We start from the raw sequence: 60,948 nt of genomic DNA on the forward strand, positions 1-60,948 counted from the left end.
AGCATCTCAACAGTAAAGCACTGCATTTGCAGCACAACAAATTTGTCTCCTAATTTTCCCGTCACTGTTGTCATATAGTTGTTGAAGCAGCCATCAAATGCCACTGATAAGCGGAAGGACATTATGCTAATGCTAACAGCGCTGCTAGCGCTTGCAGGTTGGTGGTGTCGCCGTTTCTCAGGTGACCCCGAGACACAGCACGAAATGTCAGCCCATGTGCACGAGGAGTGTGCATGTGTTGAAGCGAGATGGCTCAGGATAAAGGAGGAGCACACTATAACCGTGTGAAGACGCACATACACATTCACGCACACGGCAAGCTCAGCTATTAATTAAAGTTCATTGCTTCAGTAATTAGCGGTGCGGGATAATACCAATAAGTGACATATTGCCCCCTGAGGTTCTGCTCCTCCTCCAACTTTAATTGAATGACTGACATTAAAAACTTCAGATGCACTTTGGCAAGGTTGACTAAACAGTTGTAAACAGCAAATGAAACGTTTCAGGAGGAGTTACTAATTACTCCTCAGTTATATTACATGAGTCATAAACATGACAATACAGCATCCACATAAGTAACTTTTTTTTTCCTTTCGGCTTGTCCCTTTAGGGGTCGCCACAGCGCGTCATCCTTTTCCATGTAAGCCTATCTCCTGCATCCTCCTCTCGAACACCAACTGCCCTCATGTCTTCCCTCACGACATCCATCAACCTTCTCTTTGGTCTTCCTCGAGCTCTCTTGCCTGGCAGCTCCATCCTCATCATCCTTCTACCAATATACTGACTCTCTCTCCTCTGGACGTCTCCAAACCATCGAAGTCTCTCTAACTTTGTCTCCAAAACATCAAACCTTGGCAGTCGCTCTGATGAGCTCATTTCTAATTTTATCCAACCTGGTCACACCGAGAGCGAACCTCAACATCTTCATTTCCGCCCCCTCCAGCTCTGCTTCCTGTTGTCTCTTTAGTGCCACTGTCTTTAATCCATACATCATGGCTGGCCTCAACACTGTTTCATAAACTTTGCCCTTCATCCTAGCAGAGACTCTTCTGTCACATAACACACCTGACACCTTCCTCCACCTGTTCCAACCTGCTTGGACACGTTTCTTCACTTCCTGATCACACCCACCATTGCTCTGGACGGTTGACCCCAAGTATTTAAAGTGCTCCACCCTTGCTATCTCGTCTCCCTGTAGCCTCACTCTTCCCCCACCACCCCTCTCATTCATGCACATATATTCCATTTTACTTCAGCTAATCTTCATTCCTCTGCTTTCCAGTGCATGCCTCCATCTTTCTAACTGTTCCTCCACCTGCTCCCTGCTTTCACTGCAGATCACAATGTCATCTGCAAACATCATGGTCCACGGGGATTCCAGTCTAACCTCATCTGTCAGCCTATCCATCAGCACTGCAAACAGGAAGGGGCTCAGAACTGATCCCTGATGCAGTCCCACCTCCACCTTAAATTCGTCTGTCACACCTACAACACACCTCACCACTGTTCTGCTGCCCTCGTACATGTCCTGTATTATTTTAACATAATAATACTCTTTCTAGGCATGAAACCATACCGTTGCTCGCAAATACTCACTTCTGTCCTGAGTCGAGCATTCACTACTCTTTCCCATAACTTCATTGTGTGGCTCATCAACTTTAATCCTCTATAGTTCCCAGAGCTCTGCACATCACCCTTGTTCTTAAAAATGGGCACACTTTTCCTCCATTCCTCAGGCATCTTTTCACCCGCTAGAATTCTATTGAACAAGCTGGTCAAAACCTCCATAGCCACCTCTCCTAGATGCTTCCATACCTCCATAGGAATGTCATCAGGACCCACTGCCTTTCCATTTTTCATCCTCTTTATTGCCTCTTTAACTTCCCCCTTACTAATCATTGCCACTTCCTGGTCCACCACACTTGCCTCTTCTACTCTTCCTTCTCTCTCATTTTCCTCATCAACTCCTCGAAGTATTCTTTCCATCTATCTAGCACACTACTGGCACCAGTTAACATATTTCCATCTCTATCCTTAATCACCCTAACCTGCTGCACATCCTTCCCATCTCTATCCCTCTGTTTGGCCAACCTGTACAGATCATTTTCTCCTTCTTTACTGTCCAACTTGGCATACATGTTATCATATGCCTCTTGTTTGGCCTTTTACACCTCTATCTTTGCCCTATGTCGCATCTCAATGTAGTCCTTTCGCCTCTCCTCTGTCCTCTCAGTGTCCCACTTCTTCTTAGCTAACCTTTTTCCTTGTATGTCTTCCTGTACTGTGAGCTTCCACCACCAAGTCTCCTTCTCTCCTTTCCTGCCAGAAGATACACCAAGTACTCTCCTGCCTAGCTCTCTGATCACCTTGGCTGTAGTGGTCCAGTCTTCTGGAAGCTCCTCCTGTCTACCGAGAGCCTGTCTCACCTCTTTATGGAAAGCTGCACAACCCTCGTCCTGTCTCAGCTTCCACCACATGGTTCTCTGCACTGCCTTTGTCTTCCTAATCTTCCTCCCCACCACCAGAGTCATCTTACACACCACCATCCTATGCTGTCTAGCCACAATCTCCCCTACCACTACCTTACAGTCAGTAACCTCCTTCAGATTACATCGTCTGCATAAAATATTATCCACCTACGTGCTTCTACCGCCGCTCTTGTAGGTCACCGTATGTTCGTGCCTCTTCTGGAAAAAAGTGTTCACTAGAGCCATTTCCATCCTTTTCGCAAAGTCTACCACCATCTGTCCTCCAAGTTCCTTTCCTGGATGCCGTACTTACCCATAACTTCTACATCACCCCTGTTTCGTTCACCAACATGTTCATTACAATCTGCACCAATCACAACTCTCTCTCTGTCTGGGATGCTCATAACTATTTCGTCTAGCTCCTTCCAGAATTTCTCTTTTACCTCTTGGTCCTACCTGTGGGGCCTACCCACTAATCACATTATACATAACAACCTCAAGTTCAAGTTTCAGCCTCATCACTCGATCTGATACTCTTTTCACCTCCAAGACATTTTTAGCCAACTCTTCCTTTAAAATAACCCCGACTCCATTTCTTTTCCCATCTACACCATGGTAAAATGATTTAAACCCTGCCCCTAAACTTCTAGCCTTACTGTCTTTCCACCTGGTCTCCTGGACACACAATATATCAACCTTTCTCCTAATCATCATGTCAACCAACTCCCGAGATTTTCCTGTCATAGTCACAACATTCAAAGTCCCCACTATCAGTTCTAGGCTCTGTGCTTTCCTCTCCTCTTTCTGCCGAAGAACCCGCTTTCCACCTCTTCTTCGACTTCGACCCACAGTAGCTGAATTTCCACCGGTGCCCTGCAGGTTCACGGCGCCGTTGGCGGAGGTTGTTAACCCGGGCCACGACCGATCCGGTATGGAATTCTTTGGATGAACGCTCATATTTGTTTGCCAAAGTTTTAAGCCGGATGCGCCTTCCTGACGCAACCCTCTGCATTTATCCGGGCTTGGAAACGGCCTACAGTTTGCACTGGCTTGTGCCCCCCATAGGACTGCATTCATCCACATAAGTAACATATTTACATTTACCTTTGCACAAGCTTCTAGTGGGTTGTGTATCTAGAGTTTATTCGCGGTGGTGCTCTTTTAACTTTTGGCGGCATATGACAATATACTGTAGATGTAGATTACTACAGTAAATCCATTTACAGTAAGTCACAGATAGTGTAGTGGGTCACTCTAGTTATGAGAATTTCGGCTATTTTACAAGAGACGGTTCTTTAGGTTCGGCTCCCAAATGGCTCCTCAATTATTTTTGTTTCTTCATTTTACTTATTACCAAATTACATGTAAAAATTTTAATTAAAAAATGTTTAAACTGAACATTCATTATTTATACAGTGGAACCTCGAAAAAAGTTTCCATTTGTCACTTAAAATGCTGTTGACAAAGTCTGTTAGTTTCAGATTTGGCCGCTGTTGTTTCCAGGTGCTGTGGCGCAATGCAGGCAGAGAATGGGAATGATGTATTTCCAGGTCACAGTTATACAATATGATTAGATCCAATTCCAAAAGAAAGCCTCCCGTGCATACGTGGTGGCCATGTTGAATGTGGGGCATTGACGTGGCGGTCATGTGATGATGGATATAAGTGTTGTCTATTGTGCGTAGAGCACTGGCAGAGAGAGAGAGAGAGCGGCATGGCTATGGTGTTAACTGAGGAATAAAAAACACAAGTCTTTGGAGTCTGGAACATGCTATTTTTGGTACGTTTTTTTTTTTTTTTGTCAAACAGTTTGCCTTTGGCAACAGATTCTGAAGTAGGAAGCACAATAATTCCTCGTGGCTCACGAAAGCGGCTCACCTATGGTGAGTACTGTATGTCAACAATGTCACCGTGAACAAGCACACTGGCGTGGTAAGTTTGGATAAAATGTGAAAATTTTGTTACAAATCTGTACTGTACTGGGTGTTTTAGGCCACACATAAAAAAAACCCTCCAAAACAATAATGTTGTACTGTACAGTAATATGGGTGCATACGGCCTCAAAACATAAATAAAAAATAAAATTAAAAAAAGTGCTTCAATATAACGGTCAATCGGCTATATCGGCCGACCTCCCCTATTATTTCGTTTCTATCCAGGGTCCACTGTATTGATTTATTAATTCACATCCTTCAAGTGCTACGAAAATACAAACACCAAGCACCATAAAAAAAATAATATTTTTTTATATTATTGACCTATTGTTTGAGTTGCAAAAGATGCAGAAGACACACTCTTATGTTCATTAATGGCTCCCGTGCTTGTTTTCTCTTGTAACTGAAGTACGAACAGTATGCATATTCCTTATGCAAGTTGTTTATGGAGCCTGAACAATATGAAATTTTAATTTTGCAAAGTCTGCCCTCTGTCCTGGAACTTTCAATTTACTTAAAAATTTTTAAATTTTACTTTGTTTTTTTATGCGTTGTTTCACCATAGTTGTGTGTAGTCTCCCACTATATACAGTAGCAATGCTCTATCGCAGTCTATTGTGTCTCCCTCGAACCCATTTGTGTCCTCACTGTGTTGCGTGTCTGTACCCACGCCCCTCCCCCTTCTGCTTAGTGTGGACATCCAGATGCCAACCACACATCTTGACAAATCGCATGTGGCTTTAACACAAAAAAAATGACAAAAACGAGCAAATCGGCTTCCGATCAGGAGCTGTCCCCAGTTGTTCGCTCCAAGAGCCCGCTTTAAGTACCGAATCGTTCGCAACTGACGCACCAGTAGTTCAATCCTCCATACAAGCAGTCTGGCTTCAGTTCCCACTCAGTGGCAACACTGACAGTGAGAATGAGTGTATGAACAGTTGTTTGACTATATGTGCCCTCTGATTGACGGGCGGCCAAATCCACCTTTTGTCCAAAGTCATATGGGATATGCTCCAGTTCCCTGTGACTCTGAATTATATAAATTGTACAGAAAATGGATGGATGGGAGACTGAACCTAAGGATGTGTTGATTTACTATGTCTGAATCAAACAAGACAACAAATAACTACAATGAGAGAATAAAAGTTCACTTAACTATTTGCACTAAATCTGCACAAGGGATGAGAATCGCAAAGCAATTCATGATGTATATTGAGATATTTTCCCAACAATAGTGATAATATCACAGTATATTGAGCAACGTGACACCATCTACCTGTAAGTGAAAAAGGAAAAGAAGCATGCAGTTCAGAATACAAACAGAGAAAAAGCAAGGTAAGACACTTAAATAAACATACGCAACATAAAGTTAGGGGTATTAGGCTTTCAGGTGAAATTTCAGGATGATCTTAAAATGCAATTAAGTGGAACCCCGATTTACGAAAGTTTAATTAATGAACCACAGACTGAACAAAAATGCTGCGTGATGGTAGAGCCTTATCGCAGTGTACGAATGTTTCATTCACCAATTTTCTGCTGGGCAGTTACGTTCTAGATCACTCTCAGCCGCTCCACCATCACGGTCGGTCACTATTTTGCTTAATGTGTCATTGTGTGCCTTTTTAGTGTTTTTCAGCTTTATTTTCATTTTGTTAGCTCAATATGGGTCCAAGAAAAGCAAAGGACAAGCGTGGCAAGAGGGAGGGACTCACTGTGGACATTAAAAAGACTATTTGAGAGGAGTACTTTCAATGACACACGTATTGGTCAAGGAAGTGAAGTATCTTTGAAAGGACCAAGAGAAACGTCTGGAGCAAATCAAAAATGTGATGCTCATTTGAAATGAAAAACAGTGATAGTATTTCCGACACTATCATTTGCGAGAAGGTGAGGTACTTAGATGCCGACTTGTCAAGAGAAGAAGCCAAGAGGTCAAGGTAAAGTGGATTTAATTTTTTTATTCTTCAATTCAATTCTAATCAACCTGGTAGTTAAAGTTAAGGGGTTATGTGATTTCTGACTGGCTGTGAACGCACCAGAGTGACTCATGACACTGTTTGGGTGCGTGTAGGGAAATCTGCTGCATATCAATGAGGAGGACAAATCCAATTGTTGTGGTTGTTAACTTCCTTAATAAATAAAGTTTAGATTGATCACAGCACTGTATCACTTCATATTGTGTTCAAAATCTACAAACTGTTAATAAAATACGGACTTTTTTTAAGGGCGGAACCAATTATTAATGTTTACATTATTTCTCATGGGAAAATTATGTTCAAGTTTTAAACTTTTCAATTTACAAACCCCATTCAAGAACCAATTAAATTTGAAAGTCTAGGGTCCACTGTACAAGCAGATGAACTTCTCTAAGCTTATGAATGCATGTTCAACTGTTCAATGTTTCAGTTCATTTTGCAAGTAAAATTAAGTAGCAAAATGCCAGAATTCACAACAGGAGTTTGATCCCTGAAAATTTTCAAGAACGTCCACTTCTATGCCTTTCTGTGACTCTTCCAGTCTCTCGTTTCTATGTTGCAACGTGCTGATGACGCTATCACACCCTAACCTCAGTGGCCACCTCTCTCTAAGAACATCCATGTTTGAAGCCTCACAATGGCGGGGTACTGTTGATCCACTAGTGGTGTTATCTTTTCTGTCAAGTCAAATATTTAGCAGTTGTTTTCTTCTTGCTCTTTGTTTGCTTGCTCTCTCATTGTGTTTCATGCAGAATTAATTACCGGGCCTTAGAATATGCACATTTTATATTCATGCCTCCCTCTTGTATAGCAATGCAAAGCATAGCAAATGCATTTATATTGCGCATTTCATACACAAGGTATCTCAATGTGCTTTACATGATTACAAGCTTTTCAAAACAAAGACAAAACAGCTTATAAACATTTAAAACAAAGAGAAAAAAAATAAAAAAATAAAAATACAATTAAAAGAGCATACAGTGCAAGAAATATCCTTTAGAAGTGGAAATGCTCTGAAAAGCATGGGAAAAAAGAGGAGTTTTTAACCTGGACTTTAAAACATGCACACTTGGGGCTGACGTCATTTCTGTTGGCAACTTATTCCATTTGTGTGCAGCATAATAGCTAAATGCTGCTTCACCATGTTTGCTTTGGACTCTGTGCTCCACTATTTGACCTGAGTCTGTCGATCTCAGAGCCCTACTGGGTTTATATTCCATTAGCATTTCATTCATGTATTCAGGACTTAAACCGTTTAGTGATTTATAGACCAGTAGCAGAATTTTACAATATATTCTAAAGCTGACTTGTTGCGAGTGTAAAAACTTTATAATTGGAGTAATATGCTCTGACATCTTTGTTCTGGTCAGAACCCGAACCCCAGCATTCTGAATGATCTGCAGCTGTTTAATGCTCTTTTTAGGTAGTCCGGTCAGAAGACCATTACAATAGCCAAGTCTACTATAGATAAAAGCATGGATGAGCTTTTCCTGGTCTGCTTGGCACATGCAAGCCTTCATTCTGGATATGTTCTTCAGATGCTAGAAGGCATTTTTAGTAATTGATTTGATATGACTGTTGAAAGTCAGGTCGGAATCTATCAGAACACCAAGGTTTCGGACTTGGTCTTTGGTTTTTAAAGAGAGTGACTCCAGGTATTTATTAACAACAATTCTCTTTTCTTTATTGCCAAAAACAATTATCTCAGTTTTGTTGTGGTTTAATTGAATAAAATTTTGGCTAATCCAGATATTTATATGTTTTAGACAGTGACACCACCCCTCAATTGAACTGTAATCATCTGAAGACACTGCTAGATATAACTGTGTGTCATCTGCATAGCTATGATAGTCAAGATTAAAGTTCTGAAGAATTTGACCCAAGGGTAGCATATACATGCTGGATAGGAGGGGTTCAAGAACTGAAGCTTGAGGGACCCCATAGGTCATTTTCATTCGATGAGATTGAGCACTTCCAATGGTTACAAAATAACTCCTGTCCTTAGTATACACATATTACAGGGTGTGCACACAATTACCATACATACGCAATGCTCTGCAATGCACCTCTGTGCTCCTTTGACCTTGAGGTCCACACAGGTACCTAACTGTGCTAATCTCTCACGCTGCCATCATTGCTGCTTTAGGACGTTCAACACACACGAGCACACACGCACGCCTTGTAAAAGGTGGAGCATTTAAAAGCTTTTGTCCTCACTATTGACTTGGAAGCGCACTGGCCTCATCAGATAGCCGTGGCGGCGCTGTGAGTGTTATTGGCTGTCCTCCCCCTGACTGGCTAGACGGACACTGCCTGCAGGAATGTCAAACCTCCAACATGCATTCTGATGTGGGCACCCGCTGCTAGCAGCTTTGTGCTAATGTACACACACAGCACAGTGTACATATGTGCGAGCTTTACTCATCTCTGAACAGAGTGACAGGTCTTGGGCACTAACCAGACAAGTACAAAAAAACAATACTATATTTAAAAAAATAGCCACTGTCAGAATTTTTTTTTCTTTTTTAATGTTTTATACACTTCTTATGTATCATATTTGAGGTCTATGCTTTTGCTGTAGTTTTAATTTACCCAGCTGTTTTTTCAAGTTAGTTTTTAAAGATAATATTGTAAGATGAGTTTGAAATAATGCTACTGTGCTTTGGGGTCACAGTTTGTGGTTTATTTACAGTTTAAACTATCAATAAAGGCAATTATTAACATTTTTGTTTGGGGGTCATCAAATACTCATGGTTTTTTGCTATTTGGGGTCAAGTCCCTAAACCACTGTGAATAGTGATAGTTCACTGTACATTATTTGTGTTGTTTGGGTTGACAAGTGTGTAAACATCATTGATCCAATTTATTTGTGCGCATGTTTTGTTGGGTACAATTCATTGTTCCCTCTGGGATGTGTGCCTGAATATTGTGTGTGGGTGTGTGTGTGTACATGCGTGCGTGTGTGTGTTTGCAGACGATCTGCGCTGTCAATCAGTCACCACAACGCCCACCCTCACACTTTCACTACCCTCATGACCTGCCACTTGATGAGAAGTTTAGTCTGACTGATTCTTTTATCTTTTCACAAGCATACAAGTATATGTCTCAAAATGTGTGTGCGTGTATTGATATATGCGGCTGAGTGCAAAAAAACTTGACTCATGGGTCAACGTGCACTAAAAATGGAAACAGAAGATGTCGTGGAAGTAGCTTAGACATTGAAGAGCACCACCTCAACTTTGATTTCTAAACAGTTTTCTTCCCCAACATCTTGACACACGTTCACCATGTGCAGAAAGGCTGTGGCAATGAAATAAACTTCATTATATTGAGGACCATCCGGGTCAAAGCCCTTCATTCACCACAGAGAAGTAAAAGTAAAAAGAATCAAAACAGCAATGGAGGAAAGAAGTCGTGGTACTTCTATTTAACCCTGAAAAAGAAATAATAATAAAGAACTCCATACACACACATGCACAATAAAAGTAGATATATAATTTATGAAGAACTATATTAGTTCTATATTATATTAGTCTGTACCCAGACTTGAATTTTTTTTAAACATTAATCTTACCCTGTTAAAAAAAAAACAATAATAATCCATCTTAGTCATAGCATGTTTAACGACAATTGACAAATCCTACAACAATGGTGTTGATCATACAGGGATCTTGTTTGATGTGCGTCCAGTGTTTGAGATGCATAAAAATTATCAGAAAGGCATAAAGCATGGTGAATCTGCTTCCACAGACACACATCTTTGCTTACCTACGTATGCCTGTGTGTTTCTAAAGTGCTTCAGCCACTCATTATCCACTAAAAGTACGAATCTTGTCTTTGTGGTAGCCAGAGAGAGGAAGAGTCGGGTGGGTTATCGTTCCATGCACACAATGGAAACGAAACATTACTTCTCAGGACTCATATGTCAGAATGCTGTTCATAGACTTCAGCTCAGCATTCAATACCATGATCCCCCAACAACTCATTCAAAAAACTGGACCAGCTGGGGCTCAACACTTCGATGTAACAGGGAGATCATAGGCAGTATGAGTCGGCAGCAACACATCGAGCACCACCACCCTGAACACGGGGGCTCCTCAAGGATGTGTGTTGAGCCCCATCCTCTTCACTCTGCTGACCACTGGCCAAGAAAGCTCACTAGCGTCTCTGCTTCCTGCGCAAGCTGAGAAGAGCCAGAGCCCGACTCTCATCATTTGCTCATTCTACAGATGGACCATAGAGAGCATCCTGACCAACTGCATCACTGTGTGGTAAGGAGCCTGCACCGCATCCTGCCGTAAGACTCTCCATCGCATAGTGAGGGCAGCTGATAAGATCATTGGAACCTCTCTTCCCTCCCTGCAGGACATTTACAGCACCCGCCTCTCCCACAAAGCTCTCCGCTTAGCGGGGGATGTCACCCATCCAGCTCACAGTCTCTTCAGTCTGCTGCCATAAGGGAGGAGACCTGCGGGCCAGGACCAGCCGACTTAAAGACAGTTTTATTCATCAGGCTGTCAGCAAGCTGAACTCTCTGCCCGCTCTACCCCCGCTACCTCTCTTGTCCTCTGCCCACCTGAACGCTCAACCCCCACACACATGCACATGCACACACACACACACGCACACCTCCCCATACTGCCTCCTAATTTGTAAATTATTTATGTGCCTTGGTACTCAGACTTTGACTATGTTGCACGTCTCCTAATCTTCGATATCTGTACATTTAATTTATACTTTTTAGACTGTATATACCATAGTTTTATTTAGCTTCTTTATACTTATGTTCATTATTAATACCTTTAAATATTTTTTCTGGCACCGTGGGCTCTTGAGTACCATAATTTCAATCCTCTGTATGTGCTATGCATATTGTAGAATTGATAATTAAAGTACCTTGTTTATATGGGTCCTGCAATTGGCTGGCGATCAGTTCAGCGCTTACCCCGCCTCTGGCCCGAAGATAGCTGGGATAGGCATGCCTGCGACCCTTGTGAGGATAAGCGGTACAGAAAATGGATGGATGGATATATATATATATATATATATATATATATATATATATACACACACACAGTAGGTAGGGAAAGTATTCAGACCCCCTTAAAATCTTCACTCTTTGTTATATTGCAGCCATTTGCTAAAATCATTTAAGTTCATTTTCTTCCTCATTCATGTACATACAGCACCCCATATTGACAGAAAAAAATGGAATTGTTGAAATTTTTGCAGATTTATTCAAAAAGAAAAACTGAAATATCACACAGCCATGAGTATTCAGACCCTTTGGTCAGTATTTAGTGGAAGCACTTTTTTGAGCTAATACAGCCATGAGTCTTTTTGGGAATGATGCAACAGGTTTTTCACAGCTGGATTTGGGCATTCTCTGTCATTCCTCCTTTCAGATCCTCTCCAGTTCTGTCAGGTTGGATGGTGAACATTGGTGCACAGCCATTTACAGGTATCTCCAGAGATGCTCAATTGGGTTTAAGTCAGGGCTCTGGCTGGGCCATTCAAGAACAGTCACGGAGTTGTTCTGAAGCCACTCTTTCATTATTTTAGCTGTGTGCTTAGGGTCATTGTCTTGTTGGAAGGTGAACCTTTGGCCCATTCTGAGGTCCTGAGTAATCTGGAGAAGGCTTTCGTCCAGGATATCCCTGTACTTGGCCGCATTGATCTTTCCTTCGATTGCAACCAGTCGTCCTGTCCCTGCAGCTGAAAAACACCCCCACAGCATGATGCTGCCACCACCATGCTTCACTGTTGGGACTGTATTGGACAGGTGATGAGCAGTGTCTGGTTTACGCCACACATACCACTCAGAATTAAGGCCAAAAGGTTCTATCTTATTTCTCACCATCTTGGAGTCCTTCAGGTGTTCTTTTTTTTTTTAGCAAACTCCATGCAGTCTTTCATGTGTCTTGCCACTCTGCCATAAAGCCCCGACTGGTGGAGGGGTGCAGTGATGGTTGACTTTCTAGAACTTTCTACCCTCTCCCGACTGCATCTCTGGAGCTCAGCCACAGTGATCTTTTGGTTCTTCTTACCTCTCTCACCAAGGCTCTTCTCCCCCATTTGCTCAGTTTTTTGCCAGACGGCCAGCTCTAGGAAGGTTTCTGGTCGACCCAAATGTCTTCCATTTAAGGATTATGGAGGCCGCTGTGCTCTTAGGCACCTCAAGTGCAGCAGAATTTTTTTGTAACCTTGGCCAGATCTGTGCCTTGCCACAATTCTGTCTCTGAGCTCTTCAGGCAGTTCCTTTGACCTCATGATTCTCATTTGCTCTGACATGTACTGTGAACTGTAAGGTCTTAAATAGACAGGTGTGTGGCTTTTCTAATCAAGTCCAATCAGGATAATCAAACACAGCTGGACTCCAATGAAGGTATAGAACCATCTCAAGGATGATCAGAAGAAATGACAAAACCCGAGTTAAATATAGGAGTGTCACAGCAAAGGGTCTGATTTCTTATGGCTGTGTGATATTTTAGTTTTCTATTTTTAATAAATCTGCAAAAATTTCAACAATTCTGTTTTTTCTGTCATTGTGGGGTGCTGTGTGTACATTAATGATGGAAAACTTAGAAGGAGTTTAGCAAATGGCTGCAATATAACAAAGAGTTAAAAATGTAAGGGGGTCTGAATACTTTCCGTACCCACTGTAAATGAAAAGAGAGAGAGAAAGAGAGAGAGAGAGAGAGAGTCTTGCAAAAGTATTCATTTCCCTTGAAATTTTTCACATTTTGTCCCTTTACACCCACAAATATAATGTATTTGATTTGGATTTCATCTGACAACACAAAGTGGCACATCATTGTGAAACAGAAGTACAAATTTGAAAGGTGTGGGATTCAAAAGTGTTGCTCATTTAGTAGAACACATTCAGCCTTAAGTGTCTCCCCCAGCATTCAATAAAAAGCGCTGTATCAAACATTCCGTGATTCTTTGCCCATTAGGATGTAAACATTTAAACAGCTTTATAGTTAAAAATTATCACATTATCAGTCAAATTAAAGAGATGTGTTTTTGGGAGCTAAATTATATTGGTCTGCGATGCAAAGTTTTTTTAATATTAACCATGCCTGTATGATATGCTGCTTTGTTTCAGCCGATAGCGTTACAGCCCACATTTTTCCTATATATTTTCTAATTAATTTTCTTGTGTTTTCTTGATTGAACTACAATGCAAGCATCATGACAGAAATTAGATTTGAAGAAATATAACCTGAGCGATTACATTTTTTTCACCATCAGCAATAGAAAACGAGCCTGCACCTTTTCTTCTCAGTCAGAAACAAAAACATTGAACATGTTAGAAAAGCAAGCCAAGCCACATATTGAGAAACAAATACGTGCAACTCCCCCACAGCATCCTTGGAAGGATTTTAATTTTCCCTCAAGTGCTTGTCTTCCATCTTTTAGAGAGTACGTTGTTGCTTCCCTGCAACGTTCCGACACTCGAAGGATGTGTCGAAGTTCAAGTGCTTAATCTTTTGTTTCTCAAGGTCAGTGTCTGTATGCACTCTTAAGGTTCTGAATTTAAAAAAAAGAAGACTGAAACTTTAATCGAAGGCGATGAGGTGTGAGCCTGTGCATGTCAAAATATGAATGCAAATGCTTGTGTGTATTTCTGTTGAAACCAAACATGTCTGTCCTGATGCATCAACACCACCAACTAAAATATTAGTTTCCACACAGGCGGGCTTTCAGTGAGGACTTAAGTGACCTAATCCACTCCTTAATACGAGCACTATTACGTCACAATTTTACAAAATACAGTAATGTACAAAAACGCAATATAACAATGCAGACAGAGAGAGGCATTATGCATGTTTGGGATGAACACCAATAAACAGTTAACCCTTTATCTTCCTCCAAACGACTCCAAAATCTCAAGACCTGTGATTCTCAGTGTGGTACAAGAACCACTAATGATATGTGGGCTCCCTCTAGTGGTACGTGAAAGAATCACTGCCAAAGTAAAGTTCAGTTGCATTTAAGTCTAAAGGCTTCTTTATACTCGCATGGGCGATGACCGCGGTGACGACACTGCGGCTATCCCGCACGCACTTAGCCTTTGTACTCGAGCGCAACCCTCGTGCGCAGTTTTGAAAATGTACTGCAGTTCTCCTCCAAGTCGGGGGTGTCGCTATGGATGGTGTTGGCTAGGACACCACAGGGTGGCGTTTTCTCTGCATTTTTTTGGCCATTTCCGGTAGCCGTTTTTACTTTCCTTTCCGGAACATGGAACAAAGCCAAAACAATGATGACCGTGGAACAGTGTCTGCTAGAACAAATGGACCTAGATGACCAGATGATACGTTGAATTATGCTGCAAAAATCGATCCAAAAGGCGGCGGCGTAGATGGTATGTAGAACCAAGGGGAACGCTGAGTACATCATCACAGCATGTGACTAAAACGGACCAATCATGAGAGATGATCTCCGCAGGATTCTATACGCAGCAACAATTTTTGCAATGTGCCCGTCAAGTGACGGAGAGGGGCCCCATAGGGGCCGCGCGCCCCAATGCGTCAGTCACGTGATGCAACGCGGGCGCGGGAGTATAAAGAGGCCTTAATACATTTGAATTTAATCTTGAAAAACATCCATCCATTTTCTGAGCCGCTTATCCTCACTAGGGTCGCGGGCTGCTGCAGCCTATCCCAGCTATCTTCGGGAAGGAGGCGAGGTACACCCTGAGCTGGTTGCCAGCCAATCGCAGGGCACATACAAACAAACAACCCTCCACACTCACATTCACACCAAAGGGCAATTTAGAGTCTTCAATTAACCTACTATGCATGTTTTGGGGATGTGGGAGGAAACCGGAGTGCCCGGAGAAAACCCACGCAGGCACGGGGAGAAGATGCAAACTCCACACAGGGAGTTTGTTTTAAACTACTTTAAACTTGTATTTACCTTAAATGTGCAACATATTTTAATTGAACCATTATTTAAGTAATGTTTTTTCTCCTTTATCTAAGCACAGTGCTCAATGACGTACATTTTTTAGGAAAAAAATCTCTGGTCCATTTTTGATGATCGCTTGGGCTTAAGCACGTATTGTATTTTAATGTTTTCATTAGAGTGGTACTGGGTTAGTACTTTTTTGAGGTGATACTTGGAGCTCTATATTCGTAGACTGCGCAATGTGAGCCGGAGCGCAAATGGTGTGCATCTTTATATTCGTGCCAGCACAAGGCTTTCCATTTCGTTTCCCTATCTAGCAGACAGGCATGCGCCAAGCTGGGCAGTGTTGGCACAGCGGGGCGCGGGGTCCTTTGTTTTCCGCCTGGAGCATGTGACATTTTGGTTACTGAGGGCACTATTTTCAGTGATGCATCTTCATTTTTGTGCACACGCATGTTGGCAGACCCGTCTGTGCCAAGCTGGGCGGTTTCAGCGCAGCGAGGTTGCGTCCTGCTTGGCGGAATGACATTTTGGTGTCAAAAAGCCCATCTCAACTAGGCCTGGTACAGACATAAAGATTTTTCCACGCTTAAAAGATCTTTTATCTGCTACAGAGCCCACACATAAAGACAAAAAATTGGGCATTCAACAGATTTGGTTGTCATGTGTGTGGTGTGCTCCGAGAATCTCTACACAGCGTAGCACACACATAAAGATTCTGTTGTACGGCCGATCTCGAAGTTTCGCGTGATCACACATGTTCTCACAAACCGTAGAAGAAGAAACACTTCCGGTTATGCACCGATGTTTCCCGAGTATTCCTAAAGGTTGCTGGAGCCGAAAGCCTTGTAAAATGGTGAAAAAAAGTCCGGTGCCTATGTCTTGGGACTGGTGGGGGCGCTTTGGTCGGGCTCGGGACCTCCCTGGGTCCTAGGTGGTGGGTGGCGTTCCCCCTGGTTGGGTCCCCTGCTGGACGGACTCGCTGACTCTCGGCATCCCCCCCCCCCTTGTGCGCGGTGTGTGGGGGTGGGGGAGGCTCACCCTTCCTTGATGTGCTGGCTCAGCAACTCTGTACACCAGCTAACTAACATGCATGTGATATGGTGTTCATTCACTAATAAGCTCGATAGAAACACTATAGAGTTTAATTACTTTTGCTGGGATCACTAATAACAACACAGGTTATACTAACATATCAACTCATAGGTTCTTAGAGGTGTTTAGACACTAAAAAAGAATCCCACCACACAACTCGACAGTAGCACTGCCTTGCTCACTTTCCCACATCCTGTCCTGCCCTTTTCTGTCCTCTCTTATCGGTTCTCTTGGTTACTTATTGCATGTCCTCACCAGGTGTGTGCCCCCCCCAATCTACAAATGGCTGTTGTAATGTTACTTGTGTTCAAATATCTAGACTGTCTCACTATTGTTCTGCTGTGGTTTTCACCTATAGTCCGCTTATCCGCTCTAACCCTCTGTCTGTCCCATAAAACCATTTTCTATCTGCATTTTCAATAAACATCAGAATAATTTTAAAAATGTAAAAATAAGCGGAGGGAGTATTTCAAACTCCCCTGTTGCACAGCAAAACTGTTCCGCACAAAAGCATACAGATCCACCATTGTGCAAGGCCATGCAGCTGAACAGGATAGGTTAAGAAAAAAAAAAAAAAAGAAAATACATCTTTCTATCTGAGGAACCCACTTTTATACATAAAATAACTTCAGGTAAGACATTTCTGTTTTCATTCATGGTCGCTTCCGTGTTCATCAGTCTTGGGTGCTTTTTTGATTGGCTACATTCTGTTTAGGGTTGGGCATCGTGAATGAGAACCGATTGGAACCGGGACTAACATTCCGGTTCTACCGGAATCGTTCAAATTTAAAAATGTTGGTTCCTAGTTTCGATGCCTACAATCCACCAAACCCAAAGAAGAAAGTGGCCGGGTTGGACGGGAAGTTTTTGAATGCAAATATTTACTCACTTTAGGGAGGCGTAAGAGGAACTTCATCCAATCCCAGCACCAAAAGCATTCCTGTAAATACTGCGAGAGATGTGCACTGTTATCCTTTCTAGAATATGACCACCACTGAGTTCAACATTGTAACCATGTTGGTCATTATTTGCTGCTGGAGATGTTGTGTGAGCAGCAGAGTTAGCAGTTGCTCATACATCTTGTCAGTACTCTGCGCGGGTAAAGTGCGTGCCTCGCTGGACAGGCAGGACCATTCTACCGCTCTGTGCTCCACAGTTTAGGCATTTTTTTCAACAAACATTTCTTGTGATTTTATTTTGCAGTAACAAGTAACGACGATGGTTTGGGGACATATATTTGTGTAAAAGTATATATTTTATTTAGGAGATGTAGTGCAGTAAAAGTGAAAGTTGCCAGAAACATTAATGATGCAGCACAGTACAGATAGTACAAATTCTACTAAAGTACAGTAACAAAGTATTAGTGGTTAGCAAAAGAAAACAAAGCTTTGTGCAACGTCCTGGGCCAAAAGCTACATGCTATCCAGGGGTTAACAATTAGCCTTGACTGCAGGCAATTCAATTTGCATGGACAAAAGCAAGTCTTTCTGAAAGCACTGACTTTTCTGTGCGTGCATCTCGGCAACAACAGAGCTAATTGCTCATTTCCATTCACTCTAGTTTCTCTCCCGACATCTCCTTGTTCTTGCTCTCCTAGAGACGTGTGCATGCGACCTCTCCGAACTGGGGCGATCATTTATGAAGATTAGATGAAGTTCCCTCTCGTGTGCTTCATTGTTATTAGGCAGGTCAAAACAAATAAATGAGCATGCAATGGACAAGTTGGACATCTTCAATCTGGCGCATACAACCAAATTAAAGGTAAAAGCGTGGTTGGTTTTCTTCTGTTGATAGGCATCATTTGCTATTAAAAGAAAAACATGTGTCCAGCATACTTTCCCTCTTTCTAATGGACTTTTGATTTTTCCAGAGCATACAGCATAATTAGCTCATCATTCCTTTTCATTAAAGACACATTTACGCTATTCTCCCACCAAATTGTAGAGCCAAGTGGTCTTAAAAGTGCTTTCTATGCATGTTGGCATGCACAGTGACTGAATTTGCTCAGGATGGGCCTGCTCGCCCATAGAACGAGATTAGCAAATGTTAAGAGCGGTGTGGCAACTTTTTTTGTTTGTTCCATTAAGGAATCTATGTCAAACTCAGGCCCAGGGGCCAAATTTGGCCCACGATGTAATTATATTTGGCCCACAAGACCATATTAAATGTGTATTAGAGCTGGCTCGCCAGTATATAGCACATGCGCCACTAATATTACAAATCCCAGAATGCTTTGTTAGTGTGTTGGCCCATCAGTCCAGACCGGCGAGCGCCCTTTCCCTTTTTGTTGCAGTCGTTAGCAACTATGCTACCAGTCTCCTTGAACAAATTTACACTTCCCCTTCCCAGAAACGGGCAAACTAAGATGGAAAACGGCTAGCTTCCAAGACAGGTGTTCCAAGACCTGTTTGTCGTGTGCGGAGCAACGTGGCTGTAACAAAGAATATAACAATTGAATTAATGATTTTTTAAATGCCCTTTATCAACTCCTAGGCAGGGACTGTTAATAGTTAGAGGTTTGGATTTTTATTGAAGCACATTCTTATTTTATTGGGTTGTTTTGTTGTTGGACTTTGAAAAAAAGATTTACATAAAAAGAAAGGTAGTTGGAGATAGATAAATAGAAGATAGAGAGACAGAAGAATTCATGTTATCTATTTAAATACAAAACAACAAACAAATACCACTGATGTCTTTTATCGCAAATTAGATTTCTCGTGTTTATAATATTAAAGTTTGTTTGTTCCAGATTCAGTGTTTAGGTAAAATGTTTGTTGTCAATGATAAACTTTAATGCTACATTTCTGCAGAAAAGGGAAACATGTACATTGGAGTGATTTTTCATTAAATATTGAGTTTGGCCCGCGACGTTGTCCCAATTTTTAATTTTGGCCCACCGTGAATTTGAGTTTGACACCCCTGAATTAAGGGGTGGACGCACCCTGTCACACACATGATTTGTTTGGCAGTAAAGAACAGTACAGATGTATAAAAGAAATTAAGACCTATTTTGTAATATATTTTAAATTCAATGATATGTTATAAACTGATGACAACAGTAAACCGTCCCCCCCCCCCAAAAAAAACAAAAAACAAAAAAAACAACAAAAAAAAAACAATCGCTATTTAATTTATTTTGTAAGTATATGTAAATTGCCGATGCGGGGTGGGAGAGCACGATATAAAATCTCGCCTAGGGCACTACATTGGGTAGGGTCGGCCCTGTGCTTCTTCCTCGGGTGGAGCAAGGTGGATATAACGGGGCCAGAACACTGCCAAGTTTGAACACTGAATGGTAAAGGTTGGCATTGTAGAAAATGTAGTGACAATGAAACAGTATTGGTCAGTAGTGGCAAGATTACACTGAAAAATAAATTACAAATATAGTAAAATATAAAATATTTGATTGAGATATTTTTTTAATTATGTGTTTTTATTTTTCCAGTGTCAATTTAAACTACCTGGTTTTTGCCTTCAAATATTTTTCCTTGATTTTTAACGGAATGCCGGCGTTTTGGCGTGTATATGAAGACCTGAGAGGGGAGCGGTTAGGAGTGTGTGCAGGCGTTTCAAAGCTTTGTTTGTGAAGCGTGGTAAGCACCCTCCACTCTCCCTCTATCCTCAGTATGGCTTGTTGGCAGATTGAGTTCCGTATGCATATGCATGCAGGGTTCCCAGTGCTACAGGCATTTCAGCTGTTTGAAAGTTAGCAGTTTGCCCTTACTTTTTAGCAGATCTTACAAAATCTGACCCCTCCCCCCAAAAAGCTGTGAAATTGATTCTATAGCAAAAATGTTCAGAGCACATCTAACTCTTGGCGCAAGGTAGACCGCTGGTCTAATGTGATTTTGGTGAATTTGATCGGGGCATACGTAGACAGATACTACGGTGCGTGGACATATTTAAGTTGTCACCAGATATCACCAGCTCATTCTATCCAGGTACATCTCAATAAATGAGAATAGTGTGAAAAGTTTAATTTGGTTAGGTACCTCAATTGAAACTTAGTTGTGCGCTTCGTTCAACCAACTTGCCGAAGACTGGCCCAGCCAGGACGCCCCACCTCGCAGCACGAGGGGATGAGGACACATCGGACCCTTCCCCGCCGCAAGGCATCCTGCCAGCGCTCCGAGCTACCCTTTTTGGGTGACTGGGTAAACTCCGTGGGGACAGAAGCAGGCAGCGCAGGTCCGCTCCGAACGTCTTGCGAGCAGTGACATACGGGCTCCAGCTGTCCTGCCTGGGAACTTTTTGTTTTCCTGCTCTTTTTTTTTCCTTTCTCCTTTCCGCTAAATCCATCTGTTACCCCATGCGGACCGGACTGGCCAAACATTCGGAAGCTTGACCAGCCTGCCTAAATTTTGTTCCAGACGCGTAAATCTAACTTGAGGTCCACTAAAAGTACAGATTAGTCCATATTTGGGTTTAAACTAACGAGAACAGGAACCTCAGTTATATGCAATGTCATCCCATGCTCACTCCCAACCTCACATCCCAAGTCAGTCTCCTTTGCCAATGTTCGTCTGTCCTTTGTTTTGTTTTTTTCTGCATTGTTTCCCTGTATATTCCCATGTTGGTTCTCATTAAATTTCCTATAAAAATTCACTACCTGTATCATTTGTGTGTGTTTGGGTTCGACAAAAAAAAAAACACTGGTTATCGAGAGTTATCTAATGCATGTAGCAAGCTTCAAATTACAAGACTGATAAAAGGTTTCTCGTCACCTTCCCTCAATTTTATACATATAAAAAGTGACATGGTGCCCCTTTACAAGACAAATTAGTTTGATTTTAACTTTAAACCGTAAATCGGACTAACCCGGAAGTGAACGCAGGCATTTACCTTCCTTCGTATCTTTTTCCAAATTAATAACATTTTTATCTAACACTCATATACGCTACAACAGCCATGAAAGAAGCTTTGTCAACGTTTCCTTTGAAAGCAATATGCAGGTTTAGCCAACCGATGGAGCTATTTTTAAGTGTGTCAAATGCTTCAAAGGAATGAATCACTTTCGGCCAATTGTCTCAAAGTGATTAACTGCTTCAGAAATACTCGGTTTCTCCAACCCCAGTGGCGACTTAAGTAAACTGTAAACACTCCCGCAGTGGTGCAGTCCGCCCACCCGCAGATTCGCTGGGCTGTGCTCGCCCACCACTGGTCTAACACGCTTCTGGTGCATAGTTACACCCCCGGATTTATGCCGTTCATAAAAATCGGGCTCAATGTCTCAGGAGTCATACAATTCAACACACATTTCTATCATTAAATGGAGGCCTCTTAGTCAGTGGACTTAAGACAAAAGCACTCACTTTCTAATAAGGGTAAATAGCCTACACTGAAATTCAGTAGGCCGGCATGGTGGCCGACTGGTTAGGGTTCAAATCCTGGCCCCACCTGTGTGGAGTTTGCACGTTCTCCTCGTGCCTGGGTGGGTTTTCTCCGGGCACTCCGTTTTCCTCCCACATCCCCAAAACATGCATGGTAGGTTAATTGAAGACTCTAAATTGCCCGTAGGAGTGAATGTGAGTGCGAATGATTGTTTGTTTCTATGTGCCCTGCCATTGGCTGGCGACCGGTTCAAGGTGTACCCCGCCTCCCGCCCGAAGATAGCTGGGACAGGCTCCAGCAGCCCGCGACCCTAGTGAGGAAATTCAGTAGATAACACAATACAGAAGAGATGGAACGAGATAAAATGAGGATGAGAAGAAGAAGAAGAATATTCTTAAGAAGGATTTCCTCTCTGTCATACACTGTTCTTTAATTGAATCAGCAATAAGCAACGCAATGAAATAAACAGCCTTGGCATGCTCTGTGAGGGACTCCTCTCATCCATTTTGCATAAAACTGTCCTTGCCTTGCCCAAATGTATCAAGAAGTTACATTTTTCTAACTTTTCTCTGCCTTTTCACTCCCACGGCATGCATATTTTTCAGCTCTCCTCAAATGGCTTACTTGTATGGCGTAAACACAAAATACTGTAAATGCTGGCACAGAAACACTTCTGCTACAAGGTGAAATCTTTTTATTTAAGCAATCAAACAAGCACATGCACACGCATGCACGCACACACCCACACACACACACACACACACACACACATAGTAAACAGCTATTCTAAGTCTTTCATTAATATGTGCAAGAATTTAATTAGCAACTATTGATAAGCACCGTCAGTCTTAAGGACACGTTTGTTTGTTTTATGTTTGACAGTGTGTATCTTAAGGACACGCTTGGTATGCAGTCAACGCACGGCAGTCTTGATTTGCAGTGTGAAGAGGCGTTGCATGGAAGATCGTGCCACACACACAAAAACCCTGATACAAACATGCTGAATTAGATGCAAGATTTCAGTCATCATAATTAAGCCTAAATTTGAGAATGTTTGTCATTTATGAGTTTCTCTAGGCCACAGATGAAGATTGACTGAACAGCAACACCAACTTTTCCATGGCGAATCATGAAAATCATCGCCAAACTTAGACCAACGCTCCGATCACATTAAAAGACATAGAAGGGCAAACAAACATCAGTAAAACATTTTAAATAACATTTTACATAGTAATTTACCTTTTCACATTTCCTGTGACTAAATAGTCAATATAATTAAATAATAAAAAACTAAAATTAACATATTTGTCAATAAAATGAACAGAAAATAATGACGAAAACTAAATAATGAACAAAATGAAGATGCACATGAACATGAGTTCAAATTCCACAGTGGGTGGGCCCTAAACTAAAATAGGTTTTTCAATCCGGAGCCACATGACTCTCATGCATTGTTAACACAAAGGCTTAACAAAAAAAAGTTCCATCTTATACAGGCATTGCACACACATGTGGAGCATTTAGCATCTTGTAATAGGCCCCTGGTGACCCAGAATAAGTCACAGAAGGACTCAAGTCAGAAGGAGGGGGAGGAGGAAACACCAAGAGGAGGGAGAAGGCACACCTGTTATTAGCTTTTCTCCAAGCTGTCATTGCTGATCGTAAGCTGGGCCGAAGGATCGAAAGACGCCATCGAGGATATGACAGAAGGAGATCCTGTGAGAGAAAGACTGAGATTATTAGGCATTAATAATGGATGCAACTCCTTAGAGACGGTGTTCATACATAAATAATCGATGAGAATCAGCTGGGGAAGGCCAAGCAAACGCCTTGGAAACAACTTGTGCGATGCTTGTTCCAACTCAAGTTTGAAACGCTCGTTATTTTCTTTTTAGCATTTATCCTTTTCAGGGTCACAGGTGAGCTGAAGCCAAACCCAGCTGATTTACACCCTTGTAATACCTGGTCCAATCACCACATCTTTTGTTTTAATGGCGCAAGTGTCACGTTTTGAGCAGAATGCAATTAATAAAGATATATTTTCAATGAACAAAGTTTCACTGATGAGTGCTGACCAATATCATGTGGCTAAAAAGGTATGATGAATTCTGCTTCTTTCAACGTAAAAATGTAAATTCATTGCTTCGATGGCCTTGCAAGCTTTGTGAAAACGTACTTGTACATTTATTTTTCAACCCATTTTTAGAGGCTGAAAATAAAATAAATCATAAATACCAGTTTGGCAGGGTGGCCGACTGGTTAGAGCGTCAGCCTCACAGTTCAGAGGACCGGGGTTCAAATCCCGGCCCCGCCTGTGTGGAGTTTGCATGTTCTCCCCGTGCCTGCGTGGGTTTTCTCCGGGCACTAGGGTTTCCTCCCACATCCCAAAAACATGCATGAATTAGAGACTCTAAATTGCCCATAGGTGTGAATGTGAGTGCGAATGGTTGTTTGTTTGTATGTGGCCTGCGATTGGCTGGCAACCAGTTCAGGGTGTACCCCGCCTCTTGCCCGAAGATAGCTGGGATAGGCTCCAGCACGCCCGCGACCCTAGTGAGGAGAAGTGGCTCAGAAAATGGATGGATGGATGGATGGATGGATGGATGGATAAATACCAGTTTGTCATTGAGAGCCAGAGGTGGGTAGAGTACCAAATATTGTACTCAAGTAAGAGTAAATGTTACTTTAGAATAATATGACTCGAGTAAAAGTAAAATGTAGTCATTGAAATATTTACTTCAGTAAGAGTAAGTACTCAATAAAGAAAACTACTCAAGAAAGAGTAATTTGTGAGTAACTTCAGATTTTTTTTTTTTTAATTATTATTATTTTTAAAATCAGAGCAGGAACATCAAATAAAAAGATAATAATATATGGGAGTCGACACACACCTGCCACCATTTCAATTTTTAAGTGCCCAAAAACCAACAACACATGCATTGTGCCCTAAAGGAGCATTATTTGCTTTATTCGCTTAAATTACTTCATGAAGAAACTGTTTGCTGACCCGACTTAGTGATTGTGTCTGCGTGTGCGAGACCATAGGGATAGTGCTAATTTTGCCATATCCACTGCCAAAACATCAATAGAAACATCTGCAACTTACCGCAAGGTGTTTTCTCATGTTAGAAGTGGGCTGAAATATCGAAGTCTGGGCAGTCACAATTGAAGAGCTGCATGACAAAGCAGTTGTTTTTTAGTCTATAAACACACTACTGTTTTTTCCCCCCAAAATGAGTCATTTTGATTGGCTTGCGAAGGCTTCGTGCGCGGTCATGTGACTGCCTTGTGTCGTCTGATTGGTGAATTCGAGTCAAATGAAACTTGTGATCCTTTTTGATTAGCGCACCGGCCGCCCTATGCAGTAGTCGAAGATGGAGTCTAATAATAGACGCACACCCATGAATGTATAAACAAAAGTAGCGAACGGCATGTCGATCATTGTAAGAGAGTAAAAGTATCGATCGTTCTTCACATAAATACTCAAGTAAAAGTAAAAAGTACAGTCCATTTAAAGTACTCTGACAAGTACAGTTTATCAAAAATGTCACTTGAATAAATGTAGCGGAGTAAATGTAACGCGTTACACCACCTCTGTTGAGAGCATTATTAAACTCTATTAAGCGGAAGTTACGAGTATGTCAGTTGTACAGTTGTACAGTTGAACCTTGACATACAAGTGCCCCAAATTACGAGGTTTTTTTTAGTTACAAACCGTCACTTGGTTCATTTCTTGCTTTATGTTGCAAGCCAAAATGTAAGTACGAGCAAGCTTCAGATACGCTTTGGCTTGAGTGAAGTGAAACAAAATCCAGCAAAACAGGCAGTGTAATCCCCACGCATGTGGGCAAGGAGAGCCACAGTCGCTGTTGCACTTTCAGGTGTTTATTTAATGGAAAAACAGTCAAAGGCAAATCTAAAATGAGAACACGCACAAGCAACTGTGGTAGGTTTTATTCTGTTTTTATACAATACAGTGCTATTATTCTTAACTAAAATCCCAACAAAAAATGGTGGTGGTTTTTGGGGTCTGGAGGGCTTGAATTCATTTCAAAGGTGAGTATTGATTTGATGTACAAGTAAATTGAGTTACAAGCTTGGTCTCTGAACTAATTCAACTCATAAGTCAAGGTACCACTGAACAACTTAGAGCGGTGGCTATAAAAACAAAGCTCTATGTTTTTTTTCTTGATAACAGTCTAATAACAATCATTGTGTTCTGTTTTCAATAAATATATAAACATTTGTATTGCTGCAAAAAAAAAGAAGAGGTGATTGTCAATGGACAGCATCAATTTGCAAAATTAGTTTTGCATATAAATGATATAAACCAATATTCAACTAACAACTAAACTGTTTTTTGTTGCTTTAAATTATCTGCTTAGCCTGAACTTTCTTCACGTACTCAAATTTACTCCACCAGCAAAGCTGCTTTACACACGAATAGCTTTAATGCAGGGAATTGGTCTGTGTTTCCTCTATCTAATTTAATATTCGGTCTGGGTGGCAACACATTCCATGACTACCTTAGAACTGAAAATCTAACTTATTGTGACAAAGGACAGTGGTACACACATTCTGACTGCTCAGTAAAATATGGCCGATTAAGTAAGTCTGACAATAATAATAGAAGACGAACAGAATGTTCACCAGGAAGTTTTGTTTTTCATGTCAAGCAACCGACATCCCATGCACACTGTAATTTTCCTCTGCATGGTCAACACCTTGTCCGTCACTTGTCATTGGGGTCACGATTTATTGTTTTTACAATTTGCGGTTGAGTAATTTTCGAAATTGAATGTTACAGTGATCAATGTTAAAACATGACTTAAAATGCCAATAGTAAATGTTCAATCAAACATCTAATATTTATTTTGGAAAATATTCCAACTAATCAAAGTTTGAGCTGTGTTCAACTTAAGTTGTTCCACTGTATTATCCATCCATCCATCCATTCATCCATCCATCCATCCATCCATTTTCTTCTACCGCTTATCCTCACTAGGGTCGCAGGCTGCTGGAGCCTATCCAGTTTTAGTTTGCATTGTTCGGTAGCGCCTACCTGAGGGAAGGAGCTGGAAGAGCTGATGACCAGGATGTGGAGGGTCCAATAGGATTTTGCACGCTCTTATCTTAGTTCTGGCAGCGTGCAAGTCCTGAATGGTGGGTATGGGGGTACCGACAATCTTTTCATCAGTTTTGATTGTCCGTTGCAGTCAGAGTTTGTCCTTTTTTGTAGCAGCACCAAATCAGTCCTGTGTTGGAAGAACACAGGACTGATTCAATGACCGCTGTGTAAAACTGCCTGAACAGCTCCTGTGGCAGGCCGTGCTTCCGCAGAAGCGGCAGGAAGTATGTCCTCTGCTAGGTCTTTTTGAGGATGGAGTTGATGTTGATCGCCCACTTCAGGTCCTGAGAGAATGTAATTCCCAGGAACTTGATGGTCTCGACGGTTGACACAAGGAAACTGGACAGCGAGAGGGGCAGCTGTGGCGAAGGATGCATCCTGAAGTCCACGATCATCTCTACCACACATGATTTTGGGATGTGGGAGGAAACCGGAGTGCCCGGAGAAAACCCACCCAGGCACGGGGAGAACATGCAAACTCCACACAGGCGGGGCCAGTAATTCAACCCCGGTCCCTAGAACTGTAAGGCAGATGTGCTAACCTGTCGTCCACCGTGCCGGCTCCACTGTCTGAATATATAAATATTATTAGACGTTGTATGTGGTATGATAAAACAGCATCTTTATTGGAATTGATCAGCCTTCTTAATGAGTTGTTGGAAAGCAGGTGTTTTTGCCACTGGGGAATCAATTAAAAGGTCCAGTTTGAATAAAATGAGAAACAAACAAACAAAGAGTAAAACCTTCCCTGACATTTCCTCATGAGTGGAGTGCAGAGGGAGTGGCGACACTACACCAATGTGAGCCAAAAAGGAAAATGATGCTTCTCCTCGTGCATATAGTTGTGCTTGCTGTTCCCATCTGACCAAGAAGTTTGGTGCACCCACTCTGGCTCAACATGCGGGCAAATGAGCTGCACACTTAAACTAAATGGTGGCCTTGATGGCAAAACACGGTAATTTAGCATCACCCTCCTCCTCTTTCTGGCCAGTGTGTCTTTGTGTAAATGCTGTTGACACAAAAAGGAATGTACACTAATCTACACACATTGTGTATATGGGTGTATAATTGCAGAGCGAAGCAGCACTAAGGAATAATTGCAGAGGCTGGTTAATGCTGTTGTTTCCAACAAATAAAGTGGCAAACAAATTAGATGCAGTGCAAGAAGCAGGTTATACCGATGATGCAGCACCAGGCCGGGAAGTTGATCCTCATGTACAAAGATATCCAAAGGTGGCCGATGAGAGTGTAGTGTGCATGCCAGTCCATTAGTCACTGCTGTAATTTTGTAATGGCCTAATTATGATGGAAAACAAACAACGAAATATGAAGTGGCTTACGGAGTCCTCAAACTAATGCGTCAATATTAGTCCAACTGCGTTTTGCAAGTTGTGTTGATGCGGAAAGACAAGTGCTGTATTCGGAATTGTTCATTGAATCCCTACATCCTTATCACTTTTTAGGGATTTTTAGAAAGTAGACTAATCAGTGAAATGAAAAACACCACTCAGGCGAGCCATTATTTTCTTCACGGCTGTCTTATAATTACAAAATACTGGGGAGGAGCTGGAGAATATTCAGTGGGGTGGCTGGGGTTAGACCAGGGGTAATTTTGGGATGGCACATACAGTAACTCTTAATGTGCCATTCATAGGTTGTGGGTTCGAATCTTTGCTCCAGCCTTCCTGTGTGGAGTTTGCATGTTCTCCCCGTAGCCGCATGCGTGGGTTATCTCCAATTTCCTCCCACATTCCAAAAACTTGCATGATAGGTCAACTGAAGACTCAAATTTGTCTATCGGTGTGTGAACATGAGTGTGAATAGTTGTTTGTCTATATAAGCCCTGCGATTGGCTGGCGACCAGTTCAGGGTGTATTCTACCTCTCTCCCAAAGTCAATTTGGATAAGCTACAGCTCAAACGAGAGTAACTCACCCTCACTACTTACAGTATATTAAAGATATTTTTGCAGCACAACATATGAATTTGTCTCATGGCGAAATCAAACAACATCCTGGAAACTATGTTTGATTTTCTAGTGAGCATCGTTGTACACTACTTTTCAAGATACATTGTGTGATACTTTGAGGGCAATATATAGGTCATAACTTAAGCTCACTAGTCGAACAGCACTACAAAATGGCAAATGAGCTTCAGCTACAATATATCATTCACTAATAGTGGATAGAATTCAAAATAAATGAATTCAAATCCATCTAAGCAATTACAATATGTTTATTCTTGTTTTCCTTCAAACTCATATATTTATTCCTATTGTCCTTCAAACTCAGTAAGGGGGTTAGCTTAAGGAATTAAGTCTCTACCCAAAAGGGTAGATAAAGCACAGGCACAGATGTTATCCTTTGAACCATATTGTATGTGTTGGGTTAGGGTTGGGGTCAAAATCTGTGTCTCATTTAGGAAAGTAAAGCTTTAATTTAAATGAAATAAAGGGCAGAAAAGCAATGATGCCAGGATATTGCCAGAAACATACGTTTACACACACACACACACACACACACACACAGCCAGGAGGTAGCTCACACTGAAGCTTAATTGAGTGTAAGGTTTTACTGGTGCAGACGTGCAGTGATTGTGGAGTAAATACATGTTTAGTTTGTTTACCTGCTGTCAGACAGCAGATGGCAGAGTCGGCACAACACCTCTTGACCCGCTAAGGTGTAGTAGGTACAGTAAGAGGCAAAAAGGTGGACGGATTGTTTGTCTGGGTGACATAAGGACACCAGTCACTCATCCCCTACTTGAGAGACACGCCATTCTAGAACCTTTACAACTGTTGCACATTGACTAAAGAAGAGGCAGTTTTGTTCTCTGGCGTGTCCAAAGAGAGTCTGTGTTCACTTACTGGTCTATCAGCTGGTCTTTTACAATTTCGCTTCCTGTTGGTCCGCATTACATCAATTGAATTCTACATTTTCCTCCCAGGTGTCAAATTTGAAGCTGATTATTTGGCATTTATAGCATACATGTGACTGCTAGAGCTTTAAGTTCCTTCCAGGCATGTTTACAGTGACTCGGCTTAACAGAGCTCAGTTTAATCACTCTATCACTCACTTGCACTCATGGATGTACTTTTGCTTTTAAGAGTCTTTTGCGCGTTACACGGCAGTACCAAATTATTTTTTTTTTTTGCTTAGGCCTCCAATCAAGGCAAATGAGAAATGGAAGCAATAGTTGATCGTTAAGTCACTTTTATTTACACAGCACCAATTCAAAACAGAAGTTATCTCAAGGCACTTTACACATTGAGCAGGTCAAGAACCACACTCCCCATTCAATAAGGAAAACCAACTGAACCCAAATGAGCAAGCACTTGGCAACACAGGCCATGAAAACATTTCCTCTAATGAAGAAACCTCAAACAGAATCCAGGCTCTGTGGGATGACCTTCTGTCTCCGCCGGTTGGGTTTGAGATGGAGAGACAGAGCAAAGGGACAGAGGGTGGGTAGACAGAGAAACCACCATAGAGGGCTTAAGCGACCGGGGGAGAGATGAGAGAAAAACGGGCACAACCAACAGCTGTATCAATAACAGGAATAGTCTCATGATGACAGTTTGTGTGGCTTACTTTCTCTTTACACTGTAAGTTTATTTACTGGACCTTAATCAGTATACATCCAACACAACTACTGAGCTCCCCTCAGCCCATCGTTGACTAACTCAGTTGCTGACTTCCTGCATGTCTTTCCAGAGCTGTAGGAAGTGTCACTAGTCCTCAGAAGCTATGACAGATTGCAGTCTTTAGTCACTTCCTGAGCACTTCAGTTGGTACCCCAGAGCAATTTCTCTGTGAATAAAGCATGAATTATAATTGCTAAATTCAAGGTAGTGCAAGAGGTAGGGATATGTAAAGGTGCACAGTTTAATGTGAGGCAGAGGTTTGTGCTCGACTCAGTGTCTGTCTAGGTTTTTCATACAGGAACGACAGTGGCGGTTTGAGTCCTGGGGAGCAGTCACCATCACGCTAACGTCTCTCCTTGCCTGCCTGCATGCGTGTGGTCTGATTATCTTCTTAAGGGATCATGATGGGTATCATCAATTGTTATATATTTTTTTTAACTATATGTGATGTCAACGATCTTTAAGAAACTGTTTGCGGAAGCAACTTTACCTGCCCTGGCTTATTTCATGTGTAATATCTTCAGTCAACATGCGCCCAATGTTTCACAGGGTAGCATGAGTCCAAAAGTAATCCCTTGAAAAATTTAAGTTGATATTGCCTGTTGTATTGTGGACAAAACAGCATGGGTCAATGAACAGAGACATGAGGAAAAAACAGCTTTCACCAAGTTGATTTTGCTCTTTTTATCCTTTGTTTATGTCTGTTATTTGTGTTAGAATGTTTTTATCTGGCAACCACTTGTCCCTCGTTGTGCTTTGTTGGCTTGGTTGTGAGCTGTCAATGAAAGCACGACCAGCAAACATGTTGATTTTTGGTACAACTGGGACTTGGAGGGCCTGACAATGTCAAAAACCCAGGCCAAAGGCAGTGTCGATTATTTTACTACACCTTTATAACACACCAACACCATGTTAAACCACTTTGACAGCCATTCTTTCTTTCTCTTCTGTTCCTGCCTCTTGATGCTTTACATTGCCTGTCTTGCTTTGTTGTCATTTATGAGTGAAGAGCTGCGATAAAGACAAATGTTTGCAAGTTGGACGCCAGCTCTCTGATAGCATTGTTAGCCTCCTCACCGCTCTTCACCCCACTGCACATTCAGCCACAGTGCCCCCTAACCCCTCCTCTCCCCATCCCCCACTCCTGGGCACTCGGCCAGGAAGCGGCTTCAGCGTCCACGCATGCCAGGACGGCGCCATATTTGTCAGTCTGCAGGAGGATGAGGAGCGGGGATCCAGGCCAAGCCCCACACCCAAGACCCTGAGCTGGACTGCGTTGAGCCTCCGTGACTGGGCACAGCATCAGGACAAGCAGGGGTGGAGGTCTCAGCAGAAGCAATGGCGTGCCTAGATTAAGACCTTTTCTCGGAAGTGCACACACATTATTGTCTCCACACATACACACAGCCTCTATTCAGATCCATTCATGCACCCACCAGAGCAACATGCATGAATAAATACATGAGCACCAGAGAGGTCCATATGACTGATAAAAAAAAAAAAAAAAAACATCAATTACTGAGAAGGAAGCAAGAATAGTGAATTGAAAAAGGAAGCAGATGAATAGTTGAAATGGTTTTGCGGAACAATGATTGTGATGGGAGGAGAGAGTCCCTGACCACAGGAAGGCATATTTAGTGAAAGTTGAAGTGCCAAGTTTGGAAATGAATTGCAGGCATGTTTTTAGATAGATTATCTGTAGATGTTACATCTGTCTTTCACTTAATGGACACAAGGTTTGATCTAATAAAGGTCCATTTTTAATTGTATATCATATGCTTGTTTAATTTACTGAAATAAAATGCGCTACTGCATTTCGGTAACTCTGCTGTCACATGGCATACAGTATCAGTCTTTGGAACTTTACACAGAGTGGAGAATGCAAAGTTAACAAAGCGTAAATGCACCGGTGTCCGCACTATGCAACACGTTACAATCACTATTCAGTTTTTCTTTGTGTCAGCTAATGTCCATGTTTTTGGCCACAGAAGAGAGCGGAGGAGCCGCGACACCTGGTAATGTCTACAATAAGACCTTTTTACCACCTCTTCGTGTGTCGTTGCGTGTGTGCCACGGCTCTCACTCAGGACCCTGGGACCCTCCTCCACACTGAGAGCTTTTAGCTCTTCCCTGCTAATATCCTGAATAATGGCATCTTGATGGAGAGAGCATAGAGGGAAAAGAGAAAGACAAGGATGAGAGAAAAGAGGACAACAACTAAAGGCTGCGGGAGAACAAGAACCTATGCATCTATCTGTTGTTACCTCCAGGCGTCCATCAGTTGCAGGACTGTCATTATTCCCTCTCTGCCTTTCCATTGTCATTATTCCCCTTTTGTCTCCCTGCAATGGAAGATATTATTTGCTCCTGCAAAAGGACGAATCCCAGTGTGCGCTCACATTTTTACGTAGAGTCCTCACACAACACGCCAACCTCTTAACATTTTGTTTTTGGCAACAGGACCAAACAGCATCTCGAAAGCTCCTTCGCAGAACCTCCAACTGTACTTGTAGAACTGTACAGCCTGCAAGATGCATCAGCTTTGAATGGCAGGTGTCCAAGCCAATCGCAGGAGTGTTTGGTTACTTAACCATGACATACAATGGCCAATTTTGACACGGACTAAGGATATCCTCATAATATTTGTCTTACCAAAATAAGAATGAGAGAGCTTTTCAAAATGTATGAATAGACTGTCTGGCCTCAATAAATGTATGATTAAACATCAATCAATGTTTTAAAGAGAAGCAAAAGTGTTTTGTTTTATACCACTAATTAAAAAAAATCAAACAATGTGATGATGAATGAAGGTATGATGATTCTTAGGTTGTTTTCCTCTTTCACTCCGTCAAATCATGAAAGCGGATCATTTAATAGTTGGATGGATTATATTGAATTGGAGTGGATAGATTCAATAGTTTAGGCATGAACAATAGTTTAGGTTTTTATAACAGCTTGGACTTGCCCTTTAAATCCCCATTTGCTCTTCATCTTGACAGTAACGAATAAATTCCTAATCAGAATAGAATTGTTACTTAATCTACAATTCCGAAATAAAGACACACAATTTTCCAACAATGAAAAAGCAATTTTGTTTATTTGAAACTGGTGCATTTTGGCAGATTTTTTTTTTTAGTTTAAAATAGCTTATTTTAACCAGGATCCCTTGCCATACCGTGGCCAAAAGTAGAACTGATCGTCTTGTTGCGATAAAATGTGGTATCCATACTGACGAGGGTAGGGCATCGCTTGAATTTAAGCGATTCCGGTTCCGATTCCGGTTCCTTAATTCGATTACGGTTCCAAACGATTCTTGATTCCGATTCTTTTAGGGGGCTGGGTCAAAAAAGTTTGCATGGTTTAAATAAATGGGGTCCAAATGAACATCCATTTTCTTAGCAGCTCGCAGCATAGACTGAAATGAACATTTGACTCAAGGTTATTTACAACCAGTATCAATATCAAACCTATGAACTAAAAGGCAATGTGTGTGGAACTAACCCAATTGACTTAATATTCATTAATTAAGGTTTCAGCTAAAAGTTAAATATAGCATTGTTAAAATAGTTATTTTAACCGTTTTAACTATTTTATTTTATTGCTTCCCTTACCCAGTTGACTGAGAGTTGACTTCACTGACACCATTTTTAAAATACTTATTTTAACAATGCTATATAGCTGCCCCTGTATTCTGTTTCATCACGTCAAATGGTTTATATGTGTAAGCTTTAACTTAACTTCTTGTTTTAAGCTTGTAGCCTTTTATTTTGAAGGGTATGTTGGAAATCAACATTTTGGCATGAAAAGTAACTTCACACGGCACTGGTGATTTTTTTGTTTTATTTAATGGATGGAACCAAATGCTATAAAACACTGATTCCTTTCCCTACCCACCGATGAGGCACAAGGTTAGTGCTTGTGATACTGTGAGACAACGTTGATCTGAATTTTGTACCAATTCATTGTGATGTAAAATTGCTATGGTTAAGCTCTTTTTTTTTTTTTTTTTGGTCATCGGTGCATACGTTGGTTTGAAGACTAAAATAAATGCTAAAAACCATCAGTGCAAAAGTGCAACCAACCGTCTACCTTGTTAGTTGTCTAAATGTTGGCATAGACATATTTTATTGTTTCACTCACCCAATTGACTGAGAGGTGACTTCACTGAAGCTCCGCACGGTGTAGGCTGAGGCTCGCCGCGCGTCAGACACTACACATTGAGAAAAACTCCTTTGCACAATATAATCTTATTCCAAGTGTTGCACTGAGGCAACTGGTGATTCATTTTAACAAATTTAAGATACACCTTTGTTCGCCGCCGCTGCCGTTGGGCACAAGCATGTCATCGTGCCCGTTCTTCTTCATTGGTTTACGCCGCTTCTTCGTTGCTTTTCACCACTTCTTCTTCGCGGCTGGAGGACTAGTCATCGAAAATGGGAACCGAAATGTTTTTATTTGAACGGTTCTGAGACAACCGGAACGTTAGTCCTGGTTCTAATCAGTTCTCGATTCGCGATGCCCAACCCTAATACTGACTGGGACAATCTCCCTCCTTTCTAGACTGTGACTAGCTCTTGACAATCCGCTGCCACGTTGGATCTTCTATTCATTCCATTCCATTTTCCTTACCGCTTACCCTCACTGGAGTCGTGGGTGTGGTGGAGCCTATCCCAGCTGACTCCGGGTGAGAGGCAGAGTACACACTGAACTGGTCGCCAGCCAATCGCAGGGCATATATAAACAAACAACCATTCGCACTCACATTCACAGCTACGGGCAATTTAGAGTCTTCAATTAACCTACCATACATGTTTTTGGGATATGGGAGGAAACCGGAGAGCCCGGAGAAAATCCACGCAGGCACGGGGAGAACATGCAAACTCCACACAGGCGAGGCCGGATTTGAACCCGGGTCCTCAGAACATCGGGCAACTATTGGATGCCTCCTTCCGCGGAGATCATCATCTCGGTGGAGGGCTATGGGCTACGGCTATTTGCGTGATCAACTGCAGCAACTACAGTCCTGTACAACTATGCATATGTGCAGAAACTATGCGCAGTAAGTCAAAATGGCGTCGGGCAAAAACAAAGGCTAAGCATCATGAAATATATTTATTTTAGGTAATTGCGGTGTGGCAGCAGTTGTAGCTTTTTTCAGAATAAAGTAAGTAGTATGATTCCAGTCCAAAAATTCTCATTAGATGATAGCATTTACATGGCCATTTGAATCCCAGTTTGAGTCCCCACTACATTGGTTTTTATTATGTGCAATGTGCTTCTTGTATGAATGTTTTCTCTGGTGAAAATTAAACTCCTTTATATACTGTATGGCCTCCTTATAAGAAGCACTGAATGTACTACCTGCATTTTGCACAGTGTACATTTGAATGCATATTATGGTAATGTGTTTGAACATATACAATGGGTATATGTTCTATTGTCCTTCCTGCCTGCTATTTTATTTGTTATTTCATGTATCCACTATTGCTGCTGAAAGAAAAAAAAATCATCCACTGTCGGAGTGTGAGCTTTCCACCATTCCACAATTTTTCTTGATTTAACACAGATTGGGAAGTCATATTTGACCCGGAACAGCCTCACTGTATACAAACTTTGTACCACTTGTACAAAAGAATGACACTTAAAAATACTGTATTTTCATTTTTGTGAATTTTGTGTTACTTTAGGAAAAGTCTTCAAATTTCACAGTGAAAGAATTACTTTTAGGAAATGGTTATTGCTGTTGAACATCCAAACAGATCAAAGTTGACCCAAACTGTATAGTTCAAGGGTCACTGCCCCAATGCTCACTCATCAACATGAAGCTACGGAGTTGCATGTCGTATTGGACTGCAGTGTACCTCATAAGAGTTTAGTGCAGTGAAAATTCAGGGATTAACTGCACACGCTTGTTTTTTGCTCTGCAACAGTTGGCTTTCTTGACAACACTTGTTTTAAAAGAAGAACCAATCTCAACAAGGAGTGTTAAAAAAAAAAGCGTGAGTAGAAGAATAAGCAGTCAGATTCCAGTAGCATTGTTAACTTCATATACTTATGTGACAATTACACGTTAATAAATAGTACCTGCAAATTACCTTCAGTGTCTCTTTTTATTTGTTTTACCCTTAACAATGATGATTGCTTTTCAATTTAATTTTTAACAACGCTAGTGTGTCACTTGTGAAATGTTTGACTCTGGAATTGATTTATTAATTTCCATCCATGCATCCATCCATCCATCTCCTGTACCGCTTATCCTCACTATGGTCTCAGGTGTGCTGAAGCCTATTGCAGATGACTTTGGGCGAGAGGCGGGGTACACCCTGGACTGGTCGCCAGTCAATCGCAGAGCACAAACAACCATTCATACTCACATTCACACCTCAGGACAATTTAGAGTCCTCAATTGACTTACCATGCATGTTTTGGGGATGTGGGAGAAAGCCAGCAACCGGACTGTATTTGTTGAACCTTTGAGCTTTAACTTTTTTTGTGGGGTAATTTACTCTAGCTGAACATTTCAAGCATTTTAAATTTCTCTATTTCAGCACAAATAAAAATTATTTCAAATAATTACAAATGATCTATTGTCATCCCAGATTATATAAATAGTGTGCAATAAACGAAAACTGAAATTTTAAGAAAACTAATTTAACAGATTCAGAACCTCAAGGGAGGTCACACTAAACTGCGCACCAATCAGCACAGCACACACACAAATATGATTTCTTCTTTTCTTGTGGAAAAATAAAGACTGTAAATATTTACACACTAGACTTAGATGTGATACATTAAACGTATGTGTCTTTTTTAAATAACTTTACCTGATATTAAATCTATCACTTTTAACAATTTTACTGCAAGATGAAGCAAACCTGCGAATTAAATGTCCGCTCCTTTTGTGCAGATAAGAAGATTGCTTGCTACACAGACAGTGTGCACACAAGCGCGCACGCACGCGCACGCGCACACGACCACGCACACACATGCAGGCTTTTATTTTGGCCTCATATTCTGTGTAAAACCAAAAGCCACGCATATAAGTTTCCTCTTTCGAATGAGTGCACACGACAAAATCGCAACAACGTGGATGTCTTAATTCGTGCAAGTTTGACGTCGTTTGCACTTTGCAGCACATTGTGGAGTGGGAAACGAGCTCCGCGCGCGTGTGTGAGCGCATGCGGCACACAGTCAAGTAATTGTGGCGAGATCATTAGGAGGACGAGGTCCGCTTGGCTGCATGCAAAGAGAATCTGCGTGGCACGGAACTCCTCACGCGGGAAAGCAGTCTTGTTTGCTTTGTAACACTTGAACAACTTACTAGGAACAAAAGTGTGTTTGGGCGAGACAAGCTGCTGCTGATAATAATACTGCTATTCAAAAGGCGCCCATGTGTGCTCAGATACGGGTCTCCCAGGACAGTCATGTTTAACGTGGACATTCCTCTGGACAAAACCGCAGTGAAAAGCGAACAGATTTGCCAAATTTTATTGTTATGATACAAAAAAAAAAAAAAAGGGACGGGCCTAGTTGTATTCAAGCGCACATTTTCGAGAGTAGCCTAAAGTGTAGTTTCACCACTTGGCACCTTTTCCTCTACCCAAAAACAAAATTTTAACACTTTTTTTCTTCTTTTCTCCAATGGGTTACATTGTGACACCTAGAATGACTTATTTTGTATCCTGTAAAATGCGTCCATGGCTCCTGCATTTTGTTTTTCGAGAAATGTATTTCACTCAGAAGAGTCACGCGGCAAACAAGATGCGTCTAATATTTGTAAAGGTTTTATTATGGGGACAATAAATAAATTCCATTGCCAATGTATTGTCGCCGCCCATTTTCGTACGGTTTTACACATTTTGTTACGTCGCGACTGTGCGTCTTAACAGACGCTTTTCCATTTAAGTGAGGAAGCTGACACAATTTAATGTAAATCATGCGTTTATTAGAACTGGGTGAGCTGCAGCGCGTGTTCACAACTGCAAAAAAAGCACATAGAGTGAGGAGCTGAATTACTTTTATTGTGAAATCAATTGATATTATTGTAATTGGAAGAAAATAATTTAACCCATACAATGCCTTTTCAAGTAAGCGTATACAGTATCACATACAGTCGGTCTTTTCCTCGTGATTTTGGGCGCTTTTCCTCGAGCGGACCAGGCAACCTTTCTGGTTTACCCTCAGCATCGTAGTCGTCCTCCGCTTGTGCGCTCCCGGGCTCCTCTTAAATAAAAAGCGGCGGTCCCGGTTCTTCTTCCTTATTGGTCAGGTGGGGGCGTTACCTCGCGTGACGCAGCGTCTTGGCTTCCCTTCCTCGCTCTTCTCCGAGGTTCTTGCGTGGTGTCTTGTAGTCTGTCGCTCAGACGACTCGAGTGTGGAAAGTGGAAGACCGGCCGGTGCGCGCGCGGTACCCCCAACATCGGTCATCCTTTGAGGAGGCAAGCGCTCTCTGCTTCTCACACACACTCTCTCTCTCTTTCAAGCTGTCCCCTCTCACGTGCGCCTTAACCGGTCCGCCTTGGACGCCGCACTCTCATCACCGCTTCGGCGCAGTCAAGTAACTGCTCCGATTTACACGGCGGCTGCGGATCCGTCTCGCGAGGCTCTCTCTCTCTTTTCTGGGCCGAACCCACTCCAAGGAAGACCAAGTGAGTACAAACTTGCGCCGCGATCAATCTGATTGACCGACATGCCAGATCGCCCTCAGCACGGCTATGTGTGCGTTTGTGAAGTGTCCAGGCGTGTGCTTAGAGTGGTTTATATTTGGGTGGCCAACTTCACGGGGTTACGTTTAAATTTGGAAAATATTTCAAACTATTTCTGCTGGCATGTTGCTCGTGCGAGCGTCCTGCGAGTGGAATGGAACATTCGGTTTTTTTGTAAGTTCGAAATTAAATGTCTGAGTCGGTAGCTTGGTGCGGCTAGACGACCTTTAGAACTTTTTAATCATTTTTTTAAATTATTTTTGTCCCGAAAGGAAATTCATTGTTTTGTCAAGCTAATTAAGGGTAAAGTTCCTGACTAAAACGAACAAGACTTTCACTCAAACTTACCCTAAAGTAATTTCACCTTTTAGTGCATGAATATGACATGAATGAGATTTTTGTCTCAAATTCTAAAACGTGTTCTATACCACACACTTCTAAATTACTCCTGGTGAATATGCAAGCTGACACATCTGCAGTTTCGCATATGCTTTCAAAGCCATGAACATTTTTTAGTTTATTTTTTTGCCATTTAGATGAAGGCATAAAAGAGAGCAACCTGGACCTCACACATACAAAGACCAGTGTGTGCGCGTGTGTGTGTGCGCGCGCGCGCGAACGAGAGAAAGTGCAGTGCAGTGAGTGATTGACGAGTGTAAGCGAGCCAGTAGTTTAAACAAAGAGTGTGTGAGTTTGCTTGTTTGTCGGACACACACACTCACAAACACACACACACACACACACACACACACACACACACACACACACAGACATCCACTCGCTTTATGACAAATTGCTTTGCAAGTTTCTCACTTGTGGAGAAGCACGGTTACGTCTTGGCAAAGATCTCCCATCCTTACAGGATGTTTGCTTTTTCATTCCAAATTCACTTTTATTTCCCCCTTAATTCCATATTGTACAGTATGTGTGTGCATGTATATATATTTATAAATATATGTTTGCTTTTATTTCATAGCTGATGTTTGCCAGGCAATTTCTGTTGTGAAGCATGCAGGTTAGAGACAGAAGGTTGCTTTTGAACTCTGTTGTGAGTGTTGAGAATTCTGCTAGTATGTCAAAATATGAAAGACATTTTTTTTAACATACAATGACAGGTTGTTTTTTTTAAAAAACCTTTCATGACGTTAATCATCATTATACATTGTGAAACTTAAGTGACAATAAATGAAGTGTTAATTAGCTGTCAACTGAGGCAACACAGTGGAACATGTGGTTAGCATATCCCACCTTCCAAAAACATGCCTTCTAGGATAACTAAAGACCGAAATTGTGCATGGGTGTAAATACAAGCGAGTGGTTGTTTGTCTATATGTCTGCCCCGCAAATGGCTGGTGAACAGTTTAGGGTGTACCCCACATTTCCCCCAAAGTTAGCACGGATAGGCTCCAGCTCACTTGCGACCCTAATGAGGACAAATGGTATAAAAATGGATGAATAGCTGTCAACTATGTGTCCCTCCACAGAGTTGCAGTGCCTTTGAGAGGACGCCTGGTAATGGTCAGTGTAGCCGCCCTGCGTGATGCCTGATCATGACAGCGCCGCGCTCCTAACCAGACAGACCAAGCGCCGACGAGTTGACATCGGTGTGAAACGGACCGCGGGCAGTGTCACGGGGATCCTACTCGACCGCATGAACCAATCGCATAGCCCTGATCAGGACAGAGATTGTTCGCTAGTTGGTCGAGGCCACAGCGGTAGCAACGGTACTGGGGAGAAATCCAATGTTTTGAGAAAGTTACTGAAAAGGGCCAACTCGTACGAGGATGCCATGATGCCCTTTACCGGGGCAACCATCATCTCACAGCTCCTAAAGAACAATATGGTGAAGAATGGGGCGAGTGACTCCGGCTTCCAGGTACTTGTTAATTATCATGGGATTGTTTTGTTTTGCACCCAAATAAATCAATATATAGTAAGACGTAACACTGAGTCACGACACCGGGGACTGAAAACGCCTATTTGGACCCAATTTCTACATTTTCAATCAGGGGTGTTCTCACTTTTGTTGCCAGTATTTTGGACATTAACTGCTATGTGTTGAGTTATTGTGAGGGACCAGTAAATTTACACCGTTATACAAGCTGTACACTGACTTCTTTACCCTGTTGTAAAGTGTCATTTCATAAGTGTTGTCCCATGAAAAGATACAGTATAAAATTTACAAAATGTGAGGGGTGTACTCATTTCACTGAGAAACTTTTTCTTCCCCTCAAGAAATCAGCCAACCCGTAATTGCATATGTCCGTTGTCTTTTTCAGGGAAGTGGCGCTCTGTCCAGTGGCGGCTCAGAGATCCAGGCTGAGGATGCTTGCAGCAATTCCTCCTCCCAGGACCGGGACAGCCCGTCTAACTGCCTTTCGCCTGGACCTCTCCCTTCGGCCCCACCGTCATTCGGACGACCGCTACCTCCTTCCAACCTCAATTCGCACACTCAGCCGCTGTCCTTCTCCACATTTGACTTAGACAGGCTGTCGGACGAGCACCTTCAGGCGAAGCGGGCTCGGGTGGAAAATATCATCCGTGGTATGAGTCACTCCCCGCTGGTCCGGCCCAGCACTGACGATCACAGCCAGGAAAGCAACCGCGACAACAATAACGGGCATAGAGGCGATGGCAATAGTCACGGCCACAGGCGAAGCGATTGCGCCTCTTCCCTCCTCAGCTCTCCCGGTTCGCGGGCAGGAGGGGTCAGTGCTGGCGAAGTGTACCGGGAGAACAAGAGGAAGCAGCGCCTGCCTCAGCAGCAGCACGGCTTCACGCAGCTGGTGTGTTCCAGGCAGCAGCAGCGGCAGGAGGAGAGGCGACAGCTCAAACTGCAGCTGGAAGACATGCAGGTGGGTCACCAACAGAGGTGGCAGAAATACCCACACTTTGTATTGCAGTACAAGAGCAAATACTGGTGAAAGTATAAGTACTGACTCAACTCCTATACTTCAGAAGTAAAAATGTCAAGACTATGAAATAAATGTATTTTGAGTAAAAAAGTAGCAAGTACTAAATCATTTTTACTGTCAATTAATAAATGAAATCCTGGCACAACCCCTCTTTTATTAACTCATTAAATAAGGCTATGGAAGAGTAATATCCTGCTTCTCAAAATCATGCCACTGCTGTGCTAGTTTTTTTCTTCTTCTGCAAAACCACAAGATCTTAATCTGTCAATCAACAATAAATCAAAATCTCAAGTGCAGTTGACCTTTCTTCTCTATATTTACATCTGTTTATGCTGTGTCACCACCAGTCACCAGTCATCCACCTTTGACCTCAAGTCAATATGGTGATTACTCTCTGCTTCTTTCCTGTTTAGAAGCAACTGCGCCAACTCCAAGAGAAGTTCTACCAGATCTACGATTCCGAGACAGACGAGGAGGAGGAGAACCGCGAGGGTGGCAGGTTGGACGGAGGCGGCGAGAGGGACGAGGACGGTAACCTGTCTGAGGACAGTATTCGCTCTGATGGCCTAGAGGAGAGGCACAGGGACAGAGGGCGCCGCCGCCATGATGACCTCTCAGAGCTGGACCCGGGCTTGTTCCTCGACCGGGCCCGAGCCCTACTGCGACAACAGGCCTTGATGGATCGAGAAATTGAGGAGGATGTGGTGGGGAGGCTGGAGGAGGATGATGAAGAGAGGAATGGGGAGAGGAGGATGAAGAGGCAAGGGGGGAGGCAGTTAGCGGAGACACTGAAGCAGGAGCTCAATTGCGCCGTCTCGCAGGTTGTTGACACAGTCGTTAAAGGCTTCTCATTGCCCAAGCAGGCCGTCAGCCACCATCACGGCTGCCACAGCACGCCAGCTGCCCCTTCCTCTTCTTCCAACTCATCCTCTTCTGGTCCCCTGCCTTTTGGCCCACTTCCTTCCCTCACCCCGGACCCTCGTTTTGGCGGTGGTGCCTTTGCCCTCAATCTTCACAGTGACGGCAGCCCCACTTCCATCTACCACTCCTCCAATCCGAGGCTGCACTGCTTCGGCGACATAATAGTGCCGAGCCCATTGGACTCGTTCAACGGTCTGAACGGAAGGCTAAGCGGCGTGCCGACATCCAACGATCAAACAGAGGCACTGCCGCTGGTGGTGCGCAAGAGTGGTGGTAGCAGCGGCGGCGGAGGCGAAGAGAATGGCAACCCAGCTCTACCTCCTCCTCCTCCACCTTCCCACCATCCCCCACTCCACCCCTCCCCTCTCGCAGCCACTCTTGGGTTCAGCCCTCCATCCTTTCGCCACCCTTTCCCTCTCCCGCTCATGGGCTACCCCTTTCACAGCCCCCTCGAATCGCACGGTGGTGGGACAGGGTATAACCCTAGGCCCAAGGACCACCACCACGTTCACTCCTCCCCAGATTCCATGGACATGACCCGTGAAACTGTAAGCCTGAGAACCAAAATGGCTACCCTTGGAGGAGGGCATCTGGGTCACCACCATAACAGGCAGAGCTCGCCGAGTCAACACGGGCCCGAAGGTTTGTCGCTGTCTCTCATCAAGTCTGAATGTGGCGACCTGGCAGATATGGCAGACATCTCACCGTACTCAAGCAGCACTGTATCCTTTTCACTGCAAGACTATGTATACGCGTGAAGGTGTGTGTGTTAGTGTGTGAGATGTCTTGGGTGTAGCAGCTGCCGACACCACTGGCACAAAGTCTTTAATATCAATTAGTCCTCATTAATTGGTTCCCTCTTGTTTCCGTGGCGAGACGGGAAGATGAAACGAGGTGCGCCGGGTCTCGCAAGAGCGGGGAAGATTAAACAGGTCGCACGCTGCTCTCTCAACTTCTTTTAAGTTTGCGCGCCTCACGCTCGCTCTTGTGCCGTTTACTCGCTTTCATCACACAGACTTTGTACATAAACGCTCAAAGCAAGTGGGTTGGGGGGGGGAACTTTGGGTCAACACCTTGTGAACAACAGCTCAAAGCTAATCGTGTTTCAAAGAGAGTAAAAGACGCTCTACCTCATTGATGCCAGCTTTCAAAAGGTGTCCACTTTTAGCACGCCGTCTTCCTCCTTGATTTCCTCCTACCTACACTTTGATTCGTTGGCCTCTACACTCGCTTGCTCCAGCAGCTGTGTGTGCATTCACGGCTTTCACTTTTACACACGTACACATGCATGGTCGCCCTTTCTGAGAGCGTGCGTGTGGACAGGTGCTTGCAGGTAGCTGTTTATCTTTTCATTCCTAACCTTTCATATGGAGAGGGCTTCCCGCAGTCACATTTACACACGTGCAAACAGGGACGAGTACACGGTTTGAAGAACAAAGTGAGGAGGAAAATGAGACTTTGAACCTTACAAACAGGAATTCCTTGCAGTTACAATGATTTGATCTCAGTGGTGCTTCAAAGCTAATTTAGATGTTGCTTCAATTTTAAAAAATGAATATTTGTTAAACCTCTTGATCCTGCTGTTTGTGTAGTTCCAAAATGATTTTACAATCATTCAGAGAGGAAAAGTAATCATTGAAATCATTAGTTTTTCAAAGATTCTGATTTGCCATCAACTCAGTTTTTCTAGCGAAAAAAACAACAAAAAAGACAAGTTTCGACACTTTTCAGAAAGTGCCACCAACTTGAGATACACATTGGTAAAATGTCATGCGAAAAGTAAGATAAAAGATGGAGCGCAAAAATTAACCTCCATAATCTCATTCTTACAATTTAAAATGAAACAGAAGGATCAACTTTGACAAGGGTCATTAGCTTCAAGTCAAAGTGATCATTTGGATGACGTGTTCACACAAATACACACACAAACACTGCGGTCTGTGTATCGATAATCCTTCGTGCAGAGCTGAGCAGATGTACTCCATTCATTTATGAATTTGCCCCCCCAACTCTTTCCTCCTAAACTTGCCACCCCCCCCCACACACACCTGGCTGCAAGGTCATGTTACAGCTGATGCAGTGAGTCCTTCGCAAAGCACACACATCAGGATCAACACACAATAAAGAGACAATGGAGAGGAGGAAGGAGCTTCAGTTGCCTAGTTTATTCCCTAGCTCTCAGTTACCTTTGCACACACACATTTCAACACAAGACTTCATCACACGTATTTGTTCGCTGTTACATCAAAACACGCATCAGAGACACATATGTATGATCCAATGTACTCCTCACCCCACAGTGACAGGTTGGCATGGATGTTAAACAGGTAATGGTGTCACTGGATGTTAGCTAGCGTATCTGCGGCTGAATGAATGATGGATGACTGAGCACGACTCACCTCCAGTTTCACAAAGTGTTCGGACTTATTTGTGATAAAGCACAAAAAGCTAACCAAATGGAGCCAATTGAAGTGAAGTAAATCGCAGGACGAAAAAGACAAATGTCTGCTTTCTCTTCTTTCGTTACACTTCACTATCTTCTTTCTCCTATTTGCGGCCATATTGGGCCCCTGGGGTTTGTGTGTGTGTGTGTGCGCATGCATGCTAATTGACCTTGCAGGGGGTTACATTGATTGCCTCATCTCCACTGATAGATTATAGGGCTGTTAATGTGGTGGCAAAATGGCAGAGTGGTGGGGCACAGCTGTCGCACTTACATGTATTACATGAACACACAAACAGGCACACACAGACCATCAGACCGCAACCAAGGTCTCTACAATTTGTATTTTTCTGGTTTCTACACATTGGTGCAGAGCGGATGATATCCAGGAATGACTGTGGGATTGCAAGACGATGGCTGTGTGCATTTTAAATCTATTTTTTTTCCCCTGTCATGCATTTTAGGGGAGCATTATGATACAACCAGTTAATTTTTTTCCCCCAAATATTGTGTTCTTCTTTACTTGAATTATACAGTTTATAGGTCAAATTGCTTTCCAATTATTTATTAAAACACTTTTATTTGCAAATGTTCTATTCTGTGATATTGTGATGCACCATCCAAAGCAACATGTTATCAGAGTGTACAGTTTTTACTACAGGAGAGCCAGATCTCCACTAGGTAAATCAGTTCAGTAGTTTTGTCATTTGGTGCAAATTAATTAGAATAGCTATAATAATTATAATAATATAACATATACACATCTCTGGGAAAAAATGTACCAATTTATGAGTCAATGCCAACAAATTTTCATTAAGATGCAAAGAAACTCGAGCGTCTATATAATTTTCTGTAAACAACTTTATGATAGCGACTCGAGCATAGAATGCAGCATTGGCTCCAAAGTCCATCCTAGATTTTGAAGACTTCTTATTTTTCTTTTGTTTGTTTAATTTGCCGTGGTATCTTTATTTTTTTCGAGAGCTGTATATATTAAATAATGCTTGTGGTGCAGCATACCCTCATCAGTGAATCACTGCTTGTTGGCACCTTAACTATTCTCTCCAGACCCAAGAGGGTTTGTCCCCCAACCACCTGAAGAAGGCCAAGCTCATGTTCTTCTACACTCGCTATCCTTCCTCCAACATGCTTAAAATCTTCTTCTCTGATGTCAAGGTGAGCAACCGGGCCTTTGTGTTTCTTTTACACCGTTTTGTTCACTCGAGCTTGCCTCTCTGGAATTTGTAAGCAAATAAAAAAAAAAAAAAAAAAAAAAAAACAATTACAAATAAAAAGGCTGCAGGCTTTAGCTGCAGAGGAGGTCAGGTGTGCGGGAATGTGATGCCAAATTATCCATCATGCATTTTGTAGCCCGTTAGTGTATGTGTGTGTATTTGGTTTATTTATTTCATACTGTGAGCATTTGTGCGAACGCATGCATGATGCAGATGGGTACTCCAGTCTGTCACATCTTTGGAGCACAATTAAGAGTTTTTGGCCTTAATCGGCCTTCATTGGGCAATGGTGGGTGTATGTGGTGGTGGTGGGGGGGTACCAAACTGCTTCATCCTCCCCCATGCTGACCTCAACCTCTTATCTTGTCCTTCGAAACATACACACGGCTTTCACTTTCAGCTCAATTATTTTTAAGGCAAGTATAAAACATCCAATCATCCAAAATTAATTCAAGGATTCAAGAACTTTAATTGTCATATCAACACACATTTACTTAGATATGGCACCAAAGGATCACAGATTAGCCCAATAAGTCTCAAAAATTGTGAAATATGAATAGTAATAATAATAATAGAAGAAGAAGAAAAAGGTGTGTATTAACTAAAGTTAAGTTCAACTGACAGAAACACAGATGGAAGGTGTGTGTGTAGTGGGGGTGGATGGTTCTGAGAAAATGACAGCGGGAGTGCACTGGGGAGGGCGGGCATAAACAAATTACAACAACGGCAGCTTTAAAACAAAGCCGCTGATTGTTTTGTGTTTACAGGCTGCGATGTGTTTTGTTGCAAAAAGAGCATACGGCTCCTTCGTTGATCCGGGACGTCGCATTCAAATGAGTGTGCATGTGCACGCACGCACGCAAGCACACACACACACACACACACACAAACACACAGCAGCTGCCCTGTGGCTCATATCTGCCATGACCACTTCCTTCAGGCAGTGCCACATCCTCGTTGGCTGCCATGGTAACAAGGGTCGCCGGGACATGGGGTTGCTAGGCAAACACAAGGTTACTAAGCTCACCTGCTGCTCGTGTGTGTGCGACTGAGACTGATGGCCCATTAACTATAAACACACACATGTACTGGAAATGTGCTATCACACACATCACAAAATAATTGACAACTGATAAAATACATTCATTGGCCACAACATTAGACTATCCTGCACACATAGAAGTGAGACTTAATGTAATAACCGTATGGAAAATAATGCCTTTACAGAGACTATAACGTTCAGTTTTGATACTGTCAGGGAAATATTAATTTAACAAAGTGTTTCATGGTTATGATGCAGTATTGTCCTAGATGCACTACTGCAAGCTACAACCACAGTAATAAACATGTTGTTAAATTAACTCTCACTGTGCCTATCACAAGAGGGCTCTTGTGCTGGGTGTCATTGGATTTTTGCAAATGTACCTAATGAGGTGTCGGGTGAGTTCAATGTCACAAGAAGCTCATTTTATATTACATTATCAATGCTATTGTCCATAATAGGTTTACTTTCAATATCATCTCGTATTTTGAAAAGGAGCAGATTTACATGATGAATTAACATGCAGGCTGGTATTTTAATGATGTGTGTGTGTGACATATCATGTCAACAAACTTCGGTCGATGGGATGGATGTTGTCCCAGCCTTAGTCCGTTTTAGTAATTTCAACGATTGACGAGGAAAAACTACATAAAAAAAACAATTCTTTGGCCTTGTCTTCCTTTAAGAAAAGCGTCGTTTACTGTATATTAACATTTTATGCAAATAATGATTCATTGTTACATTTGGTTTTAATTGACAGATAATCCACATTAATCTGGCATATGTATCTATGGGAGGATATTACTTCGTTTAATATAAATTGAACCACAGCTAATCCTATTTGTGATGAGCCAGGCTGTCCTTTTACTTTATTATGTGTTGTTTCATTGTCCCATTGCATTCATCGCCCTCATTATAATATTTTCAAAATCCGGGTCAGTGTCTCGCTCGCGCTTTCGTTGCCATCCCGCCCCTCCCTCTGAGGGAACAATAAGTACCATGTGTGCGGAGGATCAGGCAAATTCACTGTAAGGGAATTAGGACCCTGAATGGCTCACACTAATTGGACTTGAATGGACTTGTCTCTGGGAAAGCAGTTCTTAAAGATGAGACTCACGGCCGAGCATGCTGTGGGAAGTGGGTTGGAGCGCACGGCTGTTTTAGTCTCACATACTGTATGCACAAACACACACGCACACACACACACACACAGACACACACACACAGCAAACAACGCTAATATCCCTCTCCTTCTGAGGAGACACTCACATATGAGCATGAAGACTTCAAGGTTGTCACCATCCTGTCTTGAGAGAGTACGCGAGAGCAATTAAGGCCTTGTTAAGACTGGAGGGGATGTGGATTAATTTGACACTCTTCATCTCACACCCAAGTTTCCTGTCAGAGGAGGTTTATGAGCACGCATACAGTCTGTCCCATGACGCTGGACTCTCTTCCTTAAGAGGCTGGCTGATTTTGTTTCATTGGGAATCAGTTCGCGTCCTGCCCGCCTCTTTTCCTTCCTGATAATTGGAGTTACACAGCCAATTTAACAAGATTAGGATGTGAACCAGCATCAGCTCCATTACCAATTATTTAAACAATCAAGATGACAAAATGTGTTTTTACTCAAGCTAATTAAGAATCTAAACAACCTCAAGGGTTGGGCATATTACCATTTTATTTCACAGTAATGATAGTGAAGTGATACATTGGTTATGCGATGAACGATGTAGTGGATGAAACATTTACAATAAATCAAAATTGATAATTACACCTAAGATAAGTGAATATATTATGCAAGCCAATAAAAAAGTAATTTTGTCAAATTGTTTTTTTCATACAGATTCACCACAAGGTACGTATTTTACGCAACGTCACTCAGCTCAACTTTTTATAAAACACTTTAAACACCACAACAGCTGAAACAAAGTGCTGTACATTAATACAAATAAAACAAAACAAAGCAATCATAAAACATTTGTAAACAGTGAAAAAGTTAATGAAAAAACAATAAAACACTAGAACCAAGGGCAGTCTCATGCTGAGTTGAAAGCCAAGTTAAGAGGAGAGCAGCAGCATTGTGAACCAACTTGAAATTTGAAGTGCATTCCAGTAATCCAGCCGAGATGTGATGCATGGATTACTATTTCAAAGTGTTGCTGTGCAAAAAATGTCTTTTCCTCGACCAGTTGCTAAAGGTAAAAAATGCGGTCTTATGTAACTACTGCATCAATTTGACAATCCAATTTAAGTCAGGGTCCAACTTACAACCCAAATTCGCCTCACAAGGGGCCCAAGTCAACAGAAGGGGGCGGGGGGGCGGGGGTATCAAGAGCCGCTGGTGTAAATCGTCATCACTTCTGTTTTCTTTTCTCAAATTTAAAAAGTTCAAGTCCATCCAGGCTTTAATGTCTTCAAGATAATAATTTTGAGAAAACATTTTTCTTCTTCGGTGGGACATTGTACTGTAAATCTGAATGTCATCAACATTGCAATGGAAGGATATATCATCTTTTCTCAAGATGGAACTAAGGGGCAGCAAATTCGAAGAGGAACGCAAGGGCTCTGTCACGTGTGGGGAGTAGCTGGACCCAAGAGCAGGCGGAGGCAGATGTAAAATGAACAGTTTATTGAGGAAAGGTTATGGAGGTGCTCCTGGATGTGTTGGCAGGCGACGGCGTGGACAGGTGGCAGGCAGTGGACAGAACAGGCGGCTGGCTTGGTGGCAGGAATGACGTGGGTCAGGAAAACAGGGGAGCATTGGGAACGAGGAGACACAAGAGTTAAAAAGGGAAGCGAGGAACAGTAGAGCTTACTTGACTTAAGGTGGGCCGTGGTACCGCTAGGAGAGGCTGCAATACTTAGGCAAGGATTTCCGGGAACAGGCAGGCTTATATACACCGGTGGTGATGAGGCTGATTGAAGACAGGTGCTGAATACAGAGGGGGGGGGGGGGGGGGGACACACAAAGCGCCCTCCCGGCTCCAATAATGGAACTGCAGGGCAGTATATGAGAGGCTCTAAAATTGAACCCTGACAGCAAAGTTGTGCTGTCTTTCACTAATAGCTCTCAGGAGTCCATGTTAAGGCATCAATGGAGACATGAACACAACACAAGGGCCATTTATGGGGCAGCACAGCTCACCTTGACGAGTGGTCTTCTCTCAACCCAAAAGTTGTGGGTTTGATCCTCAGCCTTTTTGACCATGCCCAAGTATCGTTCAGCAAGATACTGAAACCCCAGTTGCTCCTGATGCTGCATCATCAGCAGGTGAATGAGGCGACAGTGTTAATGCGCTTTGCATACCTTGAAGGTAGGAAAGCACTGTACAAATAAAGGGCCATTTATCATAATCAGATAGATTTATGTATCTTTTCACAGTTTTACTCAAAACGTTAAATGCTTCAATGTGTTCAAACGTATTTTCACATGAGATTGCATTTACAGAGTAATGACCGGGTCACGAGTCTCCAACTTGTGTTTTGCTCAGCTTTTCACAGCAAATAGCGCAGCAACTACGTTTGTCCAAAGATAACAATGTTAAGCTTCATTAAGTGCATTAAAGTGCACAATACTTGGACATTAGCCAACGACAGTGGCCGTATCTGATGTTGGTGTATCGATTCAATACCGTAACAAACAAAATTGAACAGAGCCGACAGAGACCATTTATGTTTATTGTCCACATTCAAATAGTCGTCTCCCAAAATGTGCCAAGGTGCAGCGCATGCGGTTCTTAAAGTTTGGCTTTCTGGCATGCATGTGGGAAGGGCGTCTGGGGTGGGGGTGCAAGCGTCACTTGACACTTTTTTCTGATGCTGCTCCATTTCCCTCTTTTGGTTGTAAACACAAAGTGGCATGCCTCACGCTCAGCGATTTGTCGCCTCTCGTGTCCTGCGGAGAGCAACAATCAGGAAGCGCTAAATTTGAGTGGGTGAAGGGGGGATATTGGTGTTCCACATTGTGTGTGGCTGGAATGTTTGACTACAGTAGTGCATTGAATTACAAGTACCCCAACTGGTCACTTTTTGGCAGTGCTCTTCAAAGTCACACAGCTCGGGTGCAGAGTTATGCTGTGCAGTAGTTATACAAAATTAAAACCAGTTAATCTCATACATTCTGTTTTCTTAGCTTTTATTCTGTTTTTGTACAATAGAATCCTATTTTTTTTATTAGAAACGTAAAAAAAAAATAATGGCTGCAATTTATTTATTTTTTTTATTTTTTTTACTGTAATGGATTAATGGCATTTCAGTTCATTTCACTGTGAAATGTTGATTTGAATTACAGCTGAGCACTGCTATTCATGGGGGATAGGGACCAGGCCATCAGCAAATGGCAAAAAATCTGTAAATAATTGATGCTCATTATAATTGCCATGAAGATTTATTTTTTTCTGAAAAATATGTGAATAAGCAGGGGATTGAGTAAAAAAATATGAATAAATGTGGGCACGGGAAAAAAAATATCATAAATAAGATGGAGTTTCCACACATAATGGGGGATAGGTTGCCCCAAAAAATCCACAAATAGGTTAATCCGCAAATGCTGAACCGCAAGAATGCGGGACTCCACTGTACAAGTAACTTGCACTGCGAACTTGGTCATGGAATGAATTAAACTTTTTAAGTTCCAATGTATGGTGGTCGACTGGTTAGTACATCTGCCTCACAGTTCTGGGGACCGAGGTTCAAATCCCGGCCCAGCCTGTGTGGAGTTTGTATGTTCTCCCCGTGCCTGGGTGGGTTTTCTCCGGGCACTCCGGTTTCCTCCCACAGCCCAAAAACATGCGTGGTAGGCTGATTGAAGACTCTAAATTGCCCGTAGGTGTGAATGTGAGTGTGAATGGCTGTTTGTTTCTCTGTGCCCTGCGATTGGCTGGCGACCGGTTCATGGTGTACCCCGCCACCCCGCCACCCGCCCAAAGATAGCTAGGATAGGCTCCAGCAGCCTATCCGTGACCCAAGTAAGGATAAGCGGTAAAGAAAATGGATGGATGGATGTACTCCTGATCTCACGGCTCTAGTGGCCAACTATGGTACTGTAGCAAAAAACATAATAATTATTGATTTATCTATTTTTGCAGCATAGTATTTGATGAATACACATTACGAAGCTAGTGAATCCTTTTTGTCACACACACCCACACTCACACCACACACACTCACACATGCACAGTTTCCCCTCCCGTGATTTGTGTAACCAACTCCTAGGTAAAGGTGCAAACAAATCTCTTTCCCTTTGCTATCGCTTGCTACACCTCCGACCTAACCAATCCCTGCATGCCCTCCCCATGCAATGGTGTCTTGTAAGTAACCATACCAAGCTTAATCTCCATGTCAAAGCTGTTTTTCCGCCTTGCAACATATACATGCACAAGCACACACACATAACCACACACAAACACACTTTCACTAGGCTGTCAATGTGTTTCCATGTTTCATACACACCAATGTGTATTTTTCACACACTTTAAGTCAACCAATTACTGTTCATTGTCACAATGTTGCTTTCGCTCCCTCTGAGCACCGGATGACTTTCGCTGGACCTTTCTGACCTTTCCTCTCCACTTTTGCAGTTCAACCGCTGCATCACCTCCCAGCTGATCAAGTGGTTCAGCAATTTCAGAGAGTTCTACTACATCCAGATGGAGAAGTATGCCCGGCAGGCCATCAACGAGGGTGTGACTGCTGTCGAGGATCTAGCGGTCGGCCGCGACTCTGAAATCTTCCGGGCGCTCAACATGCACTACAACAAAGCCAATGACTTTGAGGTAAGCAAAGGTTCATTGACACATAACTGTCTGTCACTATGTCGGCTCTTTTATTGTAAGAAAAAAAGGTCACTCACGAAGCAGCGCCTCTTAAAGTCACACATTCAAAAGTACAGCTGCTGTTGTTGTTGTGACTTGGCTTGTCCCAATGTACAGTCATTGCACTTGATAAAACTTTACTTATGTCTTTTCATTCTGTTTTAATAAGAAGTACGCTTGAGATTCTATACATTATAAAATACATCCGATCAAAGATGCTTGAAGTAGCAGGGGTCTTCCTCAACGCTCCACCAGTCCCAATCCATCCATCCAGTTCCTGAAGCGCTTCAGAGTCAATGTAAACTGAAGCCTAGTCCAGCTATTTTGGGCAAACTGGTTGCCAGTCAACCACAGGGCACATACAGAGATAGATAAGCATTAACACTGCCACAGAGTGGGAACTGAACCCATGCTACCTGCATACTTTAGATCGCAGGCGAGTGAACCAATACTTCCAGTCCCAATACAACCTTACACAGTGGAATTATTCATATGGGTAAGAGTACGTGATTTTGAATGACATCTGGTCCGAAATGCTGAGAGTAGATTGGGCCAAATGGTTTACAGAAATTGGCTTCAGCAAACGCCCTCAAAGTCAGCTGTTCAGACCGCAACAGTCACCTCCCGATTTTCTGCTGAGGTGTGGACGTTGCAGCGTGTGCGTGTGTGTGTTTGTGTGTGTTCGACGAGGCGAAAGAGGACGCCGCTCAAGGCGTGGGTGTCCTTGTCAAAGCGATTTGCCGAAGTCACATTCTCCCCTCACTTCTCTTCTCCCAATATTAGTCTAAGGGGACCTCAGGGCCTTTAAACTCTGACACAACATCAGCAGCATTTAGACGTCCATTAGCGTGCATGCACGGAAGGAAAAACACACACTTTTATTCAACTTATTGAGAAGAAGCTTGAGGGGACAACACTTCACTTTTAGTATTTTGTATAACTGGAGTCAAGTGACTTCTGCCACACATGGTAAGTATTTATGTTTGAGTTTGTTGAGGATTCTTCTGTCTAGTCGATGGATTATCTTGGCTCAGGTGCTTAAGGGTCATTTTTGAAGAGCCTCTTTTAAAAACTGATGAGTTCAGCATTAGACCTTTATTTTAAAAAAGGTGCAACTGATACAACTATCTTAACAAGTTCCACAAAGACCTCAAAGAAGATTGCTGAGGATATGAAAAGTGTTCCAAATTTCCCTGCGTTATGTTTGATGCCTTTCCTGTCTGCATCCACCTTCACCTGCCTCCTTCCTTTTGTCTGCCCTGAGGGAACATTACTGGCCAGGGACTCTTTCTCTTTGTCAAGCTTGGAGGCGTGAAACCGGAACCGCGGCCGATTCAGCAAGTCTCCGTCGCGCACAGGAGTCTTCTCCTTTTAGCCAAATTTAGCATCACAGTTCCACCTTGCATTGTCCCTCGTCAGCCCTCCATCCCCCTCCCCCCATTGTCCTTCTGACTGTGTCCTCCTCATCGGTTATCAGCCTCATTCATCTTTAGCAGCTCTCTCCTCGTCTCCTCTCAGCTCACCTGTCCGCCGCCTGGTTAGAACAACTTGGACATCTAGTTAGCATCACAGAGTTCAGTTAACTTTTAATGTAATTCGTGCAGTCCACATTTAAAATTATTGCCTTGCTATAGTTTGATTGTTTGGTTGCCATAATTGTTGCACCACCATTAATTGCCTCGTTCTCTCCGCCAACATTTTACCTTTTTTAAAAACTCTTCTTTCTTGTGCACCGCACTTTCCTCCTGCATCCCCTCCATACACAACCTCCCCACCGGCCAACCCCCAACCGTCGCTCACCGCCCCTTCTCTGCAAGTATTTTGTCCTAATTACAGCTCGGCCGCCGGCTAATGAGGGAGGCGTGAGGAGGGGGCGGTGAGAGAAAAGGAAAGGTAACGGGGAATAGTCTCATCTTCAAAAAACAAAAAGAGACAGAGGGATTTTCTTTGCCAGGACACTCGGGGGAAGGTGTCAGCTTCTAGCCGCTGCCAAGAGGAAGAGAAATGTTTCTTTTTTGTTTTTTTACTTTTTTTTGGGTACAGACTGACGAGTCTCCACTAAGTCTGCCAGCAGCACTGGGCATGACATCCTTAACTTGCACAAGCCTTTTAAGAGTTGTAAAATATTTGCAAAATGGGGAAATGTACGCGACTCAAGAGGTAGGACTTTGCACGACACAACAGAAACAGGATACAGTGAAGTATAAAAATACACGCACACGTGTTTACATATTTTTAGCAGAAAATTTCTGCAATTTGCAGTACTTTTATTTGTGGCAAAAAAATACACACACACACACAAATCCACATGTACAAAAACACATGCATACACAAATATTCAATTGTGATGCACTGAAAGACCCCTCCTTTGAAGACTGGGTGTGGTGACTTACAAATTCTGCCCTTTGACTTCAAATGAGACACATACACACCTTGGAGGTGGCGTGGGGGGCTCACATTTCAGGGCTATCAGATTTCATAAGCACTGTGCCACATGAAAGGTTCAACTTCTCATGCCTTTCACTGTTACTTTACTCTTTCGTCGTTCCTCTCATCTTATTCATCCATTCACTCGTCTTATTCCCTATTCTTTCCCATGCCAAGAGGCCCTGCTCCGATCACAGTTGCCATTCTAACAGCAGCAGGATTTTTTTCATCTAATACCCACAGCTCTAAACAAATACTCTTGCTCAGCATTAACAGGCTGTCTGGTTTGTTATTTACTTTAGTCACTTAATTAAGGCAACCAATGTTACAAAATCCCCAGTTAGTCACTGATGCAAATGAGCTGCTAATCAACCAAAGATTTCATAAAGAATGAGAATAAGAGAATGAAAGAATGAGTCTGTCGTGCTGCTGGACAGAGAGACGACCACACTGCAGACAAAGCCACCTGCCAGTTTCTGTCACTATAAATATAGCGATGTGCTTGGAGAACACGTACGTACATGTGCGCGCATGTGCAAGTGTCTTCCAGTTGGGACGAAGAAGAAGAAGGCATCGTCTTTGTCACTGAGCCATGAGGAGTCACGAGGGGACAGTTTCTGTGTTGGTGTGTGAGCTTCCTGTGTGTGTGTGCGTGTGTGTGTGTGTGTGTGTGTGTGTGTGTACGTACACAGTGATTCCCCTCCGCAGCTGTCTCCTCAGCTTTGACAATGGGCCGGCTAACAAAGACGTGGCCTTGAGCCGCTGTCATGTGATACGACTGGTCTGCTGCCTCTCGGTCAGATGACCCAGGCTATTGTCCTCTTCACTGACACACACATAAGCAATCTCAGAACGCAGACCCTTCCTCTAAGAACAAAGACAAACTTAACCACTGTCCTTGTGGTGATGCTGAGACTATTGATCTATTAACCATTAAACTGATGATAAACCCTCTAAAAGTATCGGGAATTATACATCCAATTTGTACTATTTCTGTATGTACACCCACTGGCCACAACAGGTACACTGGCAAGGAAACAATAACCAAAACAAAAGATGTATGACAACAGACCTGTGGTTGAAAATGATCGCAATATACACTCCCTTAGAAAAGTATTGGAACACAAATGTTAATTCCTTATTTTTTGTTGCAGAATGAAAACATTTAGTTTGACTAAAGCTCAATATTTAGCTGTTATTTCCAGGTATTTACATCAGGATCTCATAAACAACTTTTTGTTTTGGAATACAGCCATTTTTTTTTATGTGAGCCAAAGTACTTGAACATGTGACTGACAGCTGGGTTTTGTTGTTCAGGTGTGTCCTATTACATTGATTATTCAAACAATGAAAGAGCACTGAATGTTTACGCTGTTTCAGATTTAGAGGTGTAACCAATTTGAAAACCAGAGCATTGTCTTTCATTGAAAAACACGCAATTGTGAAGCCGGGAGAAAAAACAAACCAAAAAAAAAAATCTGTTTTTGCACAAACACCAGCCAAATAAATCTAATTTCGTGTCTAAAATACCATTAAAACAGTTCCAAATAATATTGTATTCTGTGATCTTCAAACACACAAAATCTCAGCAGTGCATACACTGCATGTATTGGTAAATTAGTTTCATCACTCTTTTGCTGAAAAAGAAGTGAACAAAAAATTCTTTCACCAGTATATCCCTATATGACATGACTTATATGTATGTCTCTGACAGTGTCAATCAAACCTGAGCATTATTTTCCTTGAACACGCAGATTACTATTTTTTAAACTTTAGATCTCTTTATATTGTGCGACTTTCTGTAATGTTGATGTATGAAAAAGGAGGAAATGGGAAATTTCAAAGCAAGAGAACAATATTTCTGGACACTAATGGTAAAACAGGAGAGTATGACGAAAGCCAGTCCTGACAGCAGAGACCGTGAAGAAGAGGAAAAAGGAAGCAGATGCTTGTCTTTTGGCACACACGCGCACAGAAACACACACATGATGATAGAACAATAATGACCAATAGCAAAGTGCATCTCAATAGTCAGCATGTCAGAGGTTACATTCCTCAGCATGTACTTGCAGTAAAAAGCATCACTAGTTTAATATGGCTTTCCCCTCAGCGTTGAGATTGATGATGAAAGCAACATTGGCATCACTTGATGAGGATGAAGGCAGGATGAAGCCGTCACTGCATGAAGCACCCCTTATTATGCATATTAACACAACCAACCAAAGCAATCAGTATCTTTCTTCTACTTGGTGTACGCTGATTATTAGCTCAGGTGCATTTAATGTCTAAGCACTTAATTCATCTGACGTAGTATTTTGTGTGCGCCTGTGTGTAGTCGTGTCTGTGGCAGGACAGTGACAGAGGGCCTCATTGAAACAACTGTGGTCTCCAGGGGCCTGCTAAAAAAGAGAGAGGGTGAATGTATTGTACAAGAGTCTAGGGAATCATTTACGCGTGTGTGTGCATGCGTGCATGTGTGTGTGCGTGTGTGTACGTGTGTGTGTGTGTGTGTGTGTGTGGTGGGGGCAATCCATCCGTTCTGGTGGCGTCTAACCTTGGCGTGTCCTGCCACGTGTGACAGGGTTACACACTTTGCTGTAGTGTCTAGGAGCATGCACCTTGTCTGGAGGAGTCAGCATGTGTATGCGTGTGTGTGTGTGTGTGTGTGCGTGCGTGTACATCGCCATGCAAAAATGAGACATAAAAAGATGAAGAAAAGGGAGAGCGAGCTTGTCAGGTTGTTTATTGTCTTTGTATGTTCTTGCCCCCGGGAGAGGAGTAGGAAAAAAAAAAAAACGTGCCCATGGTTGCGTGTTTTGAGCGTGTGTGTGTGTGTCTGTGTGGGTGTGTGTTATTCTGCTTGTTAAGAATACACAACACACACACGGGCATCATGTAAAAAGGATGACTGGAACTCTGCAATTGGCCTTCAAGAAAAACACGCACCTGAACACACAGACACACAAGAAGTGTCTCATCTTTTTTACACATGCATGTGAGTTCAGTTACTAAAATAGAAAGTGTGTTCAGAGATAGATCTGGAAAAATTTTTTTGGTCTTCCAGGTGCCTGATCGATTTCTCGAGGTGGCTCAGGTGACTCTTCGTGAGTTCTTCAATGCCATCGTGGCCGGCAAAGACGCTGACCCGTCATGGAAGAAAGCGATCTACAAGGTGATCTGCAAGCTGGACAGCGAAGTCCCGGAAACCTTCAAGTCCCCAAACTGCCTCCAGGAACTCCTGCATGACTGACAAGGAGGACGCGGGAAGCCCGGCCAGCTACCCCGGACCGTCACGACAAACGTGAAAGTTATTTGAAAGTGTTGTTCGCTGACGCTTATGATGGACCCTGATATGCGAAGAGAAGTTTGTTATGGACAAAGACAACATTCTTCTTGATGCTCGCAAGAAACAACTGAGAGTTGCACTGAAAGATGTTCTTCTTCGTCGCCCGTCCATGCATGTTGGTCATCCTTTTGCGGACAGTGAATGGAAACAACTAGAAATAAAGAAGATAATATATATATAAAGATCTTTTTATTGGATATGTTTTTAAGTGTCATGGACATTTATGAGGAAAAAAGTGATGTTTCTGTATTTTTGCTTTCCTCCTTTGTACGTATAAGCTTGCACACTCTCACATGCACGCTCATGCACACCAACACACACTTCCTGATTGGTAAAGCTCCGTAGCATTCCCACAAACCTTTAACTTCCCTTTTACGTTTACATTCTGTTTGTGTCATTCAGTGTGGCAAGACTTGATGGATATTTGTTCTGACAGAATGGCACATCTAACTCGTGCTGCATTCAGGCAAATTAACATTAGGAAGCCTATGGTATTTATTAGTGTGTTTGAAGCTTCATTTGTTTAATGTTCTTTTCCAACATCAACATTAGGGAAATACGAGTTGGCTTTCTATTTTATATTCAATATTTCGTCAATCAAAAGACCTAAGGGCATTTCTTTTTGTTAAAGTGAAAAGTGGATTTGCTGTTTAAAAGTGTTTATTGGACTGAAAGGTGATCATTCACAAAAACAATCATTCCTGTTTCTGCTGGTTCCTGGCTTTTTCACAATTGCTGTACATCCTCCACCTTGGTATAGGGGAGGACTGGCTACAGTGATAAAAACCCATTTGTGAGTATTTAACACTCATGTCTCCCATCAAATGGTGTCTCTCTACTCTGGGCATTGATGAGGGTCAAAAAGCTGAAATGGTCATGTGTGCCATGTTTAACAGCAGCTAAAACTACACTGCTGAATTTTTAGACATGATAACAAATATGACCATTCTGATACTGTTTTATTTATAATGATTATTGCTGTTAATATTCTGAGGCTAATTATTCTAATTAAGGCTTGCTCCAGATTTGACCTCTGGTTTAGTCGATCATCACACTGCAACATGAAAATAAATTATTGACAAAAAAAGTGGAGTATGTTGTATTTTGTGGCATTTACCATCAAACCAAGCAGTAACCAGGCAACATGATGACCACTTTAACTGTGTCGTCCTCTCTCGCTGTATTCTCCATCAGGACATGTGATCCCTCCTTGTTGTTGCTGATGAATTGAAAAGAGGAGCGCTATGTGATTATTGTCAGCACAAAAGCCTCAAAAAGCTGCTGACGCCTAGATTAGCCAGTACAAAGACGCAGGGGCACGCACATGCGCGCACGCACACACTCAAACTCACACGTGAGTACACACACGGCCCATCTGCCCTTGATACCGAACCATCCTCCTCGGCGCTGTCTCCCTGTCCCTGTTTTTGGGTGTCCACGCCTCTGCAAGCCTCCTTCATTATGACATTTTCATCTCCTCTAATGACACTTACCACCAACACATAGTGTACACACCACAATCACACACCACACATGTCCTGTGTGCGCTGACATAACGTGGCACCAAACTGCCATCACCGGCGTGGGCTCAAATCCCAGCAATCCCAACTA

At 42.5% G+C, this 60,948-nt stretch overlaps 1 protein-coding gene across 2 annotated transcripts; it reads left to right on the plus strand.

The window, feature by feature from the left end:
* Positions 1 to 38,855: 38,855 nt before the first annotated feature.
* Positions 38,856 to 60,418, plus strand: prox1a (prospero homeobox 1a). 2 transcript variants are annotated; one of them, XM_061777319.1, is made up of 7 exons: positions 38,856 to 39,135; positions 40,677 to 41,068; positions 41,472 to 42,047; positions 42,521 to 43,750; positions 46,540 to 46,647; positions 53,331 to 53,525; positions 59,056 to 60,418. In XM_061777319.1, exons 2-7 carry the CDS (start codon positions 40,733 to 40,735, stop codon positions 59,239 to 59,241), a joined length of 2,631 nt encoding a protein of 876 aa, XP_061633303.1. In that variant the 5' UTR covers positions 38,856 to 39,135; positions 40,677 to 40,732; the 3' UTR covers positions 59,242 to 60,418. The 2 variants fall into 2 exon arrangements, with proteins under 2 accessions (XP_061633303.1, XP_061633312.1); XM_061777328.1 differs by lacking the exons at positions 53,331 to 53,525; positions 59,056 to 60,418 and adding an exon at positions 47,474 to 49,520.
* Positions 60,419 to 60,948: the final 530 nt, after the last annotated feature.

This window comes from Phyllopteryx taeniolatus, chromosome 1, assembly GCF_024500385.1.
Source record: "Phyllopteryx taeniolatus isolate TA_2022b chromosome 1, UOR_Ptae_1.2, whole genome shotgun sequence".
Classification (NCBI taxonomy): domain Eukaryota; kingdom Metazoa; phylum Chordata; class Actinopteri; order Syngnathiformes; family Syngnathidae; genus Phyllopteryx; species Phyllopteryx taeniolatus.

Excerpts from the sequence above, each read along its gene's own strand:
- prox1a (XM_061777319.1), top strand. The coding sequence starts at position 40,733 with ATGCCTGATCATGACAGCGCCGCGCTCCTAACCAGACAGACCAAGCGC. Across the intron at positions 41,069-41,471 it reads CGAGTGACTCCGGCTTCCAG|GGAAGTGGCGCTCTGTCCAG; the intron begins GTACTTGTTAAT and ends TGTCTTTTTCAG. Across the intron at positions 46,648-53,330 it reads TCTTCTTCTCTGATGTCAAG|TTCAACCGCTGCATCACCTC; the intron begins GTGAGCAACCGG and ends CCACTTTTGCAG.